Source organism: Cupressus sempervirens, chromosome 9 (genome assembly GCF_028749045.1).
Source record: "Cupressus sempervirens isolate cs-2001-9-10 chromosome 9, ASM2874904v1, whole genome shotgun sequence".
Taxonomy (NCBI): Eukaryota; Viridiplantae; Streptophyta; class Pinopsida; order Cupressales; family Cupressaceae; genus Cupressus; species Cupressus sempervirens.
In genome coordinates, this window is record NC_143126.1 from 402,000,496 (window position 1) to 402,072,584 (window position 72,089).

Below are 72,089 nucleotides of genomic sequence, written 5' to 3' on the forward strand. Positions count from 1 at the left end.
CATTCCCACACACCACTTAGTGCAAGAGGTTACCATAGGAGAGGTCGAGACCATGATAATGAGGATTTCATCTAGATTGACATGATGAAAGCCCTTAAAAAATCTAAATCACCATACTTTGATGGCAAAGGAGGTGGCCTTAAGGCTAAGACTTGGTTACTTGATGTGGGACATTTCTTTTCTATGCATCCTTATGCAAGAAACCTAAGAGCCCATTGTGCTATCATGCAACTAAGGGACCACACATCTATTTGGTGGAACATTGAGAAGGGGAAGCTTTAGATCAAAATATAAGATTTGACCTAGGAGATCTTTGAGGAGAGGTTTAGAGAGAGATTCCTATCCCCTCAGTTCAAGGAGGCTCAGGCTGATGAATTCCATGATATTAAACAAGGAAACATATCGATGGATTAGTGTGAGATGAGATTCTTTGATATTAGGTAGTACTCATGCTCCAACCATGATGAGGTACTCCTTACTCAACATTTTATCCAAGGTCTTAAAGACTTCATCATTAGAAATGTTTGTATGCATTAGCCGAGTACACTTGCCTTTGCTACCAAGAATGAGAGGATTTCCAAGGGTAATGTGGTGAGAGGGTTCAACAAAAGTGTGGGTTCATAAGGTCAGAGCACACAACCTACAGGGTTGGGTGCACCCTTACCTTAGACCTAGTCAACACCTTTGAAAGGTGGGTGCTATGAATTCAATAAGAGGAACCATTTTCAGTTTGAGTATCTACAGTGATCAACAAGGTGGTCAAGGCTTAGGTACTATAGAAAAGAAGTAGGGGACCATCCTCAAGATGCTAAAACATGATAGAGTTACCCAACTTAGTATGAATAACAAGATTCTAGTAGGAGAGTGTTCAAAAACCTAGTACACCTCAGGGAGGGTGTAGTTACAATTATAGTTATGGTAGTGGTGCATGCTTCTCTTATGGTCAACTTGGCCATAAGATGATAGGATGTCCTCAAAAGACATCATCAAGACTGAGAAGAGGTGTGCCAAGGTCAGAGCCCATAGTAGGGGATGCAAGTAGATTCCATAGAGCTTTTACAACAATTGGTGATAGTCAGGTAGACCCTTAAGGGTCCTATGGGACCTAAGTGATGAGACTTTTCCTATTTAAGAGAATGTCGCATGGTTGGGAAATATGTACCCCTATTGTTTGTAGGCTTCGAAGAGTAAGCCCATACCTAATGGAAGAGGAATGTTTTCATTCTATACCTTTATCTATTTTGGTTTGTGAGATACTTTGATACTCTTGTTCATGCGCATTTGAGATGCTTTGATGTTTAGACATTATTTTGATTGCCAGTATCATAGTTCCTATGTGTTAGATGTTACACTAGTTAGTTTGATCATATCTGCATGATAAGGCTTATTGATGTGACATGATGCTTTATGATGATATCTGGTTATTTTGTATTCAGATATATACTCGATTTATGATTATATGATGGAATTATTGGATCTTGGATACTATGATTTGATGCTATGCATATTTACTTCATTCTTTCTTTGAGATGTTATATGATGTAGTGAGTGATGTAAATAGGTTATTTGAATGTAATTAAATAAATGGTTAATTACATGATTTAATGCATTTATTGCTTTGGCTATATTATTATATGCAATTGCAATTGATCATGTTATTTTAGTGTGTAGGATTTTATATCCCCAACAATGGCACATGGCGTTAGTGATTTAGCTATTTATACCTAGCAAATTTCCTCCCTATATGGGTGACATATTTTGTTTAATTGTTAATTGACCCCCCAGTGATTTAATAAATTCAGATTCATTTGCATTGTGACTAGACTAGTATTTTGTTTGTGCATTTAGATATCACTTGGTTGTGAAAATTATTGAGAAATATTGTGATTTAATATTTTAAGGGTATTTTAATATTTGATTTTATTATTTTTAATTACCAACAACTTTGTCATAGTTGAATTCCATTTAATTGGAATTGCCTGATTTTGTTTGGGTTAAAAGGGATTTATTTAAGCGAGCTTGTTATTTTCCTAATTATATATTACACTTTTAAAGTTAATATATATACCAAAAAGTGAATTATTTCTCACATCTCAAATTTTGAAAACAATGAGATTGGAGAAAATCCTCCAAACCCCCATGTGAGTTTCTGGTGTTTTTCTTGTTAGGTGAGCTGTGATCTGTAACGCCCCGCCAAGGGATCCAAAAGAATTAACCTAAAGTTTCACTAAGTTTGCTAAACTTTTTTTTTTTTAAAAATTAATTAATTAATTAATTTTTATTTATTTATTTATTTTTTAATTAAAAATCTCTAACCCTACCCAAATTTAATTTTCTCAGATTCTTTCATTTAGAACGAGGATTTCTAATTGATTTACTTTTCTTTTAAACATATTATAACAATACACCTATCGTTGATTTAGAAGAGGACAAAAGATTCACACCATGAAATCCAGAGACTTGATTTCTTCCCTAATCTTCACACATACAGAAGGGTTTTGACATATATTTAATAATTACAATATTGAAATGTTCAAGTATCCATCATAGAGAAATTCGAATTCACAATCCACAGACACGAAGAAGACAGGAAAGGATAATTGCGTATTTAATCGATGATCAAAACACAAGACCCTACCTGATCCTGATGCTATTATGTGATCCCCAGGAACTGTAAGAGAATTCACTCCTCTTCAATAACCTTCTTCCGAAAAATCTTTCTTGGAATTAACCTTCTGAAATTCGCTTCCAAAAGTTGTCTCCCCAAAAATTCCCACCCAAATTCGCTGTCTCCCCAAAATGAACCCCCCCAAAGTTGTGATAAGGAGTTTTCTCCTCAAATCGGGGCATTGATTGTGCGTTCCCCCGAGAGGACTCTTTGCTCAACTGAGTTAACTCCAAAATTAACTTTTATTAATTCTTTGCTTTATCTTTTAATGCACATTAAATGAATTATCAAATAACTTTATTTAATATTCCACTTGACTTCTATTTTAATCTTTATTAATTTTAATCCCATGCACACTTTATGAAATTAAAATAACATTATTATTTCTATTATTTTATCTTTTAATTTATTTCTCATATTTAAACTCATGCTTAGATCATGCGATCTAAAAACCTTTAATAATTTAATGTCTTTCAACTTTTAATTTATTTTAGAAACTTAATTGATAAAATATTTAATTAACTTAAATAGCAATAATATTTAGCATTTATTTAAAAATGAACTCTAAATATATTATTAATAAATTAAATAAATATTATAATATTCTAAATTATCCTTAAACTTTTATCTCCAATTTTAATTCTTTTTATTTAATTAATTTCTTAATTAATTAAATATAATTAAATATTAAAATATCATAATAATTTTCTATTAAATTAAATCATTAATTAATCTTTTTAATTAGACTTAATTAATAGAAAATACACCAAGGACTCATAAAGAAACATACGAAAACCCATCATAGAAAAACACATACTAAATCAAACAAAAGGGTTATAATCAAGAAATTACATCATTTGATGCATTCAGAGGGTACTTAACTCAGATAATTGTCCTAATTATCAATTAGGACAATTGGTTAAAGGGTTTAGGATTTGGACTTAAGAATTTATCTCCCCTCTCTTACCATTGAGATAATGCGATAATGTATGCTCATCCTGGCAATTCAGGGAAGTCGATACCCGGTACCTGCAACCTGCATAAAATCCATGCATGTACAAACACAATATTCTAAGCTAAATAGACAATGACAGGAAGTGGTGCATCGTGTAGATCCCGACTAGCAGGTGACTACGACTCCCTTCCTTAACCACATCAGAAACACCATACATAAAGAAAATAAACACGCACACCATACACATGCAGTATGGGGTAAGTATCCATAAGAAAGCACATGTGATAATACACCATTTAACTAATCATCATTGATAACTAAAAACACTAAATAATCATCATACATGCATGAAATATAGAGTACCAAGTAATCTCATCATATAATAAACTGAGTGTAAAAAAACATCTGATAATCTCTAAAATAATAATACTAATCATCAAACATAAAATTGGCCTAAAAGAGTTTGGCAAGGATGACTGAAATGCGACTTAGGGGCAGGCACTACATCCACCCCCCCTAGACTTAGGCTTACTCCTAGAAGCCTACAACAAAAGAAAAGCTAAGGACTCACTGTGTGGGTCCCATTGGACCCTTTCCCCTTGTAGGAGGATAAGACTCCACTGAGTACACTCTCTGGGCTCTACCCATGCCACCAACTATAGGTTCTGAAGCTGTGGGTCCCTAGCCTAAGAACTGTGGTTTCCTTTGAGCGCAATGAGATGATTTGTGTCCACGTTGTCCACATGTGAAACACTCTCCATCAAAGCTCCTCTGAACTCTAGGTGCACTAAAATGCTGAAAACTACCCCCATTAGGATAAGACTGAACACTTTGAGATGGCCGATCATACTGGTTGGGCTTGTTGCGATGAGTCTTGTGATAGTTCTTAGCATTGGAACCATCACCACCATTCTGTGCTGGAGGATAAGTTCTTTCCTGTTGCTAATTACCCCCTGAAGGAGGTTTCCTAATGCCACCTGCTCCCTGACCACCCTTCGATCCTAATGTTGAAGGTGCTCCTACAAAACCCCCATGTCCTAAGTTCACACTCTGCTCTACAAGGATGGCTCGATGTACCGCATCCTTGAGGGTATTAGGTTCAAACACCTTAACACCCCAAATTAAACGATTGTTCAAACCTCTAATGAAATGTTGTGCCAACTATGCTGGATTGTCAGTGAATCTTGAAAAGGGCATGAGCTCAAAGAACTTGCGCTCATACTCTATAACGGTCATAGTGTACTGTCTCAGGTTATGGAACTCATTTGCTCTATGTTGCTTCCATTCCTCTAGTAGGAATCACTCATGGAAGCTCTCTAAGAATAACTCCCATGTGACACTATTCATGGTTAAGCCCAACTTCTTTTCCTCAATAGTCCACCAGGTGGCCCCAAAGAACTCTAGGTTGGTGATAGCAAACCTCGCTTTGACATTACTGTCAAAGTCCTGCATAGCAAAAATCCTGTCAAGGGCAATAAGCCACTGCTCAGCTACATATCCAGAACCCTGCCCATTAAAGGGCTTGACCTTGGACCTCTGAAGGTCCTTCATCTGTGAAGATACAATGGATCTATGTCGATCTCTCAGAGGGCTCCTAGACCTAGGTCTATGCTCATGTCCTGCTCGATGTGCTCTATCTTGATCATGAACAGGAGGTAGCCAATCAATGATGGTTTGCATCATTTGCCTCATTTCAACCTCCTCCGAGTCAGCATGCTCCTCTCTATGGTTCTCTTCCTGATGCTCACTGACATGCTCTTCCCTATTCTCTTCCTGAATGGGGCTCTCGTAGATAGACTCATGAACACTAATATCTCTGCCTCGTCCACAGCCTCTGCCATGGCCAAAGCTATGGCCTCTAACAGAAGATCTCGTCCCAGATACCATCCTACAATAATATCTGAGACACAAGATGCTATAATAACCATGAAACATACTACTGAAACACATAGATAAAAGACACATGTTTTACAAACAAGATAGTTTCAATTTTCAGTTTACCTATAATTTCAGTTTAAGTATAATTTCAGTTTTGAAGTCTAAGTGTTGAAGTATGAAAAATATGCAACTAATAGTTTACATCATGTTTCAGTTCAACTAGTTTCAAGTTTCAGTTTGAAAGAGATACACATAACGGTTTAAAGTTTTCGTTCTAGTTCAATAAGTTAACACTAGTGGCGTTCCAATATACCCAGAGCTCCCAATGTAGAAACTTGGGCTCTGATACCATATGTAATGCCCCGCCAAGGGATCCAAAAGAATTAACCTAAAGTTTCACTAAGTTTGCTAAACTTTTTTTTAAAAATTATTTATTTATTTATTTTTTAATTAAAAATCTCTAACCCTACCCAAATTTAATTTTCTCAGATTCTTTCATTTAGAACGAGGGTTTCTAATTGATTTACTTTTCTTTTAAACATATTATAATGATACACCTATCATTGATTTAGAAGAGGACAAAAGATTCACACCATGAAATCTAGAGACTTGATTTCTTCCCTACTCTTCACACATACAGAAGGGTTTTGACATATATTTAATAATTACAATATTGAAATGTTCAAGTATCCATCATAGAGAAATTTGAATTCACAATCCACAGACAAGAAGAAGATAGGAAAGGATAATTGCGTATTTAATCGATGATCAAAACACAAGACCCTACCTGATCCTGATGCTATTATGCGATCCCCAGGAACTGTAAGAGAATTCGCTCCTATTCAATAACCTTCTTCCGAAAAATCTTTCTTGGAATTAACCTTCTGAAATTTGCTTCCAAAAGAACTAACCTATAGTTTCACTAAGTTTGCTAAACTTATTTATTTATTTATTTATTTTTTAATCAAAAATCTCTAACCCTACCCAAATTTAATTTTCTCAGATTCTTTCATTTAGAATGAGGGTTTCTAATTGATTTACTTTTCTTTTAAACATATTATAACGATACACCTATCATTGATTTAGAAGAGGACAAAAGATTCACACCATGAAATCCAGAGACTTGATTTCTTCCCTAATCTTCACGCATACAGAAGGGTTTTGACATATATTTAATAATTACAATATTGAAATGTTCAAGTATCCATCATAGAGAAATTCAAATTCACAATCCACAGACACGAAGAAGACAGGAAAGGATAATTGCGTATTTAATCGATGATCAAAACACAAGACCCTACCTGATCCTGATGCTATTATGCGATCCCCAGGAACTATAAGAGAATTCGCTCCTCTTCAATAAACTTCTTCCGAAAAATCTTTCTTGGAATTAACCTTCTGAAATTCGCTTCCAAAAGTTGTCTCCCCAAAAATTCCCGTCCAAATTCGCTGTCTCCCCAAAATGAACCCCCCCAAAGTTGTGATAAGGAGTTTTCTCCTCAAATCGGGGCACTGATTGTGCATTCCCCCGAGAGGACTCTTTGCTCAACTGAGTTAACTCCAAAATTAACTTTTATTAATTCTTTGCTTTATCTTTTAATGCATATTAAATGAATTATCAAATAACTTTATTTAATATTCCACTTGACTTCTATTTTAATCTTTATTACTTTTAATCCCATGCACACTTTATGAAATTAAAATAACATTATTATTTCTATTATTTTATCTTTTAATTTATTTCTCATATTTAAACTCATGCTTAGATCATGCGATCTAAAAACCTTTAATAATTTAATGCCTTTCAACTTTTAATTTATTTTAGAAACTTAATTGATAAAATATTTAATTAACTTAAATAACAATAATATTTAGTATTTATTTAAAAATGAACTATAAATATATTATTATTAAATTAAATAAATATTATAATATTCTAAATTATCCTTAAACTTTTATCTCCAATTTTAATTCTTTTTATTTAATTAATTTCTTAATTAATTAAATATAATTAAATATTAAAATATCATAATAATTTTCTATTAAATTAAATCATTAATTAATCTTTTTAATTAGACTTAATTAATAGAAAATACACCAAGGACTCATAAAGAAACATACGAAAACCCATCATAGAAAAACACATACTAAATCAAACAAAAGGGTTATAATCACGAAATTACATCATTTGATGCATTCAGAGGGTACTTAACTTAGATACTTGTCCTAATTATCAATTAGGACAATTGGCTAAAGGGTTTAGGATTTGGACTTAAGAGTTTATCTCCCCTCTCTTACCATTGAGATAATGCGATAAGGTACGCTCATCCTGGCAATTCAGGGAAGTCGATACCCGGTACCTGCAACCTGCATAAAATCCACACATGTACAAACACAATATTCTAAGCTAAACAGACAATGACAGGAAGTGGTGCATCGTGTAGATCTCGACTAGCAGTTGACTACGACTCCCTTCCTTAACCACATCAGAAACACCATACATAAAGAAAACAGACACGCACACCATACACATGCAGTATGGGGTAAGTATCCATAAGAAAGCACATGTGATAATACACCATCTAACTAATCATCATTGATAACTGAAAACAGTAAATAATCATCATACATGCATGAAATATAGAGTACCAAGTAATCTCATCATATAATAAACTGAGTGTAAAACAACATCTGATAATCTCTAAAATAATAATACTAATCATCAAACATAAAATTGGCCTAAAAGAGTTTGGCAAGGATGACTGAAATGCAACTTAGGGGCAGGCACTACATGATCATGGTGTTGCTGCAAGGATAGGTGTGTTGGATTTGGAGCAAAAAACTCTTCCCTTGCCAAGCTTTTTGTTATTTTATTGTGTGATTCTCTATTTTGACAATTTTGGCTGTGAGGTAGGGATTTTTCGTTTAAATAGTTTTAGCCCATTTCAACTTATGTTTTCTATTTCTTTGTAGTTAGTGGTTGAGAACTAGTGTTCCCCTTTATTTTCACATGCTTATTTGGCTCGGTTGGCATGTTTGAGTAATTTGGGGTTTGTGGCTTTTAGGTTTTGAAGTTTTGAGCCACTATGCTTGTCATTTTTGCATACATGCTTGAAACTTGACTTTTTTTTGGATTTTTGGATGTTTGAATAATGGGTTTTAATTTTGTTGATTTTCATCAATGTTGGATTTTGGGCATTTGACTTTGCCTAAATTTGCATGACACCTAGTTTTCTGGGGTGTTTCTTGGTACTGATGTTGGTCATGTATTCAAATTTCTTAGGACGAATCCAATCTAGCCATAGATTTTTTTTTTTTTTAAAGATTACAGTAAAAATAGGTTTTGAAGGGACCCTGAAACCCTAATACATCAAGAAAAAGGATAGAGCGATAAAGCCCACTAGGTTTTACAAGGGCCTAAAACCTACTAAAGAAACAGTTATCAAAATCAAGTTTTATAGGAACCTAAAACCACTAAATAAGTCCAAATACCTAGGTTTTGCAAGGACCTAGAACCTAGTAAAAGATAAAAACTAGAAGACATTACCAAAAACAAAAACCAGTTACCACAACCAGTGACTAAGACCCAAACCAAGACAAAACCAAAAAATAGAACTCATTAAAGGCTACTATTGCAGCTCTTTAATCATTTTGGTGACCTCCTTTCCAATCTCTACAATGTTCTGTATGGAATTAGTGGTCAAAGTGACAACGATCTCCAGAGCCTTCTTCCTTGTACTCTACCTAGTTTGCTTGCTTGGGCCTCCCGGAGATATAATTTCCTCATTCACTCGTTTACCAAGACTAGCAACCACTACACAGATACTTGGAAGTCACTTGTTCCATTTTACTCCCACTTTCCTTAATGATAATTTGTAAGTTTTGCTCATACTCTTTCAGTTTGTTTGTGATATCACCCACACCATAGATGTATTTTTATTGCATTGGGATTCATGTCAAATCTGTACTCCTGACAATGTGCTCGGTTGAGTGATTTTTATTTGTTTTTTATTCTTTCATCCAACCCTTTTTTAGTTTTTGCTTTGTGTAGTTTATTATGCCCACACATGAGCATATGTACATGCACATGCATTTGATGAGATCATGTGAGACTTGATCTCCCATATATAGGTTGGTTGAGATAATGTTCATTTGGGGTTGGGTTGGGAACTTGCATTGCCTCTGGTCAATCATTATGAGATGAGCATGGGTATGTAGCATGGACATGTGGAGTGGCTTTTCTTGTATACCCCAATTGTATTTTGACAAGGTAGTGTGAAGAAGTTATAACAAGTGATAACTAAATTAATAAATGGGTGTTAAAACTTAATATCAAATAAGTGAATGCCTGTATGGTTATTTTGAGGGCAAAGTGTTATGGTTATCCAAGGGATTCATTCTGCACCGGTGTGATGGTTTCCTGAGGGATTCATTCCACACCCAATATAGGTTGGAAATTCCAATGCCAAGTCTCTTACACTCCACTAGAGCACCTATGTAGTTATCCTTAGTGGATATGACCACTGACCTATTGTAATGTATTATCTTTTGGATCATATAGACATTGATATCATTTTCTTGATTGGCATGTGTGTTAGCCATGGGTGTTTGTCTTGTGTGACTATGTTCAAGTCATTATCTCCATGAGCATGGTGGGAGTGGGCCTATAGATACCATGCACTTGGGAGGCATAGCTACCTATACCACTACTGGAGACTGATGTCCAGAGATGGTCTACCTCTAGTTTGAGGTTGGTGATGGATGTTCACTTGGTACTTTGGTGTATCCAAAGTATGTTTCATTGTGATTTATTCTTTACTCTAGATGCATGGATATCATGTTTAGATGATGTTAGTTTGATGCGTGATACATTCCTTTATTGCGATGTTGAATCATATTGCTAGATGAGATCTCTTATCACTACTTTGGATTAGTGATGCTACTAGTAGATTAGAATGTTGGATGTACTTATTCTTATGTTGGTATTTTTGGGTTGTTGGTAAGAATGATCTCATGAAATAACTCCAACTATCTTGTTGGCAATTTAAGATTCATGCTCTAGGGATGGATAGGGCCTTTGAGGTCTCATGATGCTATTATGGATGAGAGGAAATAAGCATGGTTATTTTTAGTTTGATGGCTCTTTTCTTGTGCTTTGCTTATTGAGATAATTGGTTTATGCACATGTATGTTCATTGTGATGTTGATTTTCGCATGATTAAATTAGATGCTATGGATTAGATGTTAGAGATATTCAGTCTTCTTTATGCTTTCAAATGTTTACTCCTTGACTATGGTGGATCTGGTACTCCCTAGTATGAAGGTTTTAACTCTAATTTCCTTCTAATTATTCATTGAGCTAAATTCTTTGTAAACTTGGGCGACATAAGTTCAGCATTGGGTGGTACTAGAAAAGTATCACACAACTATAGGGAGAATTATCGTGTGATATTGGAAAGTATCACACGATAGTAGTAAGTTCTATTGTGCAACACTAGAAAAGTATCACATGTTAGATGTGAAGTATATCATGTGATACTAGTAATTATTATACAGTAGTTGTATGAATTATTGTGCGATACTAGAAAAATATCGCTTGGTAGTAGTGAACATTGTCGTACGATATTGGAAAAGTATTGCATGGGTTTTGTGTGAAAACTTTCTCAAGAAAACTCTAGGCATTTTTGGACTTTTTGATCATGTTTCAAAGAGTGTTTTGGTACCCTCTTGGGTTGTGCACCTTCCTAGGTCTTGATAGTTTGGAAATTAAGTGTTCCTTGTTTGTTTGAGTTTCTTAGTTGGTTTTGAACACGTTGGTAAGTAGTGACACTTGGAGATCAATGGTAGCTTGGGTTGTTTGGTTAAGTCCTTTGTTGTGATCTTTTGATTGGTTGCATGTTAATGTTGTTTAGATCCATGCTTTTTACCTTTTAAATTAAAAAAAATGTCTTGGCTTTTATTCATCTTGTTCCAAGGATCTCTAGACAGGGCATTACAAGAGAAAGTTATTCATTTTTTTTTGTCTCTTTGGAATACCACCAAGATTTTCATTGGGTTTCCTGGGAATTCTATTATCTACTATGTAATTTTGGTAATCTTGGATTACTCTCAACCTAGTGACAAAGATTAACCATTTACACCAAATGGATTGTTTGTGTCATTTCTATAGTTATGACATAATAATGTTAGTTAGGATGAAATTGGTTGTTGAAGATAAAGTGGAGAACGATGAGGATGATCATCCGAAGATCATTATTGCTAAAGAAGGTTTGAATATAGGGAATGTTGGTGTTTTAAAATGCTTCAGGTTTCAAATTACCTCGATGAGAATATGGTACATCTAGGGGTAGCTAACTCCCATCTTTAACATATCATTTCAGACACTAGGCCAACTATAAGGCTAGGTCCTTCTTCTACTTTAGGCTTTGCAAAATCTAGGTAGGTGGACCTTAGATTCAATTATATGGTATCAGTGCAAAAAAACATACTCCTGACTCTATTAAGTATATTTAACCCTTATATGTCCTAATACTTATGCAATAACATAGATCTACAGTAGAAAATTGCACTTCTATGATATTCACAAGCTGGGTGAGGGTTAGACTTTTAAGCTCTCCAACATGAAAGGGGAAAAAGCATTTGATTAATAATGTTGAATTCAACAAAACCCTTAATATGTAGTAGCCAGAACTAATTAATCCTATAACTAATCAGTGCCTTATCCATTGGGAAATTCCATGAATCAATCACATACACATGGATACCTGAGACATATTCGTATCTTTAGATATTTGATCTATCCATTCACCTTGTAAATAGACATTTGTGTTAAATCTAAATCCCATTCTTACCTGATATCCTCCTCAATAAACTTGCAAACCTGTTGATTTCCCTGAAGCATTTACATAACTCCTTGAATTATAAGCAACAAAAAAAAAACATACAACCTTAAGGGACTGCAACTATGACCTAGGCTCTTTGTTCAAAGATCATAAAACATTACAACTCACTAAGAAAGGAGACACGATTTAAAATGAAACTCAATCATCTATTGTTCTTTGCATTGATTTCCTTGAAACAATACATGCATATGCATGAAATCAAAACATAGAAAAAACCTAATAGATTTGAACTTTCCATATTATATCTATTACTGCTATTCATACAAGAGAATTATGCTGAAAGAATGGTGTGTCAGCAATGAGTCAATTTTCTTCTCAAAACTAGAACCAACCCTTATAAAGATAAAGAAAAAGAGTTATATAGTAGGAAAGAAATACCAGATTTGATAAAAAATTGACAAGTGTCCCCTTAGAATTCTTTCCCAAGAAGCTGAAAAACCTCTCTCTACCCTCTATCTATAACTGATAAATCAAATCATCATCATTTGGCCTCCAGAAAGCACAAAATATCTGAGATATTTGGTTGAAAAGATAACTGATTTTCATGCCCAATTTGAAACTAAAAGCCAAAGCAAAAATTAGTTAAATGACCTCAAAAGGAAAAATAAACTTTTCAAAATCATTTTTCTCCACATTCAAGCTTCAAAAAATCATCAAATCTAGCCTTTAACCAATTTTGATGATCAATGAAGAGATATGACTATTCTGCTGAGAATGCCCCAGGAATCACAAACTTTCTTATAACTCGAACCGGTGAATAGTTGTGCAACAATTGACTTCATATTCAGTAAGTTTGTCTCTTCCCAATTTTGATGGTACATTGGAGTGCCCATTTTGGTGAAAAAAATGCCCCTGTTATGCCCCTCTAAAAATCCAAACTCCTGCTATGGCCTTGCACAGTAAAAAGAATGAATTTAAAAAATTTAAAATATTCCATAGTTTAAATTATAGTAATTTATTATTTTGAAACCAAATCTTTCAACATGTGCAAAAAGGATATTATTTTAAAATTAAAACTCTTTTATATCCGCTCAACCTCTCCAATGGTGCCACATGTCACCATGTTACTAGTCCTTTGACTGCTGCAGGTCCCACATTTCCTCATCAATTGTCACCCAATTTCTAAATTTTTTGACAAGTCACCATGTCGCTTGTCAAAAAATCTCCCATTTTCTAGTGGTGACATGGTGACCATCAGATTTTGGCAACTTTTTCCTGGAAACTTCATTCATGACCACCATGTCATCGCCACCTCTGTGCCTGCTCACTGCCACATCATTGCCACCTCACTGCACCACCTAGGCAGTCGCTATGTCGCTATAGTTATCGTGTGAGAAACTCCAATTGGTGACATAGTGATAACCACAAGATCATCCACGTGTCACAATCTGATGCCTCCATTTTCCATGTCAACATCTCTCTGGTAACATTTGGTCAAAATTTGTTATCTAGTCACCTCCAAATGGCTAACCACAGGCCCCACCTGCACATGCCATAGCTTCCTTGGCTTGTAAAAGCCAATGTCTTTAAGACATCATATGAAGTGTGTATAATATTATTTAAAGACCATGAAACACCATAACCCACCCAATGTGAGACTAAAAGCATCTTATAGGTTTTTTCTCTGTTTGCACCGTGGCTTCCTCTATTATTGGGTCTTCACAAGGCTACCCTCCTATGGAAGAACATTGATGGCTAAGTTGGACAGCAAGGCCATTAATAGGGTGAGAGCTTGATGGACACCTCCCCCGCATCTATTCTGCGTGCTTGTTGTCTTTGACTTTCATGCATGTTGTGGGAGTTCCTTTTAATGTGTGGGTGTTTTACCCATAGATTCTTACCTAGATATCCCAAGCGACAATACAAATATGTCCTAGTGAAGTCAAGAACAATATCCTTCTTATGATAAATAGTTCCAACAACAATTTCTACGTTGATGTGTTTATGAAGCTAGTCCTTTAAACTACCTTCAACAGGAAATGGTTCATACTAGAACCTTTTGTAAAATCTTTTCTTGGGTTCATGCATAAGTATAAAAGACTTCCCATTTTGATCATATTGTGGATGCCCTTGTTCTGACAAGCTGTGGAAATATCCCCAATTCTCCTACGAATTCCATGCCTGCGAGTTCTTCCAAATTTGACTGCGGGTTATTCTTTTAACCATGTCTTGGACTATGAATGTTCTCATTTTGCACATAAGTTCATTAATCTTTCTCACATCCATGTTCAGAGAAAATGTCGTGACTCATTAATTGAATTCACACTTGTTGAAAAATGCCTTCTATACTCATGCCATAGCGTGGATGCTAGCTTCTTTCTCTCTAACAGAGTTTGTTATCTTTCAAAAATGGCTCCCATGGCACTTGGTTCAAATCTGCATTAATCCTTCAACATGTTGCATTTGAAGTTTTATTTTTGGATATTTGTGGTCTTATCAATGTTGTGGCTCGGCTTTATTATTGGATTCAATAAAACAATCTTCAACTCAAAATAATATATGAAGACTCTTCGAGAAAACTTCATTATTTGATTTAGCCAAATTTTCATCAAGTCGTTGCCCAATTCAACTATTTCTAGTTTAATACATTTAAAGCTCCTCACAAGTTGATTTGCATGTGGTCCTCTTTGCTTTGATTTCTTTAACACTACCATCCTCTCCATTAAAATGGTGCCTTCATTACTGCACCTTTTTCCTTGGCGTGAATTGCAGCTAGTGAAGCATTTTTTCTTGGACAATAATAATTGCCTGATACATGTTGTCATCTTTCATGCACTTTGCATACATTTGAAGTTCTTTAATTGCCAGTCTCTCATTAACACTAGAGAATAGGCATACCAGTTTGGTGGTAAAGTTAGCCTATTCCATGTGTTTTCAAGTTTTTAAAACCAGTTGGGCAGGTTTACCCAACATCTCTTTAATGAAAATTTTTGCTGCTAATGTTATTTTCCCTAGTATGGAATCATTGTTTTCGCTGCCTCTGTTACTTCCACTTGTCATGTTACAAGCATATCCCTAAGGAGGCTGACCAAGTACAATCCATTTTTTAATTGCATTCATGGAGTACCCCACAGGGATCAAACTCGACCAATTTGGTAATTGAAAAGAAGTGGATAAGTCAATGATTCAAAATGGGCTGGGTGTAAGTGCCCATATATAACTAATAGTCATTACTTGTGCATAAATTTCCCTTTTTTGACTCCTTCACTAGTCCCCTCTTTCTTTTATAATATCCCTCGCTCTTGTTTTCATAATGAACTTCAAAAAAAATCTCATCCACAATGTTGCCAAAATGGTGATAAATCCCACTAACATATATGCTACATTCAGAATGTAATTTCAAAAATCTTATGCCAAGGATTCAACTAAGAAGAGTACCATGGTGATGCTCATTAATAGGTGACACTCCTTGAGAAAGGGCTTTAAATACTATCACCAAATTTGCCTCCTGAATTGGATCTCTACCATTAATATTACTAAGCTCTTCGTGAGATGATCATAACTTGTGTGATCCCCCTCTTGAAAACATCTTCACTTCTCCAGAGTTCTGTCAATCTAATAAAATCAGTCGAAAAAATTTCATTTTCAAATAACTAAAATTCTAAATTGATCTATTCACCATCTAATACAAATCCAAATAAGATTTTACCACTAAATCAACATTTGAAACTTATTTCGTCTCTTTTTGCAACTAGTCAACTTCTTGCTAACAAGGTCTGTTGGTTGGCTTTAAAAACTAACCTGAGCACCTTACTGGGCTCTGAAAAATGGCACATTGATTCTTTGTTCTACATACTCCTACCTTGTCAAATCTCATCTCATGAAAAATTCTCAATCAGAAGATATTAACTGTTGAAGTTTCCCTTTTAGAATTACTTGCATGAAAACATGTCTAAAAACATAAATTGCGTTTGGAATTGGGTTTGAAAACTAGGTAGATTGGCATTTGGAAAGACAAAAAATGGGGCATTTGTTTGCTGTCATGATGAGATTGTAAATATATGATTTGGGCTCATGAAAAATAATAGGACGCATTGGGAGAGTGGTCAAAGTAGGCTACTCAAATTTGCAGACTAGAAACACTGACAAAAAACATTTTTTGCAAATGGAATTGACTTGGGAAAGTGCGCAGATGGATTTTTCGAGATGTGAAAACTGGCATACTTAAAGTATTTTTAGAGTAAAACACAGTGGTACAATCCATTTGATCTCACCTATTAGAAATTTTGAGATATGACATCACAAATAGGGGTTCCAACAAATCTGCACTTCTTGACACCAATAAAAAGTTATAAGTTGCATTTGGAATCACGTTTGAAAATTGATCAAATAGATTCATCATAATCTCAAAATTGAAACATAGCATATCTTTAACCTCTAAAATGCAACACAAAAGGAATTTTCTTATTTTTTTCAATTGGGTCAAAGGTATAACAAGTCAAATAGGGCTTCCCAGAATTCAGAATAAATCATATCAACATGACATTAGTAAATGTCCAACTTAGAGGGATTCAAAACCTAGCCAAATAGATTCAAAATGACACAAAATCTGAACAATAAGCTCTCTGATATGGACACTAAACACTTCCAAAGTAGTGACTCATGAAACATTACTAGGTGTGAGATATTCAGATGCAAACAAGGCCTCTTATCATTGTTTAACACTTAGGTAAAAATGCAGAATTGACAATTTCTTAAAACAAGACTTCACGAAATGACTCAGAATGGCAATTTAACTTCACAAGATGCATAGATGCACTAAATGCAAGGTGTTAGAAATATTAAACACCTCTTAAGCCTTGAATGGAAATCCGGGTACACATGCATTTAAAAGAATTTAAAGGGCTTGATTTCTCAATGGTACTCAAAATTAGGGCTACAATTTTGAGCACCAATGGGGAATGTGAAGATTATAGTTGATGATAATAACCTACTTAATGTTGATGCTCAACCAATGAAGATCTTGACATGGAAATAATTGATCAAGTCATGAAAGAGTTAAGTGTTGAGGATACTAGTGTTTGTACCCCTATCAGTAGAAAATAAGAGACAAAAACTTGGAGGATACTAGTGATGAAGCAAGGAAAGATGATCTGTTGGAAGATCCAACACAAGAAGAGGAGGTTCAAGAAGAAGGAGAGAAGGAAAAATAAGAATATATAGAAGCATAAAAGGCTATTGGTGAGTTGGGACAAGGACAAGAAGAAAATATGAAAACCTTGTCAACTCTGAAAGGAAGCACTGATAATGGTAGCCTAGTGGTCTTTAAAGGACAAGTAGATTTGAGCACAATGAATTTACATGAGATGATGAAAATGGTGGTGAAAATCAAGTCCAAAGTTAAGGGATACTAGAAAAATAAAGAGGAAAAAATCATTGATTAAGATGTAGACATGTTTTTTTATAGAATTAGTGCAGAATTTGAACTATGATGAAAAGGAAACACCTATTAAACAATTAGGTCAGTTGGTTTCTACAACAAGTGAATGGTCTGGATGGTCTTAAAGACACGTTATCCCAAAGTGTGGAAAGGGACTATGTGGAGAAAATGTCCCATACTTTATCCTAGACAATAGTAGTAGACGAATAAGTATTCACCATTGGAGTCAATAAGTTGAAGGAAGCACTAAAGGAAGGTAGAAAAATATCGACCACCATTATTGATTTTGCAATTTTTTGAAGGACATAGATAGAAAAAGGTGTGAATCTCAATATGAGATTAGATTATTGATTAAATTTTTTGATCCATTTAAGAGATCAACTACTAGTTTTGGAGTATCAATTAACCTTGTAAATCAAAAGCTCTTGTCATATAGTAGTGAATAAGAGAAAAGATTCAACAATCCAATAGATGCTTAGAGTCAAATGATTCCCAAAGTTGACATTTTGCAAAATGGAGTCAAATATGTTGAAGTTGTCTTAGTACTACTAGAGATGAGTACTATGGATGTTTTGGAGGATTTAGCATATCAAATCAAAATTTACATTGTAATAGTTGAAAATATGAAGAAAATAAGGGATCCTAATGCACATGTGTTAAGGAATTTTTTTGATGAAGTGGTTAAGAGGCTATAAGCCTATATCAATAATGTGATTTTTACAATTTTGAATACCTTTATCATTATTATCAAAAGGGGAATAGAGGAAGAGTGAATTTTTTTAATTCTATGTATGGGAAGTTGACATAAAGGAGTAGAGTAGAAATTATGAATATATACATGAATAATGAGGAGAGATATATAACTGTAAGGGGGATATATATGTAACTCAAAATTTTCTTTTAGACACTTAGCAAATTTACTCTAAGTGTTGTCATCAATGCCAAAGAGGGAGTAAAGTAGTAGAGAATTTTTATTTATTTTAAATATGGGAAGTAGATGAAAGGGAGTATAATATAAAATATGAAGATATACATGAATTACAAAAATAGTCATGCAAATGTAAGGGGGAGTTATATGAAACTCAAAATTTTTTTGAGTGTTGTCATCAATACCAAAGGGGGAGATTGTTGACATGATGATGATGATTAGGATGATCAAAAAGTGTTAGTTTGGATGGATTATCATTCCTATGTTATAATTATTAGCAAAAAAATGATCTACAAGTGAAAGATTGAGTATATTGACAATCAAATTGATTAGCTAGATAAATGTTCAAGTTTTGGATGAATAGAGTAAAGTAGAGACATTTTTCATAATCTAAGTATGCAATAACATAGAAGTAGAATCATGATCTATATCTTATGGGATATACTCTATAGAGATATTTGGATAGAGATATGGAGGAAAATCTATTTAAAATACACATAGGATGAAGATTCAATGTGATCTATAGGACATAGAGTGAAGAACATCGATATAAAAAAGAAAATAGTTTAAAATTAGTAAAATTGGTACAATTTATGATGTTGATTATAAAAAATAGATGAGTAGTTATGATTGATGGGCTGAAGGAATTTCATGAGTACATGGGGTTTTATGATTTTTATGTGATGTTTTTTGTTTAAGTTGAAAGACTTTTAACTATAGTGATCTGTATAAACTTATAACTACCTTGCTTTTACATAAGCTTCATGACACTATGATTTCTTAAATGTATTTCCATGGTTAGAACTTATATGGAGGAATAGGATTATATATGTATGATCTATGGATGTGCATACCCTTTCTCCTTTCTTACTTTTGGTGCGTAGGTTTCTATAGCTATGCATTGTGAGCAAGGATTAATATGTGTATTGAATATCTATCATGAATTAATGAACTAAAATTTGTTGAGATATATTGCATGTATACTAATCTAATTAGAAGAACAAGTCAAAGGAAGGAGTGAATTCAAAGACATTAATAGTACATTTATACGGTTACCTGATATTGATGAAATGCTAATCATTATGTTAGCCTAACTTCCAACTATTGCACAAATCCATAAGTAATGATGTCATGTGTTTAAGACTCATTTCATTAAAGATGTGTACCATGATGTAATAATTGCATTGCTAAGCTCTTGATGCTCAAGCTAGATCGTAGGAAGTTAGTTTTATATAGTTTCTTTAAATAAGCTTTTGAATAAGGCTCTGAGTTAGTTCAACAGAGTTTGTACTTGGACTAGCATTTCTCTTTTAGTATAAACTATCAATTGAAGTTTGTAATATTTTTATGAGTTGAAATCAATACAAGTTGTTACTATTGTGTGTTAATCTTTGAAGTTTATAATTTTTACTGTTCACTTATCTGAGGGGCCCCACTTGGTAAGTGAACCTAGTTGGTAGAAATAGTTTCCCTTGTAATAAGATTAAGTAAGATCTTTGTTGTTCTTTTAGCCATTGGTGATAGAACAATTATTTGTTCCTGCAACAAAGGAAAATAGTGTAGAGTTTTGTATGTATTTAATTTATATCATTTAGTTAAGGTTTCTTACATTGGCACATAGATTAACTATTCCCATTCTTAATTTCAAAGGATAGAAAAGATAGTTAAAGAGGTTTAAGCATATACTTTGTTTACATCATTTCAAGTTTACGTCCCTGGTTGATTAAGTAAATGGATCTAATGGATAGTTTTGGATGCTATGATGGATGTATATCCATATGCATAAAGATTACTTTCCAATGCAATCATTTTACCAAGCAAGAAGAATAACCCCTTGAAGAAAATTTAGCTACTACAGAGGAACCACCATTTGAAAATGCTTTTATAGCCTATCATGTAAACCCAACATTCATCATCATCTAATGAATCATTAGGTTTAAATAATCTTTTTTCTACCCCTATGTATCAGGATAATCGTTTAGCCATTGTCATTTATTAGCAAGACAACCATCACCACCACCTAGAATGGCTCAACCTACATTTCCATTTCCCATACTTGACCTCCAGAATAAAAATAATCTTAACAACATTCCTACTTCAACCCTTCCCAAGTTCTATGGCTTAATTAATAAAGATCTAGAAACCTTTCTCTTTGAATTTGATATTCTCTAAAGAGGGTATGATTACACAAATGACGCTCATCGACTAAATTTTTTCTCCTCTACTCTGAATGAAGTAGCTCTAAGATGGTTCATGAGTTTAGGTGCTAATGTGGAAACATACTAGTATGGAATGAAGGACTTATTTATCGCTAAATATAAAGATTACTGTAGAGGGAGTATGGGAGGAAATGATATCTTCAAGATGAAATAGAAGGAAGATGAAAATCTTGAAGATTATGTTTGAAGATTCCTTTATAATATACAAAGGAATACTAAATATTACCTGAATGAGTCATCTCATAAACACCTTTTCTTAAGGAGTGTAGAGGAGACTTGTGTTCTCATGATTAGAGGAGACATCACACAAAGTACATGGGAGGATATTAAGAGGTATTGCAAGAATTATTCAAGGGCCAATGTAAAAAAAGGAAGAGGAATTTGTTCAAATTCCTTGAAGACTAGTGGAGCTAGTGTATCAAAAGTGGACTTTCAAATTTGTTATCTAATTTTAAGCAAGAAATTATCAATAATGTTGCAACCCAGTTTGATACAATGCAAGCTAGAAGGAAACATGAAAAAGTTGATGCTATGTTAGCTACATTCTACTCTCACTATTGGGAGAAGAAAAGGACTTGCAAGTGTAAGATGGTTGCTAATATGGAGACTCAAGTACAACAGATGCCAATGGAGTTCAAAGTAATTGATGATAATGGAGAGACACTATATGTTGCTTAAAGGAGGTCATGGGTTTAGAGATAAGGTATGCCTCAAGACCCTCTTCAAAATTTTGAAAATTTTAATAATCAATGGCAGAATCCTAATTTCTTACTTCCAAACCATTGGAATCCTTCCTGATCTCCTCAGTCTCAACCTATGTGGAATAACCAATCCTGGAAATAACCTCCACCTGACTACAAATAACTAGCAAGCCCCTCCATAATAAAAAAATTGGTCACAACCTAATTAAAATTGGCAGCAACAATCTAACTAGTGGCAAGCCCCACAAAATAACTAATAACAATCATCTTAGTGGTAACCTAATTAGCAATATAATACCTTGCCACAACCTTACCAACAAGCTCTAATGCTACCACCTCTTGCAGCCAATAATCATCCACCCAAAAAAACTCAATTTCCTACCCAACCTACACAAAATCTAAATAACATGACTTCCTAGAAACAAGTATACTCTTTCAATGATACTCAACAACAAACCTATTCAATCAATGATATACACCTTCACTTTGGAACCCCTCTTCCAAATCCTAAAAGGCCAATAATAATAGAGGTTACTTCTGAGGAAGCCATGAATGAAGAACCCTTTCTTATGCCATCATAGCTTCCTACAACATCGTCACCACCATTTCCACAAAGACTCGCTCAAGCATCAAGTCCCCTTAAAAACCCTATTGTAGGATAATTGCTCACTCAATTGAAGCAAATGATAGTCACAATACCATTTCTAGATGCCCTCAAGGAAATCCTAGCATATACCAAAGCTATTAAAGAGGCATGTATAAAACAACTTGGTAGAAAATAAAAGGATCCCCAAACTATCCTTGTCATGGGACAACTATCTGACCTTATGCTGAATAAATTGATAAATTTGAAGTATTTTGATCTAGAGAGTCTAGTTGCTATAGTCCATACTAATGGAACGCAAGTGCAAAATGCTTTAATAGACTTAGGTGCATCTATTAATGTTATGACTAGGGAGGTACTTCTTCACCTTAATAGCATTGGTATTCGAGAAATTCCTATTATACTTCAACTTGTTGATAGTTCCATAGTAAATCCTAATGGGATGATAGAAGATGTCATAGTTACCTTAGAATCTTGAGAGTATCTAGTAGATATTGTGATTTTATCACCTAAAGAAACTTTGGGGGGATATCATATTATCTTAGGATGACCTTGGTTAGATACAACATATGCTTGTGTTGCTTGCTAATAAGGAAAAATGACCATTTCCAATGGATCCACTATTAAGAAATTGGCTTTATACTCTCCTGCTAAACCACTCTTGCAAGATGACTAAGTTGTCTAGCCTAATTTAGGAGATGATGAAACAAAGATAAAATCATTAAATTAGATAATTGATTATTGAAGGAAACCCCTTTATGATTCCTCAAAATGATGATGATATCCTTGCAACCATCCTATTCAATGAATATGGTGAAGAAACCACTTTGTATAATCACTAGAATTGTTCATTACAAACAATTCTTCCTCCTTAGGACACACCCAATTTACCTATAGCCACTAGTTACCTACATACCTTGTTACCTCATGAAATTAGGTCTTCCAAATTTGATGAATTAAATATGGTTAATAAAGTCACTAGAGTTGAAATTAGTCTAGGAAAGGAGATCAATGTCAGTAAGAATCTTACTCTTGACAATTTCAAAAGTACAGTTGAGTTGTTGTCGAACAATCATAAAGCATTTGAATGGGATTATACAAACATGAAAGGATGAGACCCAAAACCTTGTACTCATAGAATTTACATTACATCAGAATGTAATCCTATTAGATAGCCTCAACAAAGAGTGAATCCTACATTATGGAATATTGTAATAATTGAATTGTAGAAACTTTTGAATGTTGGATTCATCTACCCGATTTCTAATAGTTAGTGAGTCTCACCTTTGGTGATTGTCCTTGAGAAAGGACGTAAATGGTGAGTATGTGTGGATTATAAAGAACTTAATTCAACCACTAAAAATGATCATTTATCATTACCTTTCATCGATCAAGTTCTTAACAACTTGGTTGGGAAATAGTATTTTTCATTCCTAGATGGATTCAATGGGTATAACTAGATACAAATAGCATCAGAAGATCATGACAAAATAAACTTTACCTATCTCTAGGGAACATTTTTTTATTCAGTATTATCCTTTGGGTTGTGCGATGCTTGTGCCACTTTTCAACAAGTAATAATAAGGTTTTTCCCTTATATGTCTACCGACTGCATAGAAATCTACATGGATGGTTTCACTATTTATGGCTCTACCTTTAATGAAGCTAAATCCAATTTGGATAAAGTGATGAAAATATGTCAAGCACATAACCTTTCATTGAATAGTGAGAAGTTTTAAATGATGATGGAGGAAGGTGTTGTATTGGGTCATTATATTTCTTTAAATGATATTTAAATTGATCCCCAAAAGATAGAAGTAATTAGTACTCTCCCCACTCCATCAAAGCAAAAGGATGTCATAAACTTCCTAGGTCATGCTAGTTACTATAGGAGATTCATCAAAGACTTTAGTCAATTAGAAGCTCCACTATATGATTTGTTAAAGAAAGATTCTAACTTATTTTGGAATTTAGAATGTGACAAATCATTTCAACATCTTAAGGATATGTTGATTAAAGAACTTGTACTCATAGGTCATAACTGGAACATTTCTTTCCATACTTATACCGATGCTTCAAATTATGTTGTAGGAGTTGTGTTATGCCAAAAAGAAGGGATCATTGAACATTTTATTTATTTGATCAATAAAAATATACAAGGATCTAAACTCAACTATACTATCATCGAAAATGAATTGTTAGCTATGACTTATGCTCTCAACAAGTTCAGCCATTATATTACTAAATATGCAATATTAATTTGTGCACATTAAACATGCTACAATCAAGTACCTAATAAATAAGCCAACTATTTTAAGACAACTGGCATGATGGTTACTGCTTATGTAGGAATTTGATATCAAGGTCATAGAAAAGCTAGGAAAAGCAAATGTTGTAGCCAATTTCCTTTCAAGGTTACAGGTCCTTGATGATCCTTTAGTTATTAATGACAGTTTTCTAGATGAACACTTGTTCTCCCTAATAGAACATAATCCATGGTATGCTGACATTGCCAATTATCTTACTATAGGGAGAACTCCAACTCATTTTTCTCCCAAGGATAAAAGGCTTCTAGCTGAAAAGAGTTTCAATTTTTCTTAGAAAACTAGTTGTATATTTTACACTAGACCTAATTAAGTAATACATAGATACCTCAGGGAGGATGAAACTTATGATATCCTATGTGCCTGCTATGATGAACCATGTGGAGGAAATTTTATAGCTAAAAGAACAATTTTTGAGATTTTGACAACTAGGTACTACTGGCCAACTCTACACAAGGATGCAAAAAATAATACAAAGAAGTGTGATAGATGCCAATGTATGAGATGACCAACCAAATCTAATGAAATTCCCCTAAAATTATAAGTAGTTGTTACTCTATTTGAAAAATGGGGGATAGATTTTGTTGGACCAATTGATCCTCCCTCAAAAGGTAAGTCATATATTTTGGTTTTCACTAACTATGTCACTAAATGAGTGGAGGAAAAACCTATGAAACATGTAAGAGATAGAAACATTGTAGAATTCTTATATGAAGTCATATTTACAAGATTTGGAGTTCCCAGAGAATTGGTGATAGATCAAGGGGCTGAATTTTCATCTAATATCATTACTACCCTCATGACTCAATATACCATTCAACATGGTAAATTATCTCCTTACCATCCACAAGATAATAGATAGGATGAGATAACCAATAGAGAAGTGGAAGCCATTTTGACAAAAAAATGTTCAACTACACAAGAAAAATTGGGCAACCAAGCTCCTAGAAGCATTATGTGCATATAGAACAACATGGAGGACTACAACATGATTTACTCCTTTCTAACTAGTCTATGGTAAAATAGCAATGACACCCTTTGAGTTTAAACATAAAACACTCCACATTGCCTTGAAAATCAATATAGACATCCATTATACTCAGCAAGAATGCATCCTATAGCTGAATTGATTCAAATGCAAAACAAGAAATGGCATGGTAAATTTATTAAAGTGAAGCAATTTAGTGTGGGTGATTGGGCGCTCCTTTATGATTCAAGATATCCACACCATCAAGGCAAATTTCAAACTAGATGGTTAGGACCCTATGAGATTGAAGCAATCTATGATAATGGTGCAGTACAACTAGCTAGAGTTGATCTAGTTCGATTCAAACTTTTGGTTAACGATTATCGACTCTAAATTTACAATAAGCCCCAATTTCGAGAGGACTTCCTGCAACAATTTGCTTTTGTAGATTCTCCTGTAATGATTGAACTTGATTCTTCCCCTTAGAGTTCATCATTACTTTCACTTTAATCAAAGTTCATAATAAATCTTCACTTTCTCCATAATAATTTCATCTCATCTTCTTTCTCTATAACCAATACATTTCATTTTTCTACTTCTCCACACAATTTTACAACATTGCAATTAATCACTACAATCACACAAGTTTGTACCATGCATTTTATTTTTCCCTCCTTATTTATTTAATTTCATGAATTTTTATTTTAATGACATTAGATTCTTTGCTTACATTGCATGGCGGGATTTATGCTCTCTTTTAAGTTCGGGGGATTATGTGTACATTTTTATTTTGCAAATAAAATCTCGTAAGTATAAGAAATATATTGTATTTTGGGCAATTATGTGAAGATATTCCATATCAATCCCTCTTCATTTATCAAGCTAATATGACACTTTCCTTTTATTTGAAAAGTACACATAACTTGCATTTATGAGGGTTTGAGCAAAAAGGTACAAATTTAATGATGACATGACATTATTAGATGACATGTTATTTTCCAAAAGATTTACAACCTTTGTTCAAGGGGTTTAGCTTAGTTGGTTGAAATAATGAGTTCTAATTGTGGAGACCCCAGTTAAAATCCCAAGAGGGACATCTTTGTGGAATTATAAGTTGTGACTCTTGGTCTTCTGAATGTTGTTTCTAGTGTGGTTGCTTGAAAGTAGCTTGAATAAGTTTTGAATTCTCATGTTGTTTCTTGAATGAGCACAAGATTTGTAAATGATTTTAATAAAAAAAAGATTTACAACCTTTTGTTCTTTTTTTTCTTTGAATGCATATACTTTTCAAATTATGAAGTTGTCTCTTTATTCTGCATTTCTTTTGAAGAGATGGGAAATTTGTATTTTGGGCCTTTTACTGGTATAATCATGGGGGGTGGTTTGATATGGCATGAACCTACATTATATGACATTATTCTTCAAGATAATGTTTTTTGTTAGTTGTTTGGAACTCGTGATTGGTTGTAGTATTTTCAAAAGCTTACTGCTTGGGATGATGATGTTGATTTTTAGTTTATGAACTCATTTAGTAATGGAATAGCTATGGTAAAAGGGCTCAAGGTTGAATGAAATACAAAAATAATTTTCGCAGTCTTAAGGTTGCCATTAGAAGGGGAAATTTTTGAAGAAGATATGGACCCACAAACAACAAGGGCCCAATTCACCCTTCATATAGATAGACTACTGGAAGTGGATATGAAGCAAGGGACAAGGAGGATTTCTATACAAGAACCCTATAATTAGTGTGCCCTTTATATTATGAAGTATATTATGTGTGAAGGAAGCATCAGTGGTTGCATGGTGTTCATTTTAAACTCCTCATTTGTTTAAGGCATTACAATAGACCTACCGATCTTTCACATTTCTTATTCAAGTTATTGCATAAATGAGCTATATATGTATAGGAAAGTAATCCTAATTCAGTTTCCCATCATTGTTTGATTAAATTTATAATAGAAAGAGCATTAAGGATAATTTCTATTGTCTCTTGGGATGATCTTTTATTAATAGATGAATTCTTCCAACACTTAGTGGGCCTAGGGGTTTAGAAGTAGGAAGAAAATTTGCTATGACAATTGGCATCATAAAATTATTGAGCATAACATATTCGATGAGCCCTTACCTAGGCAAAAAAGAAGAAGATAGTAGAAAAATTACCATCCATCCCTACAAAGGAAAAAGGAAAACAAAAATTTGTTCAGGAAAATCCCACTTCACCTTAATCCAAGGATATTGTGCAAACTAGGTTTTCTACACATAGGGTTGAACGCGATTCAATTCAAGAACAAGAAGAACCCAACCATTGTCACACACAAGAGATAGAGGATGATTATGATAATAATTTTCCTCCATTATCTTCTATTGACGAAAAGGGATTTCAAAAGGAGACTCCTATAGTTCTTGATGAAGAAGGGTTTTTAAAGAAACAAAAAAAGGTGTCTAAAAATCTTGTTAAAAAATTTGTGAGGAGGAGTGAGAGGATTTCAAGGAATTTTGTTACCATAGAAACTCTTGTAGATAACATTTCTCAAGACAATACCCTTAAAAATGATGTAGGAATCCTTGAATATGCGCAATTAGAAGAGCTAAGGAAATACTTAGGAAGTCCACTTCATAATCCTAGCCAAAACCAAGAAGAGGTTATTTATATAGGAGATGATAGTAGTGATAGCGATTCAAGGCATGGTAATTTTGTGTTCTGAAAGAAAGGAAAGAATTCTCACATTGTATTCGAATTAGAGAATGAAGATGTTTCTATTTCTAAAGATGAACCTATAGAACCTAAAATTAATGATCCACAAGACCTAGATGAAATTTTTCCTATAGTCAATATAAACATTATTGAGAAAGTTATTAGGGAAATGGTTAGTGAAGGGTTGGAAACCTTAGTTCAAGCTACAAAAAAAATGGAAGAAGGATCTTCTTCATAGCAACTACCTTATGAAAACCTTGAAAGAAGCATTTTAGTATGGAAGGGAAAATCTATTGGAATTCTTTAGAATAACCGAGAGGTGGGGGGTGGTGAATCACTTATCCAAGGTCCAAATGTATAAATACAACTTTTCATAGCTTAGTGAACCCATAAAATATTTATAATCATGCATGCATTCATAAGATTATGCGATCCCTTAAAAAATGTAGGTTACTGTCAAATCAATTTGTAGAAATGTAAACATGAAACACAATAGATTTAAAAACACACTTGACACAATGATTTATGTGGACACCCAATTTGGAAAAAACCATGAGTAACATGATACTCTTTTTTATTCTTCTAAAGTGATGCCCTATGAAAGGCCAACCATATTAAAGGTTACAATGCACACTGTTAAATGTGACCCTATTAAAGGATTTCAATCACCCTATTAGGAGTGGGCCTTGTTAGAGGACTTTAGACCATTCACTTGGAATGTCACTTGGTTAAAGGATTTTACAAATGACTGTTAAGCCAACCTTCATCCAAAGAATTTATCCTATATTGATACAATTATTAGAGAGTAACAATAAGGCTTGATTTGATAACAACTTACAACTCCATTTTTAGATTATAGATCATTGTTTTAGTCCTCCATTCTAGTTGGATTTTGTACATTTTAGTTCTGATAGCTTGTTCACCCTTCAAGAATTCATACCCTTAAGCCTTCTTACTTAATATGCCAATGTAGATTTCTTCACTTAGGTCACTTGATGAAGCAATACCCCATTTTTCTTTGTTTTTCTTAGGTTCTCACACATAACAACCCTTGCTTTTGACTAGCCATCCCTACAAATAGAGAATTAAGATCTTTTGCCATGCATTCTCCATTGTCCAATATATGGTTAGGACAGATTAGGTAGGATGAAATGAATCTACACCTAATTCCATATCACTTCTAGAAACTTCTCCTTCAATCCTGTTTGATTTCACCTCAAAATAGTTTAACATGAATTCTGTTCCACTAGCTCATCAATCTTATCTTCCACCTAGTTCACATAATCCAAGAAAAAAAACTTGTCAACTCAAATCCATTGAATTCATGATCTTTATAATAATGTTGGCACTTGGTATTAACTTTCTTTTGATGCTTAGCACATACTGTGTTGCTCGACATCCACTAAAAAATCACTCAGCACAAACTAAAGTTTACTGGTGCTCGACATCAACTAAACTTTACTCCACATTCACTGTTTTTCTCAACTTGCACTAAAATGAACTTTTACTTTGCTTCAACTAATTTTTTTTTGGCTTGCACTTGGTTTTCTTGGAACCTACTATCCATTAAGTCAAGCTTGGCATACATACTTAGTTTAACTTGTTCTTCTAAACTTGCTTAGTGTAGCCAACTTTTGCAACCTTAAGTAGATTATCAATTCACTATGATATCACTATCTTAGCTGATTCTTGTACTCCTTTATATATTAGAACTCAACCTTTCCTCTACGTGATTTTGTTACATCTTTTTGATCAAATCCTCTTCATCAATCAAACAAGTGATAGTACTTAAATCATATAAGCAGTTGCTCTAACCAGAAAAAGACAAGTTTGACATCAGTGACAAAACAATGATTGAAACAAATTTATCATACTTGTATTAATCTATTTTCAAAAATCTCCCTCTTTGGCATTGATGACAAACCAAACTGATCAACCAAACTAACTAGGTTAAAATAGTAAGACCAACAAAATACCATAAAAAAAGAAATTCTTTGTATTGAAATCTCTCCCTCTATCAGCAATTTTCATCTTCTGAATAGGTTACAAACATTCTTCATGTCATCCTTACAACTCCCTTTGTCTTGTATCTCCCTTCTACAATAGCTCCCTCTTACTAGGTAAATGTTGTCATCAAATACACTTTCTTTCTCAGCAGTCAACATTTCTCCCTCATACTATGTGTTAGGATTTCTCCCTTTTTATTCAATCTACAATCTCTCATATTTCTCTTAATCATTAACTATATCCCTCTTTCTTGTATTTTCACTGATAAATAACTATATCCCTGTTTGACAAAAATGCCAATGACTTGTCATCTTAATATGAAAATATGAACTTCTTCAGTTTCTTCTGTGTCAGCTTGCTTGTGACTGATTTGTAGTTTCAATTCTTTGATTACTTTAGGTAGCTCCTAAAGTAAGATTCACTGCATCAATTTGTAACATATGGAAATCAACTTATTTGATGCAAGGCACTTCCTTTGTTACTTAGATAGCTTTTGGTAGTGGTATCACCCCTAGTTTACCTCTTAGATACTCATGAGCATCCTTAGGTAGTGCTTTTGTGAAGATATTAACAATTTTCTCTTTTGTGTTAACATATTCCATTATCACCTCCTTATCTTGAACTAATTCTCTCAAATAATGATACTTGATTGCAATGTGCTTAGTCTTTGTGTGCATCACTAGATTCTTTAATATGTTTATTCCTTCATGCCTTTGAGTAGTTTTTTAATCAATACAATGTTTGTACAATTTACAGTAGCAACAACATATTTAGCTTCAACAATAGATTGTAAAGTGTAGTTTTGTTTCTTGCTGGTCCATGTAACCAGTCCCTTGCCTAAGAAAAATGCTCGTCCATTGGTGCTCTTTCTATCATCAATGTTTCTAGCCCAATCAACATCAATATAGGCTCTTAATTCAAATTTCTCATTTTTCTTATAGTATAGACCATATTCCTCTATTCCTTTCAAATATTTCATTATTCTCTTTACAACCATCAAATGATTCTCCCTGGGATTAGCAAAGAATCTTGCAACTATCCATATAGATAATGCAATATCAGGTCTGCTATGTAATACATATTGTAATTTACCAATCATAGATCTTTATAATGTTTGATTCACCTCAGCTGAATCATCATTCTTTAACAATTTAAGTATTGTCATTGTAGGTGTACTTACTGGTTTAGAATCCTCCAATCCAAAATATTTTAATATCTCCTTGACATACTTTGACTGAGTGATGTACATACCATATTTCATTTGATATACTTGCAAACCCACAAAGAATTTGATCTCCCCAAACATCGACATTTCAAATTCTTGCTTCATTTCATTTGCAAAAGCCTTACATGAAGCATCCTGGCCTCTAAATATGATATCATCAACAAAAATTTCAGATAAAAAAATACCTTTTCCTTTCTTTGTCTTCATGTACAGATTTTTATTATCATTAGTCCTTTCAAATCTAATCTTCACAAGATACTTATGAAGCCTCTCATGCCATGCTCTTGGAGCTTGTTTCAAACCATATAGAGCTTTGTGTAATCTACATACCATACTCCTATTGTTGACATCAACAAATCCTTCTGGCTACTTAGTGTAAACATATTCCTCTAATATGCCATTCAGAAATGTAGATCTAACATCCATTTTATAAACTTTGAAAGCTTTGTATGCAGAATAAACAAGCAGAGTTCTTACTCCTTCCAGTTTAGCAATAGGAGAAAAAGTTTTTCCGTAGTCATAACCTTTTTAGACTAATCTTGCCTTGTTCCTTGTTACTTCACCATTTTCATCTAGCTTGTTTCTAAATACCCACTTGGTGCCAATCACATTTTTGTCTTCTTGTTTAGGAACTAGAGTCCATGTTTTTTTTTTCTCAATTTATTCAATCTCTTCTTCCATGGCTTTACTCCACTCTACATCTTCTAAGGCATCTTTCACTATTTTAGGTTCTTTCATGCTTAGCATACATGCATCACTTCTCAATTTTTCCTTGTCATTGGTCTAGCATTTTTATCTCCAATAATTTGTGTAGCAAGATGATGTCCCTTGACATATTTGGACAATTTTGGTCCAACTCTAGTTTCTTCATTTGGTCTTTCAGCTTTAGAGTCACTATGTACATCTCTATCAAGTAGCTTAGCATCTCTCTCATGTACACTAATCTCAGAATAGAATGTACCTCAACTTCATTCTGTAACTTGGCATCTAAATGTGGCTCAGTTCCTGAATGCAACTCAACATTCATAGTATGTGACTCGAAAATCACTAAAACTTGTTGTTGGTTGACAACATCCTCTTCAACATGCATACCTTCATAAAAGTAGACAAATGATTTGTATTATTCCAGTTCTTTCATAGGTTCAGCCTCACATACTTCTGTATATTCATAAAAATTTACATTTTCACTTTCCACAACTTTGTTAGTGTTAGTATTTAAACACTTGTAAGCTTTACTTCTTGTGGAATAACCTAGGAATATACCTTCTTCACTTTTTGCATCTAGTTGACCATTCCTAAAGTCTTTGAGAATATAGAATTTGCTTCCAAATACCTTAGAATATTTTACATTGGGTGAGTATTCATACCATACTTCAAAAAGTATTGAATGAGTACTTTCTTGACTTGTACATGGTTCAAGGTATAGATAGTTGTACTTATAGATTCTCTCCAATATTTCAAAGTAACATTTTTCTCCATCATGAGTGTCCTAGCACAATCTATTATAGACCTATTCCTCCTTTTAGCAATTCGATTTTGTGGAGGGGTTCTAGGATTAGATGTCTATCTTTTGATACCTCAATCATTATAGAACATCTCAAACACATTTGATGTAAATTCTCCTCCTCTGTCAAATCTCAAATATTTTAGACTTTTACCTATTTCTTTCTCAAATCTTGCTAAGTACCACTTAAACATTTTGAAAGCATCAATTTTTTGTTTCAAAAACATGACTATCATCATTCTAGAATAATCATCATCAAATAACATAATGTACTTATCTCATTTGTAGCTTTGCACTTTAATTGGTCCACACAAGTCAATATGAACAATCTTTAGTATTTCTTTAGAGGTATGAGTTTTACTCTTAAAACTTGACTTTGTCATTTTGCCTAATTGACATTTTTTACACATTATATTATCAGGCTTCTTCAACTGAGGAAAACCTCTAACTTTTATCAAGTTACTGATACTAACCGAGTTATCAAAATTCACATGACATAGCCACTTGTGCCATAGCCACACATCATCAAATTTTACAACTAGAAAAGTAGCATCCTCTATGTCAAGGTAGAATAGATTACTCCTAGTTTGATCACCCTTTCCAATCTATTTTCCATCAATATCATATATTTTAACAATCTTGTTTTCAAACTCAACCTTACATTTTGAATTATTCAATTGTGACACACTCAACAGATTATAGTTAAGTCCTTCAACATAGTATGCATTGTCATCGAAAATCTTATTTGTGAGTTTGATAGAACCTTTTCCTTTTATCAAGCATGGTGCATCATTACCAAATCTTACACTATTTCTATCATAATAATTCAAGCTAATGAACTTACTTCTTTATCCAATCATGTGATGTCTACACCCACTATCAATTATCTACTTGTCATTCTTGTTCACACAAGTCATAAGTGCATTTGCCTCATCTTCACTAGATTCATCCTTCATTGCAAGTACACCACTTCATCATCATGTTCATCAGATTCATCTCTTGTTTCCTCTTAGCAATGTAGTAAGAGTTATTGCCTTTGTCTTTGTAATCCTTGCTATCTTCATCTCTTCTACTTTTGTATTTGTCACCACATCTATAGTTTTTCTTCTTTGGACATCTAGCAGCAATATGACCAACCTCATTGTAATTGAAAAAAATGATAGGTAATTTACCTTTGAACATTCCTTTACTTCTATGGAATCTTCTTGCTAGTAGTGCTTCAAGTTGATCTACATCCTCTTTTTCTGTATTACTGTCATTGGACACATACTTTATCTATTTTTTTCTTCTTCTTCTCTTCATGTTCCTTCAATGACAACTTAGCTTTGAAAGCAGATTCAATATTCTCAGGTTTGTAATTATAAAAGTTAGATAGCTCAAAAGTAGTGAGCCTGCCTACCAAATCTTCAAGAGATAGATTATTCCCTACGATACATCTTAGTTCTTGTATTGCAAAAACTCTAATAGCATATATAGGCAGTAGTGTTCTTAAAACTTTTCTTAGTACAATATCATCATCTATTTTACTATTAGCTCCTCTTATTGCATTAACAACGTCTTTTATTCTTTAGCAATATTGAGCGATGTTTTCACCTTCTAGCATTCTCATATCATCAAACTTACCTCTAAGACTTTCAGCTTTGGCTCTTAGAACATTAGAATCTCCTCCGTAGATAATGGTTAAGGAATCCTACATTTTCTTTTTACTATCAAGATTTTTTATATCATCAAACTCAGGGTAGCTTAGGACAAAGGCAAACTCCAACATTTTTTGGTTGTGTTCTTTCCTCTTTTTCACATCTCCAACATGATCAACTACTCAAAAGTGATGGTATATTGTGCATGATCTCCAAGTCCTCCAAGGTGTAGCTTCATCAAAATTTTCCATGCAAGAAAATTATCTCTATTAAGCTTGGGTACTTTTCTTTTTGACATCTTGATCTTTCTGCTTCTAGTACCTTCAAACTAGTCCTCTTAAGTAGATGGCTCTGATACCAATTGTTAGAATTCTTTAAAATAATTGAGAGGTGGGGGGGTGAATCTATTATCCATGGTCCAAATGTATAAATAAAAAATTTCACAGCTTAGTGAACCCATAAAATATTTATCATCATGCATGCATCCATAAGATTATGCACTTACTTAAAACTTGTAGGTTATTGTTAAATCAATTTTCAAAAATGTAAACATGAAAAATAATAGATTCAACAACACACTTGACACAATGATTTACATGGAAACCCAATTTGGTAAAAATTGCCAGTAGCATGCTACTCTTTTTCACTCTTCTAAAGTGATGCCCTATGAAAGGCCAACCTTGTTAAAGGATATAATACATGCTGTTAAATGCGACCCTGTTAAAGGATTTCAATCACCCTATTAGGAGTGATCTTTGTTAGAGGATTTTAGACCATTCACTTGGAATGTTATCTGGTTAAAGGATTTTACAAATGACTATTATGTCAACCTTAATCTAGAGGATTTACCTTAGATTGATACAATTATTAGAGAGTAACAGTAAGGCTTGATTTGATAACAACTTACAACTCCATTTACAGATTATAGATCACTATTTTAGTCCTTCATTATACTTGGCTTTTACACATTTTAGTTCTAAAAACTTGTTCAACCTTCAAGCATTCATATCCTTAAGCATTCTTTCTTAATATGCCAATGTAGACTTCTTCACTTAGGTCACTTGATGAAGCAATACCCCTTTTTTCCTTTTCTTTCTTATGTTCTTGCACATGATAACCCTTGCTTATGACCAACCATCCCTATAAATAGAGAATTAAGATCTTTTTCCATTCATTCTCCATCATCCAATTTAGGGTTAGGATAGATCAGGTAGGATGCAATGAATCTACCCCTAATTCTATATCACTTCTAGAAACTTCTTCTTCAATTCTCTTTGATTTCACCTCAAAATGATTTACCATGAATTTTTTGCCACTAGCTCATCAATCTTATCTTCCACCAGGTTCACATAATCCAAGAAAATAAACTTGTTGGCTCAGATCCATCAAATTCATGATCTTTCTAATAATGTTGGCACTTGGCATTAACTTGCTTCTGATGCTTGGCGCATATTGCATTGCTCAACATCCACTTAAAAATCACTCGACATTAACTAAAGTTTATTAGTGTTCAACATCAACTAAACTTTACTTGAAATCCACTATTTTGCTCAACTTTCACTAAAATGAACTTTTACTTGGCTCTAACTAATTTTTTGCTAGACTTGCATTGGCTTTTCTCATCACCTACTATCTGTTTAGTCAAGCTTGGCAAACATACTTTGTTTAACTTGTTCTTCTAAACTTTCTTAGTGTAGCCAACCTTTGCAAACTTAAGTACATTATAAATTCACTATGATATCACTGTCTTAGCTAATTATTGTACTCCTTTGTATATCATAACTCAACCTTTCCTCTAGGTGCTTTTGTTACATCTTTTTGACCAAATCCTCTTCATAAATCAAACAAGTGATAGTACTTAAATCATATAAGCATTTTGTCTTACTAGCAAAAGACAGGTTTGATATCAGTGACAAAAAAATGATTGAAACACATTTATCACACTTGTATCAATCCATTTTCAATGATCTCCCTCTTTAAAAAAAATCTAGTAATAAAACTCCTATTGAAGGAATTAATGGAAATGATAATTATGAGTGGGTTGATGTTAATGACCAAGGGCGTATCCCCCAAGCTGACCTCTCTACACTATTAGCAATAGGAATTAGTTTATACTAGCAATTTTTAATAGAGACAAGTATGTGCTTAGAGGAAAAGAAGGGAATACAATGAGTTATTAATAATCAATAGAGATAATTACTAGATCAGGAAGACAAAATTATGATTTTATAGGGAAAAGTCACATAGTTGAGTAATTTGATTCTTAAACTTCTCTAATGTAGACCACAAGCTCAAGTCTACACTCTGTTCCTAAAAGAGTAGATATTAAACTATCAAATGACTTAGATTGTGCAAGGTCTTAATTCTTCCTTAAATACTCCACATGAATTTTATCATGCATTCCAAAAATCTCCTACAACCATTAAGAATTTGCTATGTGAACTCTATATCCATAATTTAGTTGTCCTTAATGATAGGGAATGGAATTATTTGATGTATGTGGGAGATATCCAATTAAGAGAATTCATGTCCTGGGCTCAAAATGAAATCATAAGAGAAAATCAGGTGAAAGCATATAGAGAAGTAGAAGACTCATGACCATTGTACTTGAGGCCTAAAGTGAAAGACCCTCAGACATACTATTATGATTTTCTAAAAGTTGCAAATCCTAAGAAAGGGGAGAAACACATAAAACGTCTAAGGGTAGCTTCTTACTCAGAGCTCAATGAAATACAAGATAATAGGTTTCAAGAGGTAGAAAGATCAATCATTCAATAATGGATAAGACTTCCTAGAGATTTGTAGGTTAAAGATCCACGTTCTCCACAAAAAAAAATTCTAGTTTTAGCCTCCTTTATTAATGCATCTATTGTTTGGAATCAATGAGGATGTTAATGCACATGACATGGTTGATAAGGTACAAACCTAGGAAAGGTTTAAGGATTATAAAGGTTATTATTGGAGTTGGCAAAATGGAGGAACTAGATTCAATATTGTAGAAGATTTTAGGTTGAAAGCTAGGGCTAGGAACTACATTTTGTCTAGAGGACTTGCCAACTTCTAAGTTGGGGGAATAATGGGCTGAAGGAATGTCATGAGTACATGGATTTTCTATGGTTTTTATGTGATGTTTTATGTTTAATTTGAAAGACTTTTAACTATAATGATTTGTATAAACTTATAACTGCCTTTCTTTTCTATAAGCTTCATGACACTATACGATTTCCTAAATATACTACTATGGTTAGAACTTATATAAAAGAATGAGATTATATATATATATGATCTCTAGATGTGCATACCATTTTTCCTTTCTTAATTTTGGTGGGTAGGTTATTGCAACTATGCATTATGAGAAAGGATTGATACACATATTGAATACTTGTCATAAATTGATATAGTAAATTTGTGTTGTGAATTATTGCATGTGTACTAATCTAATTGTAGGAATGTGTCAAAGCAAGGAGTGAATGTAGAGACATTAATAGTACAATTATAGGGCTACCTACTATTTATGTGTTTTTTAAGATCATGTCAACCTAACTTCAAATTTCTGCACAAATCCATAAGTAATTATGTCATGCGTTTAAGATTCATTCTATTGAAGATGTGTACCATGATGTAATAATTGCATTTCTAAGTTCTCAATGCTGAAGTTAGATCTTAGAAAGATAGTTTTTCATTGTTTCTTTAAATAAGCTCTTGAATAAGGCTTTGAGTTAGTTCAACAAAGTTTGTAGTTGCAATAGCATTTCTCTTTCAGTATAAACTATTATTTACAGTTTGTAATATTTTTATGAGATGAAATCAATACAAGATGTTACTGTTTTGTGTTAATCTTTGAAGTTTATAATTGTTACTATTCACTTATCTAAGGGGGCCACTTGATAAGTGAACCTAGCTGGTAGAAATAGTTTTCCTTGTAATAGGATTAGGTAAGATCTTTGTTGTTCTTATAGTCATTGGTAACATAACCAATAGTTATTCCTACAGAAAAGAGAGACAAAATAGAGTTTTTTTTATATTTGATTTGTATCATTTAGTTAAGGTTTCTTACATTGTCACATAGATTAAGTATTCATGTTCTTAATTTCATAGGATAGAAAATGACAGTTAAAGAGGTTTAAAGCATATACTTTGCAAACATCATTTCAAGTTTACATCCTTGGTTGATTAAGTAAATGGGTCTAATGGATAGTTTTGAATGCTATGATGGATGTATAATCCATACACATAAAGCTTAGTTTCCAATGCAATCATTTTACCAAGCAGTGATGAGGTTAACATGGAGTCACAAAGTTTGAAGAATTATCTCTCACTCATAATAATTTAAGTGGTTTTGAATCAAACTTGTGGAAGCATGTTTAGGGCTTTTCCACTATCTCAAGAACTATATAAAAGTGATGAAATATTTTCGGTGTAATTAAGTATTTACTAATTATACTTACTTTACTTAGGATAATGCATTTTTGACATATTAGTTGTCATGTAGACACCTAGGATTTTGTATTCTATTTGAGCACATGATGTCTTATATCTCTTTTTGTGAGATCCAACTTTCTTTACTCATCACATTATCATCCTCTTGTTATTACACATGTTGCATCTACTTTTTTACACAATTGACGATGATCCACCTTTAGTGGACACTTAATTACACGTTGTGTGGTTGATAACTTATCTCTATCATCACTCCTAGTTATCATGCATTTCATATATGTTTACAAACATATATGGTCAATATCCATCATCCACTGATTATTGATTATTAGTGAATCTAGTCAATTTAGGAACATATCAATTTGTCTCTCTTGTGCTATCTATTATGCTTCTAGATCTTGACATTTTCATTATTTTCCTTGGGAAATTCATTTTATAGTTGTTGGAAAGTTTTTTTTGTCATCTTATTGAAAGGCATGATTCAAATCTAGAGGTGTAATAACTTGTGGGAGAATCAAGAGAAAGATCTAGACTCACTATTGTGTCCGGGAGGCCTTTTCGATGAAATTTGACTATAAATTTTCCTACATTGGTGGTGAAAGAGAACCTCAAAAATAGTAGGATGTAAATAACTATTTTTAATTTTTTTGATATAATAAGAATCTATGGAAATAAATCTAGTAATATCGAGCCTATGGAGTTCCATTTTGGTTTGTGAGTCTTGAAAGTTTCACTTCAGCAACTATAGGGTGTGGTGCTACAATGGAAAGTCAATGGTGAGCCATGATGTAATAATATTTTTTGAGTGTTATATAGGGTTCTAGGATGTTTTCTAGGTGTTTTGGACCCATTTGGATAGGTTTTTGATCAACTTGTTAAGAAAAGAAATTGCAAAGTTAAAAATTTATAACTTTGCAACTTTTGTAATTTTTATATCTTTTTGCAAAATGTTACAAGAATGTAAAAATTGATACAAAACATAGTTGGGAAGTTCCCTAGATGATCCAAGGACTCATATAAACATTGGAAAACTATTTTTTGCATTATTTGAATCGAGAAGGATAGGATTTTTGAACAAATCTACTATGTTTCTATACTTTCCTATATGTTTGGGTTGTACATTACTATGACATTTCATAAATTTAGTGATTGCAAGTTGTAATGTTTAATCTTAGGTTTATTTTTCATTTGGTTTCAAGTCTTGAATTTCAATTAGTTGTATTAGTTCTTCATTTGAATTAAAATTGGTTACAAACTCTTGCAAATAAAATTTTTGACTTAAAAATGGCTCCAACATGACATTCTAGGATTAGAAACTCTAATGGATTGGTGAAATGTTATGTTATAATGTATAGCTACTACTTTTTTTAGTTTAGGACTTTTCCTACTTGGTTTTCCATTTTTTCTTGCAAGCCCTAGTGTAATGCCCTGCTTGAGAACCCAAAAAAATAAAAATTCTAATATATTACAAAGTTTGTGAAACCATTTTTTTAAAAGTTTAAACAACATTAAACTAACAATGCAGAAGCAATATACACATACACAACATTTATACAAATGCAATTAGAATGCAAATTTCATTCCTGAAGGGTTCCTTTGTGTTGAGTCACATTTATGAAGTTTAATTAATAAGTTGAAGTTTCAATTACAATGTCCATAATCATAAAATAAATAAACACATACATAAACTCATATACACATACATAAAATGAACGATATGATAGAACATTCAAATAACATCATCCACTACTCATGTCAGGTGGTATGCAATAATAAATGCAAGTACATCAATAGACAATACAATATCCTGTATGTCTCACAACACATGATACATAGATACATCAAACGAATAGAAGTCTCCAAGATAAGAATAATAATGATAATGGTACAACAAAATCAAATGAGAATCCAAAATTTGTCAATCTAAGGAGGACCCAAATGGTAAGAAGACACTACCTTCTGACCACATGGTCACCTAATTAGGCTCTCACTCCCACCGTGCATGAGAGATAATGTACGATCCACACAAAAATAATCAAATCACAAAAAAACCTTAGGTAAGGAATCCTGATAGCCAAATCTACCTTAAGGGTAACATAAACTACTGATAAAGAAAAGATATCCAAAGTTGAAAAGACACTCATCCAAACCAACATCACATACCAAAATCAACAACAAATATCAAAACAAAAAAATACAACCACCTCCAAATCAATGTCAAATGTCACAAACACAATAACCAATAGATAACAACTGTCATCAATAATATTAAACCACCAATCACTAACTTCAACAATAAAAATACCACCAATGAATAACTAAAATTTATTAATAAAAGATAATTGTCAATGATAACTAACATCCAATCAATAAATAATAACTCACAATAAATACACCATCAAAAGTAATATCCATCAAGTACACCACCAATAAATATACCACCATAGGAAAATATAAAGGAAATATGTAGGAGACTCAGGCTACATACTATGGAGTGTCATCATATGAGCAAACTATAAGGTTACCTAGGTAGTCTCTCATTACCTTGACCCCATGGTGAATCTATGCAGAACTAGAATACCCTCTCATGAAGATGAGAAAACTAGTCATACCTCTTAATATATCATCCCATTCTCATCCTTAGCCTATAAAAGCACTCAAGGCATGGATGAGGAAAAATATTTAACTCATCTTTTTAATTTATCTCAAGGCATGGGGGAGGAAAGTATTTTAATTACTATGTTATCACTTGTTACACAACTTATAATGAGTTACCTTGGCAACCACTTTGGGCCCTGACCCCCATTGCAAACCACTCCCATAGACATGCACTTAGACTACCTTCCCAAAACTCACAAACCACAATTGTGTCCCATAACAAAAAAGTAATATTGATCAAATTATGTTCCTTAATAGGGAACCTGAAAATAAAATTATTTTTCAAAACCCATGGTCTCATAAATGTGCATCAAAATAAATATCGTAAAAGAATTATCAGTTTAAATCATAAAGTACATCATGACATCCAGTCAAATAATCATAAAAGAAATCTCAAAAATGTTTCTAGTGCACATCCTAACTTGACCAACTAAATAACCCACAAAAAAAACCATCATGAAAATAATCATTACAAGACTAAATAGAATATTTAAGAAAACACATAGTTTTCAACCATATGATTTAATTCCATCATTTTCTCTTGTTTAGTTTGAGTCATAAAGATGTGTTTAAAAATAAAGTAAGAATATACATGTTAATATAAATTGTTATGGTAATAGACTTATTTAAATCAATAATCATTTGAATGTCAAATTTATTTGTGCATATAAAATATCATGCAATATTATCATGTAATTATTTTAAATAATCTTAAATCATGAATGATTTAATTAATAACATAATTGTTTTCAAAATTTGAATTCATGCAAGAGCGGGAATTCCTTGGATGGTTAGTTTCGGGCCCCTGGACTGGAGCACAGACAACAAGATGGAGGCTGTCTGGCTACTCCTGGCACTGGGGACAAGTTAGAAAGCGTGGTTGGGGGTCTAGCTGTTCTAATCAAGGAAGTAGCCAAGTCTCCTTTGGTCTCCAAAACAAATGTGCAAGAACCTACAAAATGGTCCTCACTCTTCGGGGTTAAACCCTCTAGTAAGTCCTCTTTCCCACCTGTTAAAACTATTCAAAATTTGGTGATTGGTTCTTGTGCAATAGCCATCTCGGATAAGATTGTGGATCACAATATTCAGACTATGGCTTCTACTTTGGTTGGGAAATTTCTGGGGCCTAGACCGAGCATTGATGAAGTTAGGAAGCTCATAAAACATAAATGGGCTCTCAAGGGCTAGGTCTCGGTCATGGCTATGGCGAAAGGCTTTATGTCTTTCGATTTCACTTGCTTGGAAGACCTTGCTAGCATTCTAAGTGAAGGGCAATGGGCCATGGGTCGTTCTTCCCTTGTGCTCCAGAAATGGTCTTCTGGCATGAGCTTGAACGATTCTTTTTTCGCCCAAGCTCCAGTGTGGGTAAGACTGCCATAACTACCACTTGAATACTGGAATGAGGATGTCTTTGGGGGTATAGCCAAGACCTTTGGGGAACTTCTCTCAACGGATCCGATCACTGCTTCCAAGTGTCGCCTCAATTTTGTACGCATCTGCATTGGGGTGAGAGATGGAATAGACATGCCTAAGTTCGTTGAACTTCATTCCAAACTTGGAGTGCACAACCAGAAAATCATCTATGAAACAATCCCCTTTGCGTGCTTCCTCTGTCTGAAGGCTGGTCATAATGCCCACTAGTGCCCCAATGAGGCAACGAAGAAGATCGCGAAACCATTCATCCCTGATCAAACCAACAAACTTGCTACATACCCTTTTGGTAAGGGAAAGATGAAGATGCTATGGAGGCACAAACTTTCTATGGTGCAGGGGAGAAAGGCTATTAGCCTAAAAGACACAGCAGCGAAGGACACTATTCAGAAGGATCCCCCCAAGGAAAATGCTGTCTCCCCCCCCCCTTGAACAGGGCCTTGTCTTGGAAAAGACAATCTCAGACTTGTTGGAGGACCCTAAGGTGCGGGTAAGCTCCCCCTCCTTAGCCACGGGTCCCGTTGTGGAGCAGAATCTCCCTCTGGAAACTATAGTACAGTTTTCTCCCGCAGTGAAGGAAGTCCCTCTTTTGGAAGCTACAATGTTGAATCGCCTAGAATGAGAATCCTCGGCCTGGGATGAGGATACCCAAGCTAAGTGTGTTCCCCTTGAGAACACTCTGGCTTCTGCAGGGGTCATCTCTGGCATGGGGGGAGATTCTTCAGCCCCTATAGGAATTGAGGCCAAGCTTCATCTCCTCATTAAGAACACTGATCCATCTCAGCTTGCCCTTTGGGAAGATAGGTTAGATAACAGTGCAATGGATAGCCTTGATGATTGGTGCATGGTAAAGAAGAAAAAGAAGAACCAAAAGAAAACTTCCCCCCCCCCATCTCCTGCTTCAACTAGAAGTAGGGTTAAAGCTGATATTGGGTCACCCCCCAAGGGAGCAGGAAGAAAGAACTTAAATCAGATACTGCAAGAAGAAACAAGAAGGAACCTGGCAGATGGCAACCAGAGGTCCATCAAGGATTTCTCAGGAAGTAAGAAATGAAATTTATCTCATGGAACATAAGGGGCCTTAATGGGGCTCACAAATAAAAACTCATTAGAAATATGATTAGAGACCAAAGAGCTGACTTTCTGATGTTACAGGAAACTAAGATGAAAAGGGACCTGGTAAGAAGGATATCTTTCAGTAAAACTTTTTGCTGCAAACTTCTGATTCAGATGGAGCTTTAGGTGGTGTCCTAACCTTGTATAACACCAGAGCTTTCAAGTTAACTACTCTTTACAGCTCTACTAATGCTCTTCTTTGTAAGGTTTTTCACATCCAAAGCAATGAATCTTGGCTAATCCTTAACCTGTACACCCCCAATACCAAGAAAGAAAGGAACTGCTTCTGGACTAAGCTCCTTGGCATCTTATCTAATTGTAACTTGAATAAAGGGATTATAATGGGGGACTTCAACTTGCCTCTATCTGATGCAGACAAAAGGGGGGGTCATGCCCCGGATCAGGATAGCAAATGCGACCTTGCTTCGTTCATTCAGAATCTTGCTTTCTTGGATTTGGACCTTCAAGGTGGCAGCTTCACTTGGTCTAACAGAAGAATTGGGGGTGATAGTATCCAGGTTCATCTTGATAGAGCCCTCATCTCCCTCAAATGGCTCCTCTCCCACTCCTGTAGATTATCCCTCCTCCCCAGGGTGGGCTCTGATCATCCCCCGATTTCTCTTTCTGCCTCCCCCCTTTCCAGCAACAAGGCCTTCCCTTTCCTCTTTGAGAAAATGTGGCTCTCACACCCTGCACTGGAAGATAATATATCCCATTGGTGGAGCATTGAGGTTGAAGGCACTGCAATGTACAGAGTTTCCCAGAAGCTGAAAAATGTGAAAAGAAACATCAAATCCTTGAATAGAACTGACTTTGGCCACATCTTCCAAGAGAAAGATGAGGTTTCTGATCAGCTCTCTTCTATTCAGGATGAAATCCAACATTCTGGATACAATGCACATAATAGCCAGCAAGAAAAGGCCATCCTTTCGGATCTTCAGAACATCATATCTAAGGAAGAGCTTTTCTGGAAACAGAGATCAAGAGTCAGTTGATTGAAGGAAGGAGACCGTAATACCAATTTTTTTCACTTGACCATCCTTAAGCACCAGGCTAATAATAGAATATCCAACATTGTAAAGGGCCAGGTTCAGATTACCAAAGAGGATAAAATTGCGAAGGAAGCTGTCTACTACTTCTCATCTCTCCTCTCTATTGATCCTTCCCTCTTTGGGTCTAAACAAGAGGAAATCCTAGTGACCATTCCCCCAATTCTTCAAGATTACCACAACTCCATGCTGAAGGAAATCCCCTCCTTGGAGGAAATCCATTAGGCCCTCTTCTCTCTCCTGGGGGATAAAGCTCCTGGCCTAGATGGTTTCCCTACTTTCTTCTTTTAGATCTTTTGGAATTTTGTGAAAAAGGATGTGGTTAAAGCGGTTCAGGAGTTCTTTGGAGCTAGGAATTTGCTTAAAGAACTTAATGCTACCTTTCTGGTTCTCATCCCTAAAATCTTGGGTGTTGATTCTCTGGATAAATTCAAGCCCATTAGCCTCTGCAATTCCTTCTATAAGATCATTGCCAAGGTTCTCACTTCCAGGATCCTTAGAGTTCTCCCTCTGATTATCTCTTCTCAGCAAACTGGCTTTGTCCCTGGCAGGCAGATCCTTGATTCAATTGTTTCAGTTCATGAGGTCATCCACTCTCTTGAGGTGGGCAAAAAGGAAGGATTCGTTCTTAAGCTGGACCTGTCAAAAGCTTATGATAGGGTTGACTAGAAGTTCCTCTTTTCTATTCTTCGTGACTTTGGCCTCGATGACCAGGTTTGCAAACTCATCTCTCAGCTTGTGTCTTCACCCTCTTTGTCAGTTCTGGTCAATGGCCACCCCTCTCCTTTCTTCTCCCCCTCTAGGGGTCTAAGGCAAGGAGACCCCATCTCTCCGGTCCTGTTTGTTATCATGGCAAAATGCCTTGGAAGACTCATTCAGAAGAAGATCAGGGATAGGTGTTTAGTGGGTTTGAGGCCTTCTTTGGGTCCATCCTCTTTCACTCATTAGCAATTTGTGGATGATACGATTTTGGGGGGCGAAGCTTCAGTTCGGGAGGCCAGGACCTTCAAAAGCATTCTTAATTCCTACACCAGGGGTTCTGGCCAAGCTATTAACTTAGACAAGAGCTCTATCATCTTCCTCAACACTCCTCTGAAGAGGCAGAGGAAAATTGCTCGAATTCTAGGTTGTGGCATTGGGTCCCTACCGGTGACTTATCTTGGGCTTCCTCTAGGATCCAAACCCCCAGACTCCTTTTGGACAAGCATTATCGACAAATTCAACAAGAAACTTGATGGCTGGAAAGGGGCCACCCTCAGTCAGGAAGGTAAATGCACCTTGGTTAACTCGATTCTCCATAACCTCCCCACCTATGCCCTCAATCTCTTTGGGATTTCGGTTAAGTTTGCGGATAGAATGGAGAGGATTCAAAGGGACTTTCTCTAGACTAGATCTGATGACCACAAGAGATACCACCTAGTAGCATGGGACCAGGTTTGCTTGCCCAAAAGCCAGGGAGGTCTTAGAATCAGGAAAATTTCTCACCTCAATCAATCCCTCTTAGGTAAACTCCCTTGGCGCATCTTCCAAGACACAGGGGTTTGGAGGGACATTTTGGCTGAGAAGTTCCTGGGAGGCCTGTCTCTCTCCTCCATTTTCCAGGTGGCCGAGCTGCTATTGGGTTCTCACATTTGGAAAGGTATTTTGAAGGCCCTTCCCCTTGCCAAATCTAGGGCCAAATGGAAAGCTGGAATGGGAGACAAAATCCTTTTTTGGCAGGACAACTAGCTTTTTCAGGAACCTCTCAATAACCATCCTTCATTTGGCAGGTGGGTTGATTAGGCAATAGGCAGATTTGGTATGCTAGTTAGGATAGAAATGGGAATGATAGGCACAATCTAGCAGAACTTTCGTAGGATCTCGAGCCTTTCATGGCCTCTTTGAACGCTATTAACATCAACCAGATAGGCGACGCCTTAGTCTGGGGAGACTCTTCTGGAGGCCATTATACTGTAGCCTCAGGCTATCTTTCCCTTGTGGGAATAGGGGAGAAACCTATTTGGGCCAAGGCATGGACCCCTGGATTAACGCCCAAAATCAACATTTTCTTTTGGCTCCTCTTGCAAGACAAGATCCTTAGCCTGGATAATTTAGCCAAAAGAGACCAAATTATTCCCAACAGATGTTGCCTCTGTAAAATTGACCAAGAAACGGTTAATCACATTTTCATTCACTGCCTCTTTTCCTCTAGAGTGTGGAATCTTCTGACTTCCAATATGAACTCCTACTGGTGCCTGCCAGCCAGTATCTAGAATTTCTTCATTCAGTGGAGAAGCAACCCCAAAGGCCTAGAATCCCAAATTTTGAGTTCCTGGATTATCCCACACTTTTGCTAGGGAATCTGGAAGGAGCACAACAACAGGATATTTAGAGACAGAGAAGCTCCTGAGGGTATTATAGTAGAGAAAATTGATAGCCTCATGAAAGAGAACTATTCCACAACTAGAGATGGAAACATAAAGGACAAAGGGAAAATTAAGACCAGGAAAGAAGACAGGATCAAAAGAAGACAACAGGCTTCTTGGTGCTTCCCCCCCAAAAACTGGCATAAAGCCAAGTTCGATGGAGCGGCTAAGGGTAACCCTGGTCCTGCTGGATGCAGTGGAATTATAAGAAACAACTTGGGAGGGGGCATTGCTGCCATCTCCTCCCCTATTGGTCACCAAACCAACCATTTGGCTAAAGCGAGTGCGGCCAAACTCACTGTTAAGTTGGCCCTGAACTCAGGGATCGAACAACTGTGGCTTGAAGGTGACTCCCTAAATATAATTAATTGTATTTTAGGAGTAACCAAACCATCATGGACCATTGGAAGCATAATTGAGGACCTAAAAATGGAATTGAGAAAATTTAAAAATTACCACGTTAGCCATATCTACCGTGAAGCTAACGTGGTTGCTGATTGGTTCATAAACATAGTAGTCACATTCAATTCGGTGATGACGTGGGGAAACAATAATCATTTTTCGGCGGCGGCTATTGAGCTCATACGAAAGGAGCAAATTCAAGGTACCAACTCAAAATCTTTTTATGATGATGACACATGCTAAATAATGTTTTAAAAAGGGAATCAATTGGAGTTATGCGGAACCCCCACCCTTTCATAATAACATGTATAGATTACATGAGCAGAAGAAAGCCAAAGTTAAACCCAAAAACATGCGCATTAAAGCTCTCGTCCTTAGAGATTTGTCCATCTTTGAGCTTTGTAATTTTGTTCAGGGTTTAGGGTTAGAGTAGCATAAAATTGCAATGGTGGGAGAAAGGATTAGAAGAGATCCATGGGGAGAAATAGAGAGCTGGAAAGAAAAAGGGAAGGTTTGGAAAAAACTCTAGAAGGGTGGCATAACCAGCTTCATGGAGAGGCTCCATAGTTTTGACCCGGGGGTTACCAAGATTATGCTTGAAACCTAGCACAACGAAAAGGTCATAATTGATGGTGTCTCCCATGAAATCACAGAGGGTCTCATTGCGGAGGTGACAGGCTTCTCCCAGGAAGGCATTAGCTTCTTCAGGGATAAGAAGATGTTCGCCAATGTTGTCAACGCTTTCGTCAAGAATGACAAGGAGAAAAGAAAACTGGTAAAGATTGACACCTTCTATGACATAGAGTCCATCAAGAAGTTCTGGGGGCTTGTTCTAAGGATTATCATAGAGTATGTCACTTTGGAGCACAGGTTTCATAGAGTCAGAACCCATCATTTTGTTCTGCTTAATCATTTTAGACATAAAGTGAAAATCTCCTTTCCTTTCTATATTTTTACTTCTATGACTAAGAATATAGAGAGTTACAAAAAATGTCCTGTCAAGAATCTCACCCTTCATGAAGGTCTTCTGCTCCTCATTTTTGAGTTTCTAAAAACCCAAACAAGAGTCAAGCCCATTGGGGCTTCGGGTGGCTCCTCGAAGGACACTGCTAGCTCAGAATTAGGGGAAGTGCGTGTTGTGAAATCTGTCAAGTCTGAAACCCCAAAAGCCAAACCCTCTCCCCACTTCCCTAGCAGGAAGAGCCCCAAGTGCCCTCCCCTAACCCCCCTACCCCTCATCCTAAGGAGTCTAGTGAGGAGTTAGATATGGAGTTAGAGGAAGCGGATTCGGTGGTAGAGAAGGAAAGTGAGTTGGAAGATGACAAGGAAAAAGATAATGACAAGAAGGAGGCAACCCCCTTGGTAACCCAGGATAACCCCAAGAAAAGAAAATTTGACCAAACCCCAACCCATGATTATCTCAATGATAACACGTATTTGCCCCCCAGCCCCATTGTGCCCACCTCCCCCCTGGAGATCCCCATTTTGCCCCAGAAGAGATGATAGAAATTATAATTGAAAAGAGAGGGGAGGCCATCAGGAAAAATAAGCGAAGAGCCTGGTGAAATTTCAATATGGAAAGTGTTAGTATGGGCATTGTTAGAGAACCTACTAAAATCTAGGTGTTGGGGGATCTCGACAGTAGCACCCACTATGACAAGCTCCTTGACCCGAATCTTCTAGTTCTCTCTGACAATGCCCGTGAAACGGGTTTCAACTTCCTCAACAATGCAAAGAACGACTTGATTGACAATTTTTGCTCCATTAAGTGGCTTTTTCAGCAAATTGAGACTCTAAAGGATAGGTCCAACCAGACCAACAACAGGGGGGAAGTCAAGGATCATGAGGTCAGAGGTAGTAAAGACCAGGTGGGCAGCCAGGAAAAAGACAGAAGCAAGGACCCCGGTGACAATCAAGAGGATAGAATCACCCAGCTCGAGCAGAAGGTCCAAAGGCTAGATTTCGTCCACCAGGTTGTGACTAAACAGATTGTGGATACCCTCCATATGGGGGACTATCTGACCAATGCCAGTCTTGTGGGGAACGTGGAGCAGAGTACAAAGAATGAAACTAGCTAGGAGGATCCTTAGAAAGAGACTGGAATCCAGGAAAGCCAGGGGGACCAGATGCATTTCCCCCCCGTGACCCAGGAGGAAGAGGCCATCTAGAAGGAAAGTGATGCTGCAGAAATCCTGCAGGCAATGGAGAAGAAGGAACACTAGTCTGCCCGCCAGGCTCTGTTCCTAGCCTTTGTTTCCCTGGCTTTGGGCCTTTTTGTTTCTGGCCTTTTGAGGTTGTTTTTGTTTTTTTTGACTTTTATGCTTTAAGTTGTTTAATGCTATAAAACTTTAGGTTTCAGGATCCTTGTAAAACCTATTTTCCAAATAAAAAACATAAATGTATATTACTAGATTAAATATTAAAATCAATTCCATTTATAAAATATTAATTTGAATTTTATTTAAGTTGAACATGAATATTTACTTTTCCTTTATTTATGATGCAACTAGAGATAACTAAAACTTGAAACTATAATTTTAATTAAGTTATCTACAATTTCTCTCATAATATTAAATATTCATAACTAGATGACTATATAGTGAACTCCACTATAGCTTCTCTTAAAATATAACTAAATCACAATTATATATTTATTAATTTGTAACTCCACTTGCATTAATAAAATATAATAAATTGGGACTAACTTTGGGTTATTCAAGAATCCAAAAAAAGTAAATCTATATTAAAACACTTTAATATGACTAATATTGTTATTATCCCCAAGGTTAAGTCTCCCAAAACTTTCTTATATTTTAGACCAATTTCATTATGCAACATTATCTAATTTTTTTTTACTAAGGCCATATATTTGAGAATGCAATATCTGATACCTAAACTAGTCTCACATAAGCAAGGTGGTTTTGTCCTTGGATGAGAAACCATGGATGGTGCATTAGTTTCCCATGAGGCTCTACATTCAATTAATTCTTCCACCTCTTCAAATTTCATATTAAATTGGATATGATGAAGGCCTATGATTGAGTTTGTTGGGAATTTCTTTTCAAAGTTCTCCAAAGATTTAAATTTTTAAAAAATTGGTGTAAATGAATCAGAGCTATATTTTGGGAGCATGGTTCTCAGTTATTATAAATGGAGTCCCTACATGATTCTTCTCTTCAACACAAGAGTTAGGCAATGAGATCCTCTATCCCTAGTACTATTTATTCTAATGGTAGAAGCATTCAATAGATTTATTCAATAAAAACATGCTCTTGGCCATTGGCAAGGTGCAAAAATTGGGAATTCAGACATTTCGATTACACATTCATTATTCATTGACAACACATTTCTTTTTGTGTCATCCAATGTAAAAGAAGCCAAGTAGATCAAACATGTTCTAGAATCATATACAATTGTATCAAGTCAAAAAATTAATGAGAATAAATCAAAGATATATCTTTTTAATGAAAATTAAATTATTTCTACAAGGATTGTTAATATTTTGAGGTTCTCACAAGATCATCTCCCGTTTGTGTATCTAGGCATTCCTTTCTTCATGGGGGCTAATAAAGCAAGTTACTAGTCTCCTGTAATTGATAGAATTAAATCTAGATTTGTGGCTTGGAAAGCCAGATGGATCTCACTAGCTGGCAAAATTCTTCTCGTCAAAATAGTGTTGTCCGCTATCCAAAACTATTATCTTTCAGTGCTAAAAGCTCCCCCCTTCAGTGATTTAGACTATACAAAATATGATTCAAGATTTCTTATGGTATAGAAAAATAAATGGAGGAAAGAAAATACCTCTCATCTCTTTGCAAAATATGACTCAAGTGAAATATTTGGGCGGGGCTAGAATTCATGATTTGGTACAAAGAAGTAAAGCCTTCAATGCCAAATTAGTTTGGAAAATGTATTATAAAAATAAGAATAAACGGTATCAAATAATGCAATAAAAGTACTTAGATAACAATTTCCCCTCAAGAGTACTCTCATTGCAAGACCCCCTAAAAGGATCAATAGTTTGGGACTTTATGATGACATCTATAGACATTGTAAATAACTATCTCTCATGGGAGGTAAACAATGACCTCCAAGTCAAATTTTGGAGAGATTCTTGGAATGGATCCCCTCCTCTTTAGTTTGTTTATTCTCCAAAAAAGTGATTTGGAAGGACCTTGGGGAGCTTCCTATTTCATCCTTTGAGCAAGATAGATTTCGTCAACTACTCTCAAGTTTAGTGGTTTATCTTTCTAGATAGGAAAACCAATTAATTTGAGCCTTAGGGAAAAATGGCTCACATTCAATCAAAGAGGGTTAGAAGATTCTCAAAAAATGGGAAGCTAATAAAACCCCTTCCTATGCATTCTCATTTTGTTGGAACCAATTTACTTTCCCAAAGGATGGGTGCTTTGCTTGGATTTCTTTGAAGAAAAGAGCCCTTACAAGTGATAAACTCTCTACATTCCATATCTCGTAGCCTTTTAAATGTCATCTTTGTGATCAAGAACTTGAGGATGGAGACCATCTCTTTTTGAATTGCCTCTTTCCACAACAATGCTGGCTTTTTGTCCTTGATAAGCTTCACTACTCCACCCCCTCCCAAATAAATTATGGAATCTCTTCCAATCATGGCTAGAGCTGTATTCCAATTCCTTTTTCTCCAACCTTTGAACCTACATCCTGGCTTTAATTGTTTGGGCTCTTTGGTGGGAGCACAATAAGAGGATTTTTCATTAGCATCCCTCTACTATTTAAAGTGTTCTTATCACCATTGAAAAGTCTATATCTGAAGTTGTTAACACAAATCACTCAACCCGGTTTTATCTAACTGGGACATAAATATTCTTTGTGATTGGAAAAGAATACATGTACCTATTGGTTGGTGTCAAAATTCATATGCTTCCCCTTCAAAAGCTAGAGACAAAATCCACTAGATCCCACCCAATTTTGGATATGTTAAACTCAAATTTAATGGTGCACCAAGGGGCAACCCAGGTAAATTAGGTGCAAGTTCTTGCATTCGAGATCATTATGGTGATGTACTTGTTATTAAATCTAATCCCCTACCTTTGGGATCAAATAAGATAGCAAAAGCTTATGCTCTCTTCCTAGGTCTAGTTTTGGCAAAACAAGGCTCGGGTTTTCAACAAATACAAGTTGAAGGCAATTCCATGGTTATCATTAATGCCTATGTAGTGCCTACCCTCGTTCACATCTTTTCTAGACTTATTGTTATCAGACTATGTAGACTAGTTTTATGTTGATGGTTTAGTGGTGTTGTTTTGACACTATCAGATATTATGATAAGGATTTAGTTGATATATGATGAGATCATTTAGACTTTACATTTCATGTATGTATGATGATCATTACATCATTTTCAGTTATTAATGATGATTAGTTAGATGGTTTATTATCTCATGTGTTTTATTATGGTTACTTACCCCATACTTGCATGTGTATGGTGTGCATGTTTTCTTATTGTATGGCATTTTTGATCTGGTTAAGGGAGTCGTAGTCACCTGCTTAGTCAGGATCTACACGATGCACCACTTCCTACCATTGTCTATTTAGCTTAGCATTATATATTGTATGTACATGCATGGTTTTTCTGCAGGTTGCAGGTACCGGGTATCGACTTTCCTGAATTGCCAGGATGAGCGTACCCTCTTATACTATCTCAATGATAAGAGAAGGGAGATAAATTCTCAAGTCCAAATCCCAAACCTAAAAACCATTTGTCCTAGTGAGTTAGGACAATTATCAAAGTTGAATACCCACCGAATGTGTCGAATGACATATTTCATGATTTTTAACCCTTTAGACTAATTTTGTATGATTTGTTCTATGATGGGTTTTCATATTTTATCTTAGAGGTCTATGGTGAATTTTCCATTAATTAAGTCTTAATAAATAGATTTAATTAATAAATTATTTATTTGAGAAAAGTAATAAAATATCATGATCTTTGATATTTTGATTGTAATGTGAATTATTGGGGAAAAGGAATTAAATAAAAGAAAACTAGAAATTAAAATTTATAATAATTATAAAATAATAATAAAGTAATAAATAAAATAATAATAATAAAAATTATAAAAATTAAAATGAAAGTTATAAAATTTAAATAGAAATTATTTAAAAAGTAAATTGGAGTTATAAGCTTGCATGGGAATTAACATGTGTCAACAACACGGGGGTTAGTGTATCAATTAAGCACAAGGTGTCTACAATTCTATGACTCATCAAAAAGAATTGGAAAAGACCCATGCTTAGTTGGTGACACCTTTCAGTGGTTTCAAGAAGCATTCCAAAGGTTTCTTGAGAGCTCTTTGTATTCAGGCATTCATAGAAGCTTAGGGAGAGGGTGGAGAGCAATTGGAGCATTGGAGGACTCAAGAACTCTGAAGAAGGGAGCTTGCTCTGTGGGTTTTCTAAGGAAGAGCGAATTAGCATCAGAATCTGGGTAGATTCTTGTGATTTTACTTATGCTATTTCTGCATCATGCATTCCTATCTTCATCGTGTTTGTTATATGTGTTTGAAACTTCTCTATGATTGAATTTGTAATTTGAAATTGGAATCTAGATATGCTATTTGGTTGAGAAGAAAACAATAGAAAAACCCTAGATCCAATTAAGGAGAAATAATTAGATATGAATCGGATTTGGGTTAGATTTTATATTAAATTAGAAAGACAAGATTTGGAATTAAAATAGAAATTTTATGGTGAAAATTCGAATGATTAGATTTAATCTTTCTATCAATTATATTTTTGGATGTGTATGAATAAACCCTTTTATGGTTAAATTTAGAGAAAAATTATTTTTAAGAGGAAATTTTTAATTCATCACAAACTGCCCTATCGCTGCCCCTTGGATAGACCCGAACTCAGTCATTCATAACTTTTTATTGTGATCAAATTTATTCGATCGCTCTAGTCAGAATTGGCACGACTTGGCCCTCTCTAACATATTTCAATTTCAGCCTGATCCAACGGTTCATTAGGGAGATATGGTCGTTGTACAGAGACTGTTTTATTCAAGGACAGATATTTCTCCATTTCCCATAACCAAGAGTTCTTTATGCTAAAACTTCACAAGAAAAAAATAATATACCAAAGCATGGAATGGATTAAAGATATTATTGCAATCTTCTCTTATTAGAATCTTATTAATATGCATTAGTTTTATATGGTTTATTATCTAATCTAATTAAATCAAATTTAATTAAGATTAGTTAATAGTAGAAGAAGTGTAATTAATTACTAGTCAATCTAAGTAAATGGATTTTTAAATGAGAGAAAATTAAAAGAAAAGAGATATTAATATAGTGGAATTTTTATAATGTATATTGAATACTATTTAATATATATTAAACAATTTTAGAGTTGTTTAATGAAGAAGATAATGTTAAGAATTTGGAGATTATTCATGCTAAAATCTACAATGAGTCTTATTGGTTTGGTGATAGGGATCTTTTTCAAACAACTTTTATATAGACAAAATATTATTAGTACAATTAGAAAATGGAGTCTAGTAGTTTTGAGGAGAAACTTTTATCTATCAAACAAATACATGGCTTAGGAAAAACATGAAATTTCTCCACTTAATATAATTTGGGAATACGTAAACTGAGACTTCTAAATTCAAATTTGAAAACTTAGCAAGACCAAAACATGTGTTTGCATCGTGTATTCTATATGCTTCTTGTTTTGGGTTTTGGGTTAACTAGTGTTGACCAGTCCTAGGTTGTTACCAGAGGCTCGGGGGTTATGAGATGTGTTAGCATGTTGATCTTATTTGGTCTCGATCTTTATAAGCCCAACCATGGTAATGTGATTTTATGCTCTATGAAATGTTTGTACTTACTGTTTGTATTTGTTCATCAGTCTTCATGTGTGAAGCTGAGATGTATGTGTATGAGACACTTGAGATAATCATTTTTGAGTTATCGATCAGTTATCCTTGATTATTTTCTAGTCGCTATGATGGGACTGAGATGTGGATTTATTCTTGATGATGTCATGTTGTGACATGTTTGACTCAACCATTTATGGAGTCTTCTATCAGTATTATTGAGATATATATTTTGGTTATTGAGAACCATTGGATACTTTGATTATCAGTGATACTTCAGTTGCCAATAGAGAGTTGTTGTGTTCATGTTTTTTTATGGATGTTTGCTCATGGAGATTTGATGCTTTTATGCATATTTGATGATTTTATGGATTATCTTTTGTGATTTTGAGATTTATGAGTCCATGAGCATTAGGGTAGTATATCTGCATGTAGTGATGAGAAGTGGCTTACAATGGGGGCCGGGGCCCTAAGAGGCTGCTAGGGTAACTCATTGTAAGTTGGATTAATAAGTGATAACATTCACACCTAATACTAACAAAATGAACCTAAAAAGATAAGTGTTTTGTTCTCGCCCATGCCTTGAGTGCTTGTACAGGCTAGGATGGGAGTAGTGAGACGCATGGTTGCGACCTTGCATTCCGTAGTATGCCTTGTCAGTATGAGAGGATACTAGTGGCCGCATGAAATCAGTATGGACTCGTGGAGTTTAGCTAACTGCCAGGGTAACTTGTACGTGATAATTGCGATGACACTTTTCCGCTTGCATAGTAGGTTCCTACATGTCATTGTATGCCTCTGGGAAGTAGATGTCAGTTTCATGATTGGAACCTTTGAGTTAGTATACTTTTAGGATTCCTGGACTATAGAGATTTGTGCTATATGTTATGGATAACCTGTTTGGGACTTGAGATTATCTCCTCAGCACGGTGGGAGTGGACCACTTAGGTACCACACGATTGGGTGGTAGTGTATTTTCCACTCTTATCATTTGAGATTCATCGAGACATCGTGGCTGATGCGTCCTTCGTGATGGTGGATATGTATCCTTTCATTGATGATAAGCATATGTTAGATGATGTTATCTTATGTTTATATTTGCATGTTAGATTACTTTCTACATATGATGTTGTAAATGTTAAGAGTGACATTCCTACTATGTTAATACCGATGATCCCTTTGGTGATTTGGGATGTTACGCACGGAGGGATGGGTAGGGCCCATGATGGTCTAATGATGCTATTAATGGTTGGGAGGAACTATGCACTTAGTTTATTTTGTTTGATCTTTATAATGGATGTATATGTCTTCTATGATGATGTATCATGTGATTGTCTTTGATGTATCATGGATTAGAATAGGATGATGTACCTTATTTCACATATGTATATTCTTTTAAGCCTTCATACCCTGTGACATGTACAGTGGATGATTGAGCATTTGGAAATGTAATGTATGAACATTGGACTTATCATTATTATTTCATGTGGTTGTTGTACTAGATGGATTTATGTATGTAATTCAACGTTAAGGGATCTTAAAGAATGTAATTTGTTATGTATGTTATGTTTACTTTTCAGATGGACATTGCTATTGCTTCTGTTATTGTGAATAAGTTATGTATGGTATTTACTTTGATGTAAAAAAAAAAATGTTACCAAACTTAGTAAAATTCTAGGTTAATTCTTTGGATCCCTTAGCGGGGCATTACAACCTACATAAAAAGAGAGTCACGCAACTAGGAGCTGGCCTACATCCTTCAACAAATTTGGCATCTCCTAGACAACTTTGAAGAAGTTCTTATTTCACACACCCTTCATGAAGGGAATGCCCTTGCTGACTATCTTGCAAACCTAGTTGTGATGGTTTTTTATATGATGCAATTTATCTAGTATATGCTATTAATAATAATGTAGATTTGCAAAAACTGATTGCTGATGATAAGAAAGCTTCCAGTCATTAAGAGTGATTTGGACTGTACTGTCACTAATTTATGATAGGAAGGCTATTCACTGATTTAGGACACACATATTGTCATATTATGATACATTTGTAAATCTTCATTTTGGTGGCCAGTCCTTTCATTCCCCATGAATCTTCTATCTACTTTGATTGATATCCAATGTGAATTCTCTGATGGGACATTGTTTTGTCCGACTGTGTATGTGCAATGTTATAAGCTCTTTATATCATCATTATTATTATTGTCATTGAGATGCATTGAATTTTGGAATAAAAATGGATTTCTCATTCACAAATTGCCTACGACGCATCTTCTACAATTCGATTCATGTGGACCTGCTGCTATAAATGTAGATTCAGAGGATTTTGGGTTTTCTTTCTTGGACGAGTCTTTGAATCAAAATAATTATAAATATATATACGATGGACAGTCTATATATATATATATATATATATATATATATATATATATATATATATATATATATATATATATCCCACTACGAGTTTTAAGAGTAATTGATATTAAAAACCCACTTATAAGAAGATAAATAGTTTTTATTTATTTAATATTATATATATATATATATATTTGAAATAAATAGTTAATAATTTAAAAAATCTAAAAATTATATTACATTTTTATAAAATAAAAATAAACATACAATTAGTATTTTCACATATCTTTTATCTCTCAAATCATGCAAGCATTCTATACTTAGTTTTCTATCTTTAGTATATTTGTTTTCACATGCATGCATAAGTTTAGTTACAACATGCTTTCCTCTCAATTAATCTTTTGCTTTTCCAATAAATTTTCTAACTAAATTATTTCAAATATAAGAAGAATATTTATCTTTATTTAGAAAATTCATGATAATCACATGGTTATGATGACAAATTTAAAGTTGAAGACTTAGCTGTTTAAGTTTTTATTTTCTTCCAAATTCTATAATCAAAATTTCCTTGTATTAGAAAATATTTTAAAATAATGCAATCATAATAATTTTCTAGATTTTTTTACAATTTTCCTTAATCAAGCTTTTTTGATTAATAAGTTTTACTTTTTCAAAATCTACAACATAATTCTTTATCCAAAAATTAATATAATAAATTAATAAGCATCATGCAAGCACCCAGGAAGACTCAAAGCAGACAAATCTTTCAATAAAATGTTGGATGTGAAGTCCAACTGTCATGTCTATTCATTTCACATTCTTCTTATTTGTCTCTTCATCTTCTCTTGAAGAACTAATATATGAAAAAAATGGAAAAACCCTATGTATGTAAGCTACAATGATTGAATGATATATTTGCTCTGCTCGCAGTGTGGACATAGCCACAATTGTGGTGAACCATGATAAATCATGTCTCTCTTTCTCTGTTTTGTGGTTTACAATTTATCTTTTAGTAGGGTAGCATGTGAGACTTGCACCAAGACTAACATGGTTATGGTGTTTGGTGAAATCACCACCAAGGCCAATGTAGATTATGAGCAGATTGTGTGCAAGACCTGTAGAGAAATTGGCCTCATCTCTAATGATGTGGGTTTGGATAAAGAGAAAGAGAGACATGATTTATTGTGGTTCACCACAATTGTGGCTATGTTCACATCGAGAGAAGAGCAAATATATTGTTTAGTCATTGCAGCTTATAGCTTACATACACAGATTTTTGCCCTTTTATTTATACATTAGTTCTTCAAGAGAAGATGAAGAGACAAATAAGAAAAATGAGAAATGAACAAACATGACAGTTGGACTTCACATCCAACATAAAATTCTATAATGGATTTTTAAACCCTACTTCAAAACCATAGCTAAAAATTTGAGATAATATGTGAACACATACAAATCCAAACCTCTAAAACTTTCAACAATTCTTTAGATCCAATTCCGAATTGTGTTCCCTATAACCCTATTTGTGTAGAAATAAGCTTTAATCTCTTAATAAAGAGTTTAACTCTACCTAGGATTTCAATTTTTCAAACATGCAAAGGCCTCTCTTTAAAATATTTTATTATTATTTAATCCTTTCATGTACACTTAAAGAACTTTTTAATTAAAATATTCTTTTGTTTTATTTTCCTCCATGTTATTAATCAGTGCAAGCACTATTTGAAGCATAGTTTATTATTTAAATTAATAATAATAATTAGAGCTCATTATTTAAATACAACTCTAACTTAATAATTATTAATTAAAGATAATATTTTAATTCTTTTTTTATCCAACTTCTTAAATTAGACTTATAAATTAACTCTTTTAAATTAAATCATATATTTAATTGGTTTTTAATTAATTAAATATCCTCATATTTTAACATTTTCTTTTTAATCAAATAATATTTAATAATTCTAATATTATATAGTTAACCCAAATATTTTTTCTATTAAATATCGAGAGTTCAAAGGATCTTATACCAATTCTACAGGGGGGAGCATAAAGCCAACCCACCAATCCAAGAAACAAAATACAAAGTTACATAATACATAGTACAAATATATAATAGTTTCAAAAAGAGGAACAACAGATAAGCCAACTAATGCAAGATTTCATCACGGCTCTTGATCCAAGTGGTACATCGAAGAGATCCCTCCATCTAGACCACCTTTTTCCTCTCCAAAATCTGGGCGTTCATATCAATTTTATTAGAGCAGGGGGCTTTGTTCTCTCTAATGTCTTGAATCAATTTTTGAAGTGCCTTGTCGAAAGTAGTTTGGTTATCCACAATGTTGGCCCATTCAAAGTCATCTTTCATTTCATAAATGAATATAGATGCATGCCCATCTTTGAGGAATCTTAGTAGTTTGTCCTGCTCCAAATTCATCACACAATAGACCTGAGAAGAAATTTTAAAATGAGTGAGTTTTTTTAGAAAAAACCAATAAGAATCCTATTAGTGCATTGGAATTTAGCTCCATTTCTTAATTTCTAGATAATCCAAAGGATGAAAGATGACATAATTTTCCAAAATAGATTAGCATCTTTACAAAGTCCTTGAATATGACTAGAAATATTTTCAAGAGTATAAACATACTTAGTAATAAAAATCCCAAACATTAACCAAATTTGTCTAGCAAAGCTAAACTCAAAGAAAATGTGTCTCATGGTCTTAGGGACTCTACAAATGGGATAGGTGTCAAAGCCAGTTTGGTGATTCCTGATGGGAAGTCTATCAAGAAGGAGCTTCCACTTGAAACACTTAACTTTAGGTGGGATGGGAAAATTCCAAAGTTTGTCAAAAGTTTTTTGCCATTTAGAAGGGCTGGTGTTGCTATACAAAATAAGATTAATGTGATCAATCACAGAAGTGTCATGGTTAAGGAATTTGTAAATATCTTTAGCTTTAATTTTGGTAAGAAGGGAGCCATCTTTCCATCTAAAAGTGAGGTACTGATAAGAATCAACAGTAGTGTTCCTAGGGAGGTTTAGGGAAACACAAGTAGCCCTAATCAGGTTATAGGTTCTTATGTGGGAGTTTGGGAGATAAAAATCATGAGAGAGGGTATCCTAGATGATAAGCATATTATGCTCCATAATATCCATCATATATTTTATGCCTTTACTATTCTAGGATCTAGTAGAGCATCCTTTAGTAAGGGCAAGAGGTTTGTTTAAATGAGAGAGATTCCACCAAATAGAATGCTCCGCATGCAAGGAGTGGTTATAATCAAAATTAGAGTTGTCAATGAAGCCACAAATAGATTTCCAAGCCTTCCAAATGGATTTGAAAACCCAGGTACCTTGAATAGTCACTGGGAACTAACCAACAACTAAATCATAGAATGAGAGACCTTTCCAAGATTTGGCAGCATCCTTTTTCTCCAAGCAACACCATTTCCATTTAACCACATGAGCTTTCCTATTTCCTTTACCATCAGACTAGAGGAAACAACGAATAATCTTTTGAATTTCAAATATTTGATAATTTCTAAACATCCAGGCAAAGGAATAATAAATGTTGTAAGATGAAAGGCTTCTTTGGAAAAATTGAACCCGTCCAACAAGGGAGAGAGCTCTATTGTTCTAGTTGTTAAATTTTTTAATAATCTTATCTCTAACCCAATACCACATATCTTTAAGGGAAGAAGTAATGGCAAAGGGAATTCCAAGGTATCTAAAAATCTTATGAGGTCCTCCCCAAGCATAGCCAAATTGATCAATCCAATCTATGGTTTTTTCTTTCCACCCAAGAATAATAGATTTGGAGCTAGAAATATGGCCCCCAGAGGCTTTACCAAAGAGATCAATCTTTTGATTAAGGCATTGTATGTTAAGTTGGGAGAGCTCCAAGAAGAGGGAGGCATCATCAACAAACTAAATATTAAGCAACCCCAAATTATTAGGTAGAGCAATTCCAAAGACTCTAGGGGAAAGGGTGTCATCTTTGAGGAGATAGAAAACAACACCAAAAGTGATAACAAATAGGGTGGGAGCAAGGGGGTAACCTTGTCTAATGGACTGAGAGAGTAGGATAGGATGAGAGAGATTACCATTAACTTCAACTAAAGTAGAAGCATCCTTAAGAAGGATTTGACTATACTTACATAAAATATGAGGAAAACTAAAGGGAAAAGAATTTTGAGGATAAAATCCTCCTCCACCCTATCATAGGCTTTCTAAAAGTCGACAAGGAGCATAGTAGCATCTTGGTTAGAGGACTTGGCCCACTCCATAGCCTCCTAGCTTGTGACCAGGTTTTCAAGAATATTCCTACCCTTGATAAACCCAGTTTGGATGGAGTAAATAAATTTAGGAAGAAAATTTTCAAGGTAAGAAGCTAGGACTTTGACAAGAATTTTATAAGAGACGTTTAGAAGGGTGATAGGATGCTAGCTCTTAATAAGGGCTTTTTCACCAGTTTTAGGGATAAGCTTAATAATTCCCATATTAATAAAGGTCCCTAAGGTACCATTATCAAAATCTTCATAATATAGATCATGGAGGTCTCAAGTGATCCAATCAATATTGAATTTATAAAATTCAATAGGGAGCCCATCTGGGCCAGGAGCTTTATTTTCTTTGAGATTTTGAATGTCATTAGAAATTTCCTCAGGAGAAACCATAGCCTGAAGAAGGAGGGAGTCATTTTTAGTGATGATATTGGGGATAATGCCCATACATTTATTTTTGATATCTTTAGAGGCCTCTGTATCCTCAGAGGTAAATAAGGTAGTGTAAAAAACCTGAAAAGCATCAATAATGTCATGGAGGGTTAGGAGTTCGTTATCATCCACAACAATTCCATCAATTCTTTCTTTGATTTGTTTTTGCTTAAGAAGGTTAAAGAAGAGTTTGGAGCCTTTATCCCCAGATTGAAGCCAATGATTATAGGCTCTAATAAAGCCACCTTCAATTTTAACTTGTTGGTGTTTCCTAAGAGTGTCTCTGGTAAGGGAAACTTGTTCAACTAAGGCAGGAGAAGTGAGTTGAGCCTAAATTTTGCTTTCTAATGAGTGAAGATCGTTAGTGAGAATATTTTCTAAACATCTAAAGTATTTGGCTTTATTTTGCCTGAAAGTTTGAAAAATCCTTTGCCAAGAAGAAATGTTCATGTTCCCTTTGCTAGTGTGATAGATATGTTTATTTTACAAGTTAAATAGTCTAATCATTTTAACAACAATAAGAGCATCATGATCATTAAGAAGAGAAGTGTTAGAGGATAAAATTTCTATTAAGAGGAGAGGAAGAAGGGATGGAATTCCTAATATTAATAGTAGCAAAGATGGGGAATGGTCAGAAAGAGTAGTAGGGTGGACCACAACAAAAAATTTAGATCGGTTAGGAGAAAAAGAGAAAACATTACTGTTAGCATAAAATCTATCAAGTCTAGAGTAAATGTGACTAGAGCCTTGTTGAAAATTTCACTACATAAAACATAGGGTTGAGGTATCAGATTTAAGATCATCAAGAGGATCAAACAAATAAAAATGTTGTTTAAATTGATCCCAATGAAGTTTTTCAAAACCTTTCTACTCAAAGGGAGTTCCTCCAGACTTATCATCAAGGCTCTCCACCATGTTGTAACCACCTCCTATGATCCATGGAATATTAGGCAAGGTAGTCATGACACTTAAGAAAAATTCTTAAAAATAAACTTAGGATCTGGAGACTCAAGGCCTCGCACATTCCACAAAATGAACTTCATGAGGAAACCAGATTGATAGAGCTAGTAGAGAGACCTGAGCGATCTCCATTTTTCTTTTTCTTTTTGGACCCAAGAGGTCTACCTTTCTTTTTTGATGAAATGTTTCTATCATTTCCATCATCATCGCTAACCCCATTAGGACACAACTTATCTGTAAGGGCGTGGACATGATTTTGGTGTGTTGTGGGTCACGAAAGGGGGGGGGACATGTTTCATGTTAAGAGTAGCATATAAAACCTCAATGATTAAGTTATTCTTAATTTCATTAAGAAATAAAGGTGGGGGCTTGCAGAAAGGTTCCTTTCGGGTTATTTATTAGAGCGGGGTGGGGTTAAAACAAGTAGTCAAGTCAAGCCTATATATATTATTATCCTGACTATCTACCATAGTAGTATCATTATTCTTATTAGGGTTGACAACATCAGAAGTATTATGCAAGGTATCCTCAATCATAAGTAGAGGGATAGAGTTGAGGACCTCAAATTGATTAGCCCTGGGATTGTTAGACTGAATTCAGTCCAATGCAATTTGCAAAGCATTTTTTCTGTATCCTCTTTTTGTTCAAAACAATTTGGAAATCATTAGGGAAGGTTGGCTTAGGAGGAGCTAGATCTATAGAGGTAAGCTGAGGGAAGATAGGGGTGTTATTATTCCCAACCATTGGGGCAGAGAATGGGTTAGAGATGATAGGAGGGACATTGTTCCCTAATTTGACACCAAATAGGGTAGGGTTCTTGATATTAGAGTTCTTGCTATTAGAGCAGGCATATGGTTCAAGTGTCAATTTAGGGTTAACCATTGAGAGATTGGGATAGGGCATAGTTATCTTGGCAATTCAGGTAAGTCAATGCCCAATACATACAAATTTGTATAAAATATGAGCATGTAAATGTGCATATATATCTAAGCTAAGAAGACAATGACGAAGAGTGGTACAACATGTAGATTCTGACTAACAAGTGACTATGACTCCCTCCCCCAACCATATTAGGCACAACAAACATAAATATAAAATAGACACACACAACATACACATGCAAGTATGGGTAAGTATAATAGTATATTCTAAATATAAATAACATCATATTCTAACATGAATATCTCATCATCGTGAGGACATACTAAACATCTTTCTAAAACACACCATATGGCATTATAATAAAAATTAATTTCATTAACCAAGAGAAATTAAAGCATCATGACTACCAATAAGAAATTTTTACAACCTAATGTAATCCTTTACTCAACATATCAAAGTATTGTAATTTAAATATCAAAGAAAGGCTAACACATCTATAGAAGAGTCATATAGAACTTTAACAATTAATTCTACAATGATAGAAAAGGAGGGGTATTACATCTTCCTCCCCTTAAAATAGACTTAATCCTAGAAGTTGACTATTGCTACTAAGATAACAAAGATGAAATATACAATCACAAAATAGCGTTTAAAACACCAAGTGTTATGAATCCAAGTTTTAGTTTCATAGTTCTATTGTTTCAAATTTTTGTTGTTTACATTTTTGTTGATAATTATTGTTGTTTAATCTTGTTTCAAATTCAACTAATTGTTCAAGTAATGGCGCACAATATGCCTAGAGTTCCCAATGTTGAAACTCGGGCTCTTATACTAGATGTGACGCCCCACTTGGGAACCCAAAAGAAATAAATTTAATATGTAAGAAATTTTATGAAACAATTTTTTTAGTAATGCCCCTTCCTTTCTATCATTGTAGACTTAATTGTTGAAGTTTTATATGAATCTTCTATATGCATGCTAGCTTTTATTTGATATTTAAAATGCAATACTTTGATATGTTGAGTAATTGATTACGTTAGTTTGTTACAATTTCCTACTAGTAGTGATGATACTTAAATTTCTCTTATTTACTTAATGAAATTATTTTTATGATGATGTAATATGGTGTGTTTTAGAAAGATGTTTAGTATGTCCTCACAATGATGAGATATTCATGTTAGAATATGATATTATTTAAATTTTGGATTTGCTATTATGCTTACCCCATACTTCCATTTGTATGGTGTGTGTACTTATTTTATATTAATGTGCTTGATATGGTTGAGAGAGTGAGTTGTAGTCACTTGTAAGTTGGGATCTACATAATATACCACTTCCCACCATTGTCTGTTTATATATATATGCACATGTACATGCTTGTATTTTATACAGATTTGTGGGTATTGGGCATCGACTTCCCTGAATTGTTAGGATGAGTGTGCCCTATCACAATAACTCAATGGTAAGAATGGGGAGATAATGTTTAGGTCCAATACCAACCATAGCCTAATTACTTATCTTGAGAAGGAGGACATGTATTTGACTTTCCACCATTTTTAAACCCATGGGTTTATCTTTGTTTGTGTTGTTTACTTTTGAGGTTTGTTTAGTTTTGGTAATGTTGCTTTTATGTGAATTTGACTATATGATTAATTTAGTAAATGATTTAATTATATTATTTGGGTTAATCATATAATATTAAGAATTATTAAATATTATTTGATTAAAAAGAAAATATTAAAATATGAGAATATTTAATTAACTACAAACCAATTAAATATATGATTTAATTTAAAATATTTAATTTATAAGTCTAATTTAAGAAGTTGGATAAAAAGATAATTTAAATAATAAACTATGATTTAAACAGTGCTTGCATTGATTAATTAAGCGGAGAAAAAGAAAATAAAAGAATATTTTAATTAAAAAGTTCTTTAAGTGTGCATGAAAGGATTAAATAATAATAAATTATTTTCAAGAAAGGCCTTTGCATGTTTGAAAATTAGATACCCTAAGTAGAGTTAAACTCTTTTCTAAGAGATTCGAGCTCATTTCTACACACACAAGTTTTGGGGAGCAGAATTTAGAATTGGATCAAAACAATTGTTGAAAGTTTCAGAGGGTTTAGATTTGAATGTGTTTATAGATTGTCTCAAATTTTAATTGTGGTTTTGAGGTAGGGTTTATAAACCCATTGTAGAATTTTATTGAAAAATCTATCTACTTTGTTCTTCCTAGGTGTTTGCATGATGCTTATTAATTTATTGTATTGATTTTTGGATAAAGAGTTAAGTTGTAGATTTTGAAAAAATAAAATTTATTAATAAGGAAAACTTGATTGAGGAAAATTATAGAAAAATCTAGAAAATTATTATGATTGCATTATTTTGAAATCTTTTCTAATATAAGGAAACAATTTGGTTATATAAATTTGGAAGAAAATAAAATATTAAATAGCTAAGTTTTCAACTTTAAACTTGTCATTAGAATCATATGATTATCATGAATTTCTAAATAAAGATAAATATTTTTCTTATATCTAAAATAATTTGGTTGCAAATTTTTTTGTAAAAGTGAAAGATTAAATGAGAGGAAAGGATGTTGTAACTAAACTTATGTATGCATGTGAAAACAAATATACTAAAGACATAAAACTAAGTATAATATGGTAGCATGATTTGATAGATCAAAGATAAATGAAAATATTAATTGTATGTTTACTTTTATTTTATAAAAAATATAATATAATTTTTAGATTTATTTATTTTTTAAAAAAATTATTTATTTTCTTATAAGTGCATTTTTAATATCAATTACTTTTAGAACTCTTAGTGGGATATATATATATATATATGTTAAGTGGAGTTACAAATTAATAAATATATAATCATGATTTAGTTATATTTTAAGATAAGCTATAGTAGAGTTCACTATATAATCATCTAGTTATGAATATTTAATATTATGAGAGAAATTGTAGATAACTTAATTAAAATTTTAATTTCAAGTTTGAGTTATTTGTAATTGCATCATAAATTAAAGGAAAAGTAAATATTAATATTGGACTTAAATAGAAATTAAATTAATATTTTAGAAATGAAATTGATATTAATATTTAATCAAGTAATATACATTTATGTTATTAATTAAATCATTCATGACTTTTTCTTGTATTGGCTTTTTGACTGGATGTTTTTCTGGCCTTTTCATTGGCCTTTGTTTTTTGTTGGATTTTTTGCTTATTATCAGTCGAGTGACCTATCTTTTTTGGTTGGGCTTTAATTGCTTATTTTTAGCCATGGTTATGTAGTTACTTTTGGGTTTCAGGGTCCTGTAAAATCTGTTTATCTTATCAAAAACATTATTTTAAATAATAAAATAACAATATTGCTTAATATTTTATATGCAAAAAGAGATTTGGCATTCAAATACTTATTAATTTAAATAAGTCTATTAGCATAAAAATTTATATTACCATGTATATTCTTACTTTATTTTTAAACACATCTTTATGGCTCAAACTAAACAAAAGAAAATGATGGAATTAAATCATATGGCTATTAACTATTCTATTTAGTCTTGTGATGTTTATTTTTGTGATTATTTTTTGTGGGTCGTTTAGTTGGCCAAGTTATGATGTGCACTAGAAATATTTTTGAGATTTCTTTTATGATTATTTGACTAGATGTCATGATGTACTTTATGATTTAAATTGAGAATTCTTTTATGAGATTTCTTTTGATGCACATTTATGAGAACATGGGTTTTGAGAACCAATTTTTATTTTTGGGTTTCCTATTAAGGAACCAAATTCAATCAATATTACTTTTGGGGTTCATGAGTTTTGGGAAGTTAGTCTAGGTGCATATGTATGGGAGTGGCTTGTAATGGGAGACGTGGCCCAAAGTGGCTACCAAGGTAACTCATTATAAGTTGTGTAACAAATGATAACATAGTAATTAAAATACTTTCCTCCCTCATGCCTTGAGATAAATTAAAAAGATAAGGTAGATATTTTTCCTCATCCATGTCTTGAGTGCTTGAATAGGCCAAGCATGAGAATGAGATGATACCTTGAAATGTATGATTAGTTTCCCCATTTTCACAAGAGGGTCTTTTGGTTCTACATAGAGTCACTAGGGGGCCGAGACCCTCAAAGACAACCAAGGAAACCTTAGATTGGCTCATGTGATGACACTCCCTAGTATATAGCCTAACTCTCCTTCATATTTTCTTTATATTTGTCAATGGTGGTGTATTTATTGTTGGAAGCATAAATGCTAATTATGATATTCCTATAGGGGAGTATTGTAGAAATATTATTAGACCATTATCATGATGATATGTTACATTTATGACTATGTTTGTCATTGGTGCCAACATAGTCCTTTTTTGTGGTATTTGACAAAAGAACAATAGAAAGATCAAGTTGGTATGGATAGATCGTTGAGTACTTTTAGTAGAGAGGTTAAAGAGAGATATTAAAAAGTGTTTAGTATATGCAACTAACCTCAGAAGTATAAGATATTAAGTATGGAAGAAGTTATGCAAGTTTTGGTGAAGACTATTCTGAGATAGAGTTTATAGAGGCATGTTTAGGTAAACTTGTTATATCTCTTAGTGGAGCTATTATTTTGAGAAGTCAAAGTTAAAGATGTGAAGAAGACATGTCGGTGATGATGTGGCTAAGTTCACTTGTCATAATGGTACATGTACAAAAAAATATTCAAGTTGCAAGGTGAATGATTAATGTTATTGCTAAGTGTAGTGTGTTGTTAATGTGGTCCTATAATAATTAACTAAGAAGGTATAACAACCAACTTAGGGTATTGTTTTATGGATTTGATATAAAGGAAGGTCATTTTCCTATATCATGAGTATGAAAGAGAAGCGGTTATGATCAGTACAAGGAGTAGAATGAGAAGTTGAGTACAATAGAGTGGAAGTGAAGGAAACTTTATTATTGAGGATTTATTGTGTGATCCGAAGTTGGATACTTGGATCTGAGGTTCGCAACCTAGTCTACAAGGTCTAATAGTGATTGGTCCAGTTAACAGGATAGAGAAAAGAACTTTAAAGTAAAATACACACAATTATTCTACAAGGAATAGTTGAGAGATCACTTGGATAGTGAATTTAGTGGTCTTGCCCCAAAAGCTATTTGGAGAGTGGGTCCTATCATCTACAACTCCTAATAGAGTTGGCACAACTCCTAACAAGGTTGGAATCTCCTAACAGGGACTCTTATGAACTGAATATGTAAGAAACTCCTAACAAGGTCCATTAACAAGGAATATTTATAAGAGTGCATCATCTTGTGGGCATCATTCCCATTGGGGTTTTGCCTCTGATAAAGGGTTTTCCTAGTTAACATATCTGGTGTAATTGTCTATGCACATATTATTATGGTTGTTTATTTTGATTGAATGGATAAGATTGTTTAAGGTTGATAAATGTTTTAATTATTGCATAACTGATTCACCCCCACAACCCCCCGCCCCCCTCCCCCCCCCCCCCCCCCCCCCCCCCTCTCTTAGTTATCTTGGTGGACTATTGTTTCAAACAATTGGTATTAGAGTGTTAGGTCCTTGAAGATAAAGTTTAACAACTTTAGGAGATCCATGGAAAGCATGTTCATGAAACATAGTCCAAAGTTTGATGGAACAAATTATGACAACTTGAAGGAAAATATAAAGACACATCTGTTGTGTATGGGTCCAAGGTATTGGATCTTGACAAAAACATCAAAGAAAATCATTGTTGAAAAATATTTGGAACCTTGTAGTGAGGAAGGAAGAGATATTTTTATGTGTGATGTGAGAGCTAGAGAAACACTATTGACTACACTTCCTAAAATTGAATACAATCAAGTAAAGTCACTCGTTACTTCACTTTTGATTTGGAAAGCTTTGGAAACTAGTTTTGAAGGTGATAAACATTCTAAAAAATTGAGGCTACAAAGTTGGATTCATGCATTTCAAGATGCTAAAATGATGGAAGATGAATCTATAAGAACATATGTAGGCAAAATATCATAAATTATTGTAGGTATTAAATGTCAAGGAAGAACCAAGAAGATGATGAGGTTATATGGAAGATATTGAAGACCTTAACACCACCATTTAAGTCAACAGTTCAAATGATACAATTGTTGATATCTTGTACCAAAAATTTCACAAAGGAGATATTGCTTGGAACACTTGTAGTAGTTGAAAATGAGCTTAGACAGTTTGGAGAATTGACCAAAACTAAAATAGCTTTCAGTGCCTTGAATATTTAACCCAGTTTATCAAGGAGCACAAGCACTAAAGGAGACTTTGCTAGCAACAATAGACTTAATCAAGATAGAAAGATTGAAGGAATAGCCCTTCTAGTAAGAAGAGAAAAGGATGGTAAGAAAATATTTAAATTTTGGACTTGTAATGAATTTGATCATTATGCATCTAAGTTTCCTAAAAGAGAGAAAAAGTATAAAGGAAATTTCAAACCTAGAAGAGATAGAGAGTGTCTATATGCAAATGAAGAAGATGAATCTAATGAACAAGTAAGTGCTAGTGATGATAAAATAGGATTTGTAGCAATTAAAGAAGAAAACCTAGATAAAGTAGCTTTGGTGTCATAGGTTGAAAAGAAATTTGATTGGATAAATGATAGTGGTTGTTCATATCATATGATTGGTGATATAAACAAGTTTGTTGACTTCCAAAGTCAGGATGGAGGCATTGTCAAAGTTGGAAACAATGTAGCATGCCAAGTTAAAGGTATTGGATCTATAATTCTTGATGGTAAAACTAACACTAAGGAAATATATTTTGTTGATGGTTTGAAGCACAATATTTTGAGCGTTGGACAACTAGTGGATAAAGGTTATCAGTTGTAGTTCATAGAAAATACATGTATGATTAGAGACAAAGATGGAAAGGTAATTGGAATAAGAATCAAACCTAGAGGTAATGTATTTTAGTTGAATCCTATTGAAATGACATGTTTGGTTGCAAAGGTAGATGGCAGTTGGTTATAATTTTGTCATATAAACTTTGACATCACTGTGAAGACCAGTAATATGTTTGTAGTTAGAGATTTTCCTAAGATTATAAAACCTACTAACATAATTTGCAAGGAGTATGTTTTGGCAAAGCATAAGAACTTTTTTTCCCTATAAGAAGTTTACTACTACTACAAAATTGGAGATTGTACACATAGATATCAGCGGTCCTACGAAGAC